Source organism: Arachis stenosperma, chromosome 3 (genome assembly GCF_014773155.1).
Source record: "Arachis stenosperma cultivar V10309 chromosome 3, arast.V10309.gnm1.PFL2, whole genome shotgun sequence".
Lineage (NCBI taxonomy): Eukaryota > Viridiplantae > Streptophyta > Magnoliopsida > Fabales > Fabaceae > Arachis > Arachis stenosperma.
In genome coordinates this window covers 14,274,532-14,346,620 of record NC_080379.1, presented here as the reverse complement: position 1 = coordinate 14,346,620, position 72,089 = coordinate 14,274,532, and the positions used below count along the sequence as shown (strand labels likewise).

General features: G+C 30.4%; 4 protein-coding genes across 6 annotated transcripts; all 4 read left to right on the top strand.

The window, feature by feature from the left end:
* The first annotated feature begins 14,825 nt into the window (after positions 1-14,825).
* On the top strand, positions 14,826-22,107 carry LOC130965281 (BEL1-like homeodomain protein 1). Of its 3 annotated transcripts, none has more exons than XM_057890025.1 (7): positions 14,826-15,051; positions 15,182-15,282; positions 15,567-16,469; positions 17,588-17,961; positions 19,087-19,147; positions 20,118-20,502; positions 21,135-22,107. In XM_057890025.1, exons 3-7 carry the CDS (start codon positions 15,594-15,596, stop codon positions 21,698-21,700), a joined length of 2,262 nt encoding a protein of 753 aa, XP_057746008.1. In that variant the 5' UTR covers positions 14,826-15,051; positions 15,182-15,282; positions 15,567-15,593; the 3' UTR covers positions 21,701-22,107. The 3 variants fall into 3 exon arrangements, with proteins under 3 accessions (XP_057746008.1, XP_057746006.1, XP_057746009.1); XM_057890023.1 differs by having other exon boundaries at positions 15,564-16,469; XM_057890026.1 differs by having other exon boundaries at positions 15,564-16,469; positions 21,138-22,104.
* An 11,687-nt stretch (positions 22,108-33,794) lies between these two features.
* Positions 33,795-37,674, top strand: LOC130967785 (uncharacterized). The gene is made up of 7 exons (XM_057892795.1): positions 33,795-34,194; positions 34,291-34,412; positions 34,510-34,575; positions 35,927-36,175; positions 36,431-36,592; positions 36,813-36,902; positions 37,159-37,674. Exons 1-7 carry the CDS (start codon positions 33,920-33,922, stop codon positions 37,347-37,349), a joined length of 1,155 nt encoding a protein of 384 aa, XP_057748778.1. The 5' UTR covers positions 33,795-33,919; the 3' UTR covers positions 37,350-37,674.
* An 8,953-nt stretch (positions 37,675-46,627) lies between these two features.
* On the top strand, positions 46,628-49,184 carry LOC130967761 (E3 ubiquitin-protein ligase PUB23-like). Its single transcript, XM_057892762.1, has 2 exons — positions 46,628-47,200; positions 48,214-49,184. The coding sequence occupies exons 1-2, from the start codon at positions 46,732-46,734 to the stop codon at positions 48,987-48,989; spliced, it is 1,245 nt and encodes a 414-aa protein (XP_057748745.1). The 5' UTR covers positions 46,628-46,731; the 3' UTR covers positions 48,990-49,184.
* A 2,043-nt stretch (positions 49,185-51,227) lies between these two features.
* On the top strand, positions 51,228-52,813 carry LOC130970670 (uncharacterized). The gene is made up of 2 exons (XM_057896826.1): positions 51,228-52,488; positions 52,582-52,813. The coding sequence occupies exon 1, from the start codon at positions 51,533-51,535 to the stop codon at positions 52,298-52,300; it is 768 nt and encodes a 255-aa protein (XP_057752809.1). The 5' UTR covers positions 51,228-51,532; the 3' UTR covers positions 52,301-52,488; positions 52,582-52,813.
* The last annotated feature ends 19,276 nt before the right edge of the window (positions 52,814-72,089 follow it).

Sequence of the window (72,089 nt, the reverse complement as noted above, 5' to 3'; positions counted from 1 at the left end):
ACTCAGCAGCGGAAATGTATGAGACAATTTATTTTTGTCTCATGAATATCAGAAAACAGAACATGACAAAGAAGAAAAAGCTAACACCAGCATATATCCTGGTTCGGTTGCTTTGTGCTATGCAACCTACATCCAGTCTCCTCCACAAATATGGAAGAATTTCACTATAGTTAACAGTATTACATACACCAATTTCACACTCAAGTTCTAACCTAACTTGACATTGGCTATGCTAACACCTAACTATTTACTCTTAGTGCTAACCCAACTAAGAAAGGGATACCAAACAGGTACAAGATACAAGACACTTAACCAACCTAAAGAAATCTGAAAGTAACTCTAGGCTTTTCTCTCAAGTGTATCTCTCAGCCTTTTTCCACTCATGGCTTTTTCTTAAGCTTTCTCACTTTGCCTTTTCTCTCAAGAAATTACAGAAAGATAAGCTTAGAAAAGTACATTACAATCAGTAAAACATGAAGGAGATTGACTTCATCAGCAGCCTCTTTGCTATGTGCAAAACCAGATTAGCAAGCCTCTGATTCAGTTCTTCATACTGGCGGAATGCACCTTTGATTAGGTTACACTGTCCAGTTAGTTGAACTTCTTCAAAGAGCTCTTCTCAGAACAAAACCTCTATTTATTGGTTTTCTCTCCTTGCTTCAGAATGAACAACAAGCTTCTTTTTATCTCCTAGCATGTTCCTTGGTTCTTCCTCCAAGGTCAACATCTTGAGCCTTGAGCTTCACCAACCACAGATTCACTTTTTCTCCTTAATCATCAAAGTAGAACCTTTCTTCTGACTTCCTCATCTTGACCGAAAGCCATGAAAAAGTAACCGAACTTGTTTTCCAATGGTCAACCAAATCTGAACCTTTGAACACCAACTTGGTCCCCATGTTTTGATTAAGACCGTAGATACACAGCAGAATAGGGCAGAGAACAACTTTCCCTTCAAAGCCATTTTCGGATAGAGCAGAGAGTAGGGAAGAAAGGATGAAGATCTGATGCATGCAAGATGATATGGTTTACCTTTCTTAAGCTTGATTTAGCTTGGGATTTCTGTTTTAGCTTCTGTGCTTCAAGCTTCAACTCTCTCTCTCTCTCTTGCTTCTTTGGTTAATGGCTTATGGAAGAAGCTTTTCTTCTCTTTCTCTTTCTTGCTTTTTCTGAAATCTTGATGTGACTTGATTAGAAGGAAGAAGAACGTTGCTTTTAGTTAAGCAAGAGAGAGGGAATTTCAATTCTGAAACCAGTTCGGGCTTGGATCGGGTATTAGTATGCATGGCCCGATTTAATTTCTTTGGTTTCTTCCTTTGCTTTTGCTTGGGCTCTTTATTTTGCTTTCAGCCCAATATTCTTTGCTGAATGCCTTTTATTCCATTTGGGCTATTAACATTTGGCCTGCAACAATAAACAATTAGTTAATAAGTAGATATAATTAATCAACACTAATTATTTATTTTGCTCAAAAATAATGTTTGTCATCATTAATTAATTTAGTTAATTTCTTAACTCAACACACTATTTTCGAAGGAGTTGGGTCATCAATTTGATATTATTCCTGACCCTTTATCATATCATCAAACTCAATATGGCCTCTTGGCTTAGTTTTAACCACAACCACTTAACTAGACTTGCATAAACCCGGATAAAGTAAATAGCATACCTGACGTGCATTTTGAGGTAGAATAAAAGGATCGTAGTAACTATATTTTCTGGTTACATTTAGCATCTCCTTGTATCTCTCTTGGTTAGTCTCCTAAGTCATTTTATCCATGTTTAGGTCTCTCACCCCCGAACCCTCGTTGATTGACAATTAGACCTATTCAAATTAAAGGAAGACCGATTTATTCCCTGCTTGTCCACTTCTCCATATTCCATCCACATCCAATACCCATCCTTGAACCTGCTACGATAGAGGTGAAGCGTTATGTTCGTAGGTTCTAACCACTTAGTCAGCCGACACTTTTGACATGGACAACTAGAACCTCCTTCGGATATAAACGATTTCATGTTAAAAACATGCGCCACAAATGCGTCAACCCCCTCAAAGAATTCATGTTTTACACCCCTCAGCCATCGTTAAATCAATTTAAACAATTTATCATTTTATTTTCTGACAAACCAAACACGTTTTAAATAATTTAAACGATAATTCGGCAAAACTTCTGCTTAATTCAGCGACATCCATGAAATAAATACAACAGTTTTCATATAGAAATTAAAACAGTGGCAGGCATGAATCATTAACATACAGGTATTCAATAAGACATCAAATCCTAACCGTTCTAAGGTGCAACCCCTTATAACTCCATAATTTTCTAGCAAACAATGGTTTTAAGAAAGCGTCACTATGCGACCTTCTCCCACTTCCGTCCTAAAACACTATCCTAGAAAAAGTAAGTCCAATATAAAATTTAAACAATTCATTATATTTTGATATATATAACAAACCTCAAATATTACTGCATAGACAACAAAAGAATGAAACTCCAATTGAGCTCAAAGAAAATAGCACCGTCCTAATAAAAAGGATTATTTATTAAATTCACAAGCTGAAACAAATTTGAAAACTTACTTAAAAGAATAGGTAAAATCCATTACTCTAATTAATTAAAATCTAATTATTAATTCAACCAAACTAACAAGAGGTATCACAAATTTAATTTTTACTTATATTAAAGTAACACAACAACTCCTAATAACATAATTCATTAAGAAAATTTAACCACCGATTTAGCAACAACTCTAACAAAATATTAAACTCACAAGGAAAACTAATTTAAAAGAATAGGTAAAACTCATTACTCTAATTTATTAAAACCCAATTCTTAATTCAACCAAACTAACAAGATTTAACCACAACTATAATAAGATTTTAAACTCACAAAATAATATGAAAAAACATAGTAACCATACCAACAAACGAATTTGATGATAGTAGTGGTGGCTCGTGGTGACAGAGGCAGTGGTAACGGCAACGTGAATAACAACCGCGGTGGAGGATGCGACGGGGACAACAGCAGATTTGGTGAGCACGTACAGCGGCGATAATAGCGGGAGCTCCAATCGACAGGAAGCTGGCGGCGGCTACGATGACTGTGGCCGTCAGAGGAGTGACCAAACGAGAGAGAGAGAGAGAGAGAGAGAGAGAGAGAGAGAGAGAGAGAGAGAGAGAGAGAGAGTGGCCTCCGACGGTAACGACTTTGCGTTCCCAAAACACTACGTTTCACTAAACAACGGTACCGTTGGATTACTTCGACCCTAAATCCGACGGTACTGAGCATGCCAAAAATTACTTTCCCCCCCAAATATTACTGTCAGTGTTACTGTCGGAATTTGTGTTCCGACAATAATATTTTAGGAATACGAATTTATTTCTTAGTTTGACGAAAATCTCACTGCTATTTTTCGATGATAATTTCAATGGTACTTAGCGTTTTTCTTGTAGTGTTTCCTTTCTCCTTTCTCTTCTCCTCTTAATGTTAGTGTTCTATTTTGCTCTCTTTTTTTCGTTTTTGCTATGATACATTGATTGATTGGTTTAGGGTGTGGCACGCTAATGCATTTTAGTCTAGTATGTGGCACAGTTGGTCTTCATGCTTCAGGGCTTGGCACGCCCCTGTTTAGCTGTCCAGGGCGTGTCACGCCTCACCCTCTCTTCTCATGTATAGCTTGATCTTACGTGCTTGGCTCTTGATTCTTCATGTAATGCTTTGCCTCTTGATCAGCCTTCCTTTACTACTTGATTTGCCTTCCTTTTAACTACACCTTAGTAGCAAAGGAAAACTAAAAGTAATGAAATTAGAAGCTGAAACTATAATTAAACCTAAGAAAACAAGAATTAAAAGCAAGAAAAATAATAAAAGATGCGAACACATTATTCTTCTACTTCCTGTTGACTAAGTCACTTCAGACGCTAGGCGCCAGTTGATGTTGGGCGCTAGGCGCCATTTCGCAAGCGCTAGGCACCTTCCCTTCTCTTGTATTCTCAGCTACTCTTTCATACTTGACACCCCTCAAACTCATGGTCTTTTTAGACAAGATCTTGAGTTTGATTTTGAATTCCTCAAAGCTGTGAAGGGAGAGAGGTTTACTAAGGAGGTTTGCTACTTGATCAATTGTTGGAATGTACACTACCACAAGTTGTTTTTGATTGACTCTTTCTCTAATTGAATGAAGATCCAAATCAAAGTGCTTAGTTTTATTGTGTAAGATGGGATTGGCATTGAACATTACAACATTATTATTATCACTGCAAATTACGGGAACATGAGTGCATTTGATCTGAAATTCTGTAAATAGGTTAAGGATCCAAGGAACATTTGTTTCTGCAGCTGCAATACTCCTAAATTCATCTTCAGCACTGTATTTGCTGACTGAATGTTGCTTCCTACTTTCCCATGGGATCATATTGGATCCTAAATAGACACAAAATCCTATGAATGATCTTCTATCATCTATGTACAAGCCCCAATCCGAATCTGCAAAGGCAAATAATCTAAAGGCAGTACATGGTTGAAAGAAGATCCATTGATCCTTGGTACCAACCAAGTATCTTAGAATTCATTTAACACATTTTCAGTGTGTCAAGAGAGGATTGTGCATATATTGTGAAACTTTATTTACTGTATATGTTTATACCCGAACGAGTAAGGGTGGCATATTGTAAAACACCAATGATGGATCTATAAAGAGTGGGTTTATCAAAGGCTTCCCCTGCATAAGCTTAGAGTTTAATGGTAGTAATCATAGGAGTACGCATTGGTTGAGAGTCATGCATATGTGCTTTAATTAATAGGTCTTGTATATATTTTGTTTAAGATAAAATATATGATCTAGTTTCAGTTTTGGAGGCTTCCATGCCTAAGAAATGTTAAATTCACCTAGGTCTTTTAAAGCAATAAAGAGTGTAACTGATTCATGAGCACAACAATTTCATTTTCATCATCACAAGTTACTAAGATATCATCCACATATATGAGAATGTGCATTGTTATTTTGGATGTTATTCGAATAAACAGAGAAGGGTTTGACCTTGTATTTGTGAAACCAAAATAAGAAAGAGTTGTAGAAAGCTTAGTAAACCAAGATCTTATGACTTGTTTTAATCCATAAATAGATTTGTGAAGCTTGCAAACCTGAGTTACTCGTCCTTGAGGAAAGGAGGGTGGTAATTGTTGAATAAACACAGCCTCTTAAAGCTCACCATTGAGGAATGCACAAAGTGATTCAACAACATTAGTTAGTTAGAATAAAATACATTTGAATGCAGTTAATTAATTCAATATTATTGGGTTCTTACCACCCACTTCTGAAACCATTGATCTCTGATCTCAGCCAGGATCTACGTGTAGGTTGGCCATGGCTGGTCGTACAACGACTTAATGATCTCGGAGATTTCTTGTGTGCAAGCACTGGGTTTGGTGCAAAGCTATCAGAGAAAAAACCTAACATTAACAAACACATAGAAACGCATAAACTTAATATTAACGAACTTAAGATTAAAAAATTATATGTGCTCATGCTTGTATGAAATCGGGCCAAATTCTCATCCAGATAACGGGCGGTGGTAGAGGGGCATCCTGCTGGGGTCACTAGAGGAATCACCCACTGCGGACTCTGTCGCTAGATTTGTAGGGGGCATAGCAGAAGGAGGCACGTATATAGTTTGACTTTAGAACCATGATGAATTGCTGGTCTGCTGGACCCGCGTGTGACATCACAGGGGTCAACGTGGTATTAGTTAGGATAGATGGCGAGGACTGAACAGTCGCAGGGGATTCGATGGAAACTTTCCCTCTACCACGACCACGAGACCCACTTGGTCTACCTCTGCTACTTGTCATCATGTCTACAAAAATAATGTATTATTAACACTAATCAGTACATATTAACCACACGAATTATTCAACAAAACTCCCCAAAAAAATTGGACATAACCTCCCCTAAAATTGGACATATAACCACCTTTATGGTTCTCACAAATCCAACTACTAATCCAACCCACAGCATCAGTTAATACACAATAAATTTTATAAGAATTAAACTCAACTAAACATGAAGCCTTCATGATTCAAATCTAAAGTAATAAGATGTGACATGCATAAATTCAATGCAAAAACAATATGCAAAACTTGAAGTAGATTCACAAAAGGCAGAACTGATTATTGAATGATTAATCAAACCATGAAACTAATTATTGAATATTAACGGATCGTATGTCATAGATAGTTAGAAAATTGAATAAAAGCTTATGAAGAAGAACTATCTAATATAAGTATGCATCAGTTGTTTCTGTTCCCATCTTCAATTATTCTTCCCATAATCTTAGAAAATATAATATGACAAAATTAGCCATAACCCATAAAACAGACAAAAAGTGAAGACAATGCAGCTTGGAAAGAACAGAAAATAGATTAGGCAAACAAAAATCTATTATAAAAAGAAAAACAAAATAAGAAATATAATATGAAGAGTGATCCATTTAGTCTAGTTGCTGGTTTGCTTTCAACAAGGCTATAATGATGCAAATTATGATGAATATTGAGCTCACTGCTTTCATCTTTTTGTCAATCACCTTTTCTAACTACTTTTATTAATTTTGAGAGTGAAAACTACAAGCTTAACTTAGACTACTAAAATACTAAATCATTTACTTAGAACCAACTAAAAAATATCACTAATTTATTAATTTTCTATGCCCATTTTCTTTGATCAAAGGTCCACCACTCAAAGTAAACAAATCATATATGCATTAACATATACAAATATTTTCATCACAATATTCTCTATTTTAAACTTTGCAACTTGATGTATATATGCTTTATTATTCAAAAACCATTAAAAATGAAAGAAGCTTGCCTACACAGCCCACATGAGCAACCGAGATATAATAGTGTTCCAATTTCACTCTATAAACTTCTAACAACAATTTCATGTGACATACACTTAGAATTATCCTATTTGATAATCTTATTTTTTTTGTCATGCTTTGATAATTTTGTTTAACACAGCTAAATGATTAACGAAGACTATATGAAATTAAAATTTTTCATATATTGACCAAAAGATACGTGTGACTTACAAGCTATCATTTGTTAAAGTATATTGCATCTCTAACGGTTCCAAATTAGATAAGTTAACCAAATCACATATCTTTTTTTTTTATGAAAAACAAGTTAAAAATAGGACAAAAATTAAGCAAGAAAAAATTAACTAACCTGGACCTGGCAGTGGATAACGAAGCTGGCGATGCAAAGAACAATGCTTGTCGGCGGTGAGAAGAACAATGATTGCAATGGAGGCGACAGTTCACAACGGAAGCTACGATGGAGACGTCACAGCAAACGAGAGGTGCAAGGAGATGAGGCAAGCATCGTTGTTGGCGGTGGTAGGGATGACAACGTCGGCGAGGTTCAGATGCGGCTAGAGAGAGAAAGGGAGAAGAGAGGTTTGAGAGATAGAATAGTTTCGAATTAAAGGGGGAGAGAGGTTCGCGCTTTGAATTTTAAGGCTCGTTACTGTTAGATTTATAGGCAGATAAATTCGACGGTAACTCGTTGTGGATGACTAAAACGTAGCATTTCACTAAAATAGGTTTATCGACGGATTGCTTCGACAATAAATTCCACGCAACATTTCGCACCTATTTTTCCCATTTTCTCTCCAAGTATTACTGACAAATTACTGTCGGAAATCGAAATCCGCCAATAATGATTTGACCTAATGAATTTTACGTCAAAATTGTCGGTGAATCCGTCGGTAACACCGACGCTAAATCTAACGGTAAATCCGATGGTATTCAACATTTTTTTGTAGTGATTGTCACATCATGGAATCAATCTTATTACAAATTCCAAAAGAAAACATAGAAACTTGAATATGATAATAAGAATAAAGGAAGTCACTGATTTGATGAGACAAAATCTACCTGCATTATTTAGAAATTTGCCCTTCCAACCATCTAGACGAGCTTGAACTTTTATCAATAACTCCCAAAAGAAAAAAAAGAGCACTGCTAATAATCCGAGCATGTCCTAGATTCATCCCAAAATATTTGCCAAGATCCCGAGTAAACCAGAATTCCAAAATGTGAGAAAAAATTTCTTGTCGCGTTCTAGTTATATTTAGAAACAAATAGTTCTAGACATGTCAATATTAATCTTCATTTCAAACGCTTTACAAAAAAAGTATTAAGAGCATTTAAAGTAAGTTAGACATAAGTCTTCTTAGTTTTGTATAATAGTAAGAGATTATCAACGAACAACAAATAAGATAGATGATGACCTTTTCTAAAAACTGTAACTGACTTCTACAATCCATTTATAAGAGGAGAAGAAATATAACAAGTGTCTTTTCGAAAAAAAAAAGTATGCAAAGACCCACTTGAGCTAAGCAAGTTTATTACCTCACTCACTATTATTTTTAAAATAATTTTAAAATATTTGCAAGATACTATACCATACTCGTACTAGTTCTATCAAATTATCAATAATTTTGACTTTATATAAAGCTTGAAGTAGTCCCTCATTGAATTGAACAACTATTTACATGATAGTGAAGGAAATCCAAATAATTAAAGAGTTTAGACATACTCAAATCCACACAATAATTAACGTATTGCTGGATATTTTAGAGACCGACAATGCAATTAAGTGGATGTGGCCCTAAACCCATCGTAATTAATTGAAACCAACTTTTTATTTTACCTTTCCATGCAAAGATAAGAATTCATTGGTGGGTGTGTGGCCGTTCATGGAGAGTGACATAGACATTTTGTGGGGACAATTATATTATATTATATTATGCAGTTCATGTGTTATTATTATTTTTTTTTTGGTGACTACACAGTTCATGTATATGCTTGAACAATTACATATATTAATTTTAATTTTCCAAATACATATTTATGTGGCACAAATAAGTTGCTTTAGTGCTATCTTTACAAATATTTAAGCTGCAGATGAATTTCTAATTTTGTATTTTTTTTCCTTTTTCGTTCCAAAAATATCTTCTCATTAAAGGATTTAAATGATGGAAGGATAAGAGTATAGCCGAATACACGATTGAGAGTTTAAATGTGACGTAGAAAATTTAATATTAAACTCTGATCTATTGATTATTTTCTCCCCTTATCCTAAATAATTATCTAATTTAATTTTAGTATGCACATGAATTATAAAAGTTAAAACAAATCTTAAATAAATTAAACCAATTAATTTATAAAATTTCCATTATCAACTACTCTAATTTTTTTGGATGATTTATTGATTAAACTAAAAGTGAAATAGTATGCATGGATTGTATAGAACTATTATACGTATTTTATTTGTTTATATCTCTTGTAGGTCTTGTTTCCAACCACATAATAATGAAAAACGAGAAAAGAACATAGACTAAAATACGAGGAATTTTGAGAAAAGAGTAAATGTGAAAGGAAAGTATTAGAGAGCAAAGAAGGGGAGTTATCACCCTCAAGGTTCGATCAATATATATATATATATATATATATATATATATATATATATACCCCATATCCTTGCTACTTGCTTGCCCAAGTCTTCCATCTCGTACCCCACTTTCGATATTTTCTTGAAAAATTATTTTCGCTACTCTCTTTTTTCTTTTTTCTCTTTCCAAATTGATTTTTTTTAGCGAAGACTTAAGCGATTGTGTCAACTTAATTGAATAAATCCCTATTTCCTTCAAGTGCGTGTCGGAAGCAGATACCTGAGGTTATTTGTTTCATTAATTGCATGTTGATTTTTTTTTTTCATTGTATCAGGCTAAAGACTAACCTGTTGTAAATTTGAGCTCAATTTAAAGTTTTGTTATTGACCAATAAATCACTGCATGTATAAGGTGAAATTTGAATTAATAAAATTTGCTAATAAGTGTGAAATGATATTTTTTTAAATAGTAGATTGATACTAGTTAAAGATACCACATATTAAATGAAAATTTTGTAAAATATACAAAGTAGATATTCGTTTTGTTTTAAGTTTTTTATGCATTTAATATATTAAAAAAATAAATTTCTTTTCTTATTTACTCTCTCAACCAATTATTTTTTTTATAATATTTGTCATTCTTAAAAATTGTATGCTAATTCAAAATTTAATATTCATAATTGATTATAAAATTGTTTATTTAATTTCTGACATACAAATATTGTATTGTATTATTACTGTGTCAACAATTTATATATAGAGTACAAATAAACGAATCACCACCACTGGCCTTTAGCAGCAATAGTAATAGTTACTAATATATATTTATTGACAATTAAACATTAACCATCTTATACTTTATTATACTTTATTGTTAATAAAAGATTTTAGTTATTAACATCTTTTGATAAAACTTTTTTTAATGGTTACAAAAGTTCTATAGCTTTTAATTATAATATATGGTAATAGTGCCATATTTATAATTGTCACAAAAAAATAAATTAACAAAAAAAAGTGACCATAATACTATTAACTACTTAAAGTAGTTTTTTATAGTATACTACAATAATAGGAGAATATGTAAATAACAAATATATTAAACTTCTTTTTCGAAGCGAAAGATATTATTAATTTAAAATTATAACATAATGAATCTTAACATAAAATAATATAATAACTTTCATAATAAAAAATTGGTAGTGTTACAAGTGTGAAAAGTGTTGAAATTAGTCCCACGTCAAAAAAAACAAGAAAGAATGAGGAGTTTATAAGATAAGAGACCCATTAACTTGACGCTTTAAGGTTTTGAGTTAGATGTGGTGTCTTCTCATCTTATGTTCTCTCACTTGATTCCTCCCCAAAATCTTTCCAGTTGTCGAGAGCTCTCCACGGTTGGCTCAACAAGTGGTATCAGAGCCGATGGTTTAATCGGTCTAGTTTAAGGAGTATTCAAGGTGAAGCATCGAAAATCTTCCCGGTAAAGGTGGTCCGGGCAGCGTATCCCGCAGTGTTTTGTTTATAAGATGAGAGACCCATTAATTTAACGTCTTAAGGTTTTGAGTTGAATGTGGTGTCTTCTCGTCTTATGTTCTCTCACTTGATTCTTCCCCAAATTCTCCCCGATTGTCGAGAAGTCCTCACGGTTGGCCCAACAAAAATATCTTTTAAAAACAAGCTGAATGACAGAAGTTTATAAAGATCGATCCAATTAATCAATAAAAAGAAATATTTAAGACAGAGATCAAGAAAAGAAAAGTAATGCTAAAATTTAAATGGTGGATGATTAATTTATGATATACAGTGATATAGGTAAGAGTAACAGAGTGTACAGCAGAACAAGAAAATAACTTGCGAGCTGTATGTCTATATTATTGTTTAACAAATACAATTAGTTGCTCAGTATATATAATTTGCCAGTTCTATCATATCTTTTATTATAATATTTACCATGTTTATAAAAATAACCAATTTTTTTTTATCTCAAATCAGAAATATATATATATATATATCACTGTTTAATTTTATTAATTGAATCACTAAAAAAAGTATTAAATATTAATTATTAATTTTTAACAAAATGAAGCTTTTTATATTTAAAAAAGTAAAAGGTAAAACTGTATGTATATTAAAATTTAAATATATAATAAATTATTATTATTATTATCATCAATGAAAAGAAAATTTTAACACAGTAAATAGTGGCAATTTATTGAAAGTGCTATCATAGGTGGCGAGAGGAAGACAATGGTCTTGTAGGTAGTTTATGCATGATAACTTTATAATCAAAGACATCATAGAAGTCTCTTATAAAAATCTCAAATTTAGACCTGTTAAAAGAGAGAAAGTTGGTAAAATAATAAAGTGAAGAGTTAATTACTATTAATATTGTATTTTTTATGAAATGTATATCTTACTATATTAATTTAAAAAAAGATTAATTCATCATTTTATCAACTTTTTTATTTTAGAGAGTCTTAATCTAAAAATTTCATTTGTCGTCAAAAATCTTGCCTTTTTTTTCTCCATTTGTTAAAAATTAATTACTTTTTATTGGCAAACAAAATCGCAAACGAAAAAATTAAGGCAAAGAAAGAAAAAACTAAAATAAGAAAATGTTGATTAATTGTTGTATGGAAAATATTGGTTTTCAATTTTTTATTTTATTTTTGTTTATGGATTTTAGCTCTTGACATAGATATGTTTGGGAGTAAAAAATTAATTCCCAACACCTTTCAATTAGCAGGTTAAATGCAAAATCTGTTGCATATATATAATGCCCTTAATTATTAACCCTAATAAAATATGACATATAAACAATCTAAATAACTACTACTTAGTGTTAGATTTTAAGGTTCTAGTCCACCTTTCTTAATTATAACAAATTAAGAAAATTATTAGGGTAGAGTACAAATACTCTTATAATATATGTGGTTGAAATTATCAGGTGTCTCGTAATAAACTAAAAATAATTATTTCTAAAATTTGAAAACAAATTTTAAATTATACACTAGATCAAAAAAGTAGTATTAGTATCCTATAGATTTATAAAGAATTTCCAAAACGTTTCATAAACATAGAAAATAATTATTGTATATTTGTATATATTTATACATATTAGCTTATATAATTTTTAATAAAATAATTAATAAATTATAAGAATAATCTATATTTTACAACATAACAATCAAATTCTTTTAATGATACATGTTCTTTTAATGGTAAATGCTATTCAACCCCCTCTAAAATAACATGTAAGTTACCCTTCATTATGTGTCACATTGTAATTGGTTCTTATCTTAACCATAGTTGAGTTATTTTATAATTTATTATTCTTAAAATATCAAAGCTCCGTTAATTGAAGCACATTCCACTCCTCCATTTTTTGTTCATCACTTCATCACCTAGATTCGGTCCTTCCAAGCACCGTTGCGTTAGTGACAAGAAGCACCAACGTCATCGCCATCTACGGTCTTCCCACACAACCTCTAATTAATGGTTAATTTTAGTTATTAAATTTTTTTATTAAAAAAATATATCTTTGTTTAATTACGTGACGGAACATATATTTATATGTAAAATATAATATAATAAAATAAATCTATTCAAAGTATTTAAAAGTTTAATTAAAATTATGAACATACAAATATAATAATAAAATTTGTACTCCAAACAAATAAACATATTTTTTTTATCATATATATATTATTTAAAAAATAAATATATTATTAAAATTAATAACAGAAATTTAAAATAATAAAATTTATCTTTCTTACCGTATTTTTTATAGTATTTTTATTTTTTTAATTTTTAATTTATTAGTACTTTATTATTTAATTAAAAATTAAACAAATTATTTTTATGAAAAATTATTTTTTGTATTATATTAGAGAAGAGACCAATATAGCAGTTTAAAAAATAAATTATATAAATATTTAAGAGATAAATATGAAATACATACCTAAAATAAATAAAACAGACAAAATGGGAGTACTATTGAGAAATGGAGAATTATTTTTGTCTGTTTTATTTATTTTAGGCATGTATTTCATATTTTTCTCTTAAATATCTATTTATATAATTTACTTTTGTATTTAAAAATTTTAATATTATCTATTTTTTATTTAAAAATTATTTTTACATTATTTTTTAGACTGTTATATTGGTCTCTTCTTTAAGATAATACAAAAAATAATTTATCATGAAGATCATTTATTTAATCATTAATTAAATAATAAAGTACGAATAAATTAAAAATTAAAAGAATAAAAATATTATAAAAATACTTGTAAGAAAGTTAGATTTTATCATTTTAAACTTGTGTTATTAATTTTAACCATTTATTATTTTTTAAAATAATTTATGTACAATAAAAAATATATTTTTTCTGATTTTAATTATACTTTTAAGTACTCTAAATAGAGTTATTATATTATATTTTACATATGAATATATATTCTATCGTGTAATTAAATAAAGATTTATTTTAATAAAAAAATTAATGACCAAACTAAACATTACTTAGGTATGTATTTCATATTTATCTCTTAAATATTTATACAATTTATTTTTTAAACTGTTATATTGGTCTCTTCTCTAATATAATAAAAAATAATTTTTCATAAAAATAATTTGTTTAATTATTAATTAAATAATAAAGTACTAATAAATTAAAAATTAAAAAATAAAAATACTATAAAAAATACGGTAAAAAAGTTGAATTTTATCATTTTAAATTTCTGTTATTAATTTTAATAATATATTTATTTTTAGATAATATATGTATGATAAAAAAATGTATTTATTTTTTGGAGTACAAATTTTATTATTATATTTGTATGTTCATGATTTTAATTATACTTTTAAATACTTTGAATAGATTTATTTTATTATATTATATTTTACATATAAATATATGTTCCATCACGTAATTAAATAAAGATATATTTTTTTAATAAAAAAATTTAATAACCAAATTAACCATTAATTATGTGGGTAAGCAGTGATTCACGCCAAAAAGAGGCACTGGCTATACTATACTGGGAAGAGAGGTTGTGTGGGAGGGCATGGCGATGACGTTAGCGCTTCTTGTCACGAACGCGACGGTGTTTGGAAGGACCAAATCTAGGCGATGAAGTGATAAACAAAGAATGGAGGAGTGGAATGTGCTTCAATTAACGTGAGTGGAGCTTTGATATTTTAAGAATAATAAATTATAAAATAACCCAACTGTGGTTAAGATAAGAACCAATTACAATGTGACACGTAATGAAGGGTAACTTACATGTTATTTTAGAGGGGGTTGGGTAGCATTCACCTCTTTTAATATATATAATAAAATCAGAAGAAAAAAAAAAAGAGTTGGAGGAGATATTAGGGAATAGTTGAGACACATGGACTACATTATCTATCAAAGTATGGAAAGAGAGCAGAAACCTTGAATCTCTCTGTGTGGAATAAAAGGGTGGATAGCTTTATTAGAGAGAGAGAGAGAGAGAGAGAGAGAGATGGACACTTTGTCTAGTTAAGATAGCACCTTTCTACCTTCCTCTCAATCCTCAAATCACCACGCTTCTTTATTTTCTTTCCCATTCACAAAATGGTACGGACACCTTCCCTTCTCAACTGCTTCTTCGTTTTTCATCAATCACAATTGAATCACATCAAATTCAACCTTCTCTCTTCTTATCTACTACTTTTTCAATTCTTTAATATGTTGGATTGGTTTTCAGGATCTGCAAGTACCACAAGAAGTGATGAGATCCAACAACACAACTACTGATATTCTAATCATACACTACTTGTAGTGTTGCCAAATCGAAACCAAGCTAAGGTGTGTGCACAGATCAAGACACAAATAAAATACAATTATCTTTATATAAAATTAATAGTTAAAAATCGTTAGATAATTCGATCAATTTATTAAAATTATTATCTAATAATTTTTAATTATTAATTTTATTTAAAAATAACTAATACACATAAATTTACACTCGCAGATAAATAAGCAAGAAAAAGGATTTTTTATTAGTATCTTTTTTTTTTCCATCATGGTTTCTGTTATTATCATCATGTCACAGCAGGTTCTGTTTCTCTGTCTGTCTTTCCGTACAGAAGAAGAAGAATCACAGAGAACAGAAAAAGATGGCAACGTACTTTCATGGCGGCAACAATAACAATAACAGTGGCAGTTCGGATATTCATCATCATCAATCTTCCGCAGAAGGAGGGGGATTACAGACACTGTTCCTCATGAATCCAAACAACTACGTACCTTTCCCCTCTGACACCGCACAAAATCCAACACCAAACATGCTCTTCTTCAATCCCAACAACAGTACTACTACTCCCCACGCGCTCAACCTCGCAAGTCTCTCTCACGCGCCGCCCCAACAACAAATAATCGGAGTAGAACCTGCCGGCGGTGGCAATGAGATCTCCGGCTTCCATGGCTTTGTGGGGCCCACACCACGTGTTCATCACTACAATTGGGGATCCATCATGGATCAAACGGCTCTTTCTTCTTCCTCTTCTTCTGTTGTTGCAGCAACTGTGACGGTTGTTCCAAATAATTATTCGGAACATACAGTCACAACCGCAACAACAGAAATGAGATTTCATAGAGCGGGAGGCCATCAATCCCATCATCATCCGCAAGGGTTGTCACTTAGTCTTTCCTCTCAACAACTTCCGTTTAGGTCTTTTTCCAACGCCGGTGGGGTTTTGAATAGTGTTGTACTTGGATCCAAGTTTCTGAAAGCGGCACAGGAGCTTCTTGATGAAGCCGTTAACGTGGGTAACGATAATAAGATGGATTATTCCAACAATAAAGAGAAGATGAAAGGGAATAAAAATGTTGAATCCACGTCTGATGGTGGCGGTGATGATAATAGATCAAGTGGTGGCGGCAGCGGCGGTGAAAATAGTGGTGGTGACAACAAACAAGGAAGTGAACTCAACACTGCTCAAAGACAAGAACTTCATATGAATAAGTCCAAGCTTGTTACCATGCTTGATGAGGTAATAATAATAAGTTACATGCATGTATATAATGATTGGATACACATGAATTTATAATTGTTTTTATTTAACTAATCTCTAAATGCTTACTTTATATTTTAACTGTAAAATTTAGATACAATTAATTTTATATAAAGTTGATAGTTGATTGCCATCTAAAGATTATGAGTTATTAATTTTATATAAAATTAATTATACTTAAATTTTTATCTAATAATCATCATAATATACTTAAATTAGTTGTGTAGTTAAGTATTGAAAATTTGAAGTTTGTATTACATATACAACAATTTATCATTAGTGAATGACAAATTAATTTTTGACGGGGTTAAACCCTAAAAATCTTAAAAGGTGGGTAAAGTGTCGCGTAATTGTGCTGTGGATTGTTTTAATTTTTTATCATTTGTTCCGGGTTGTGTTGGTTCAATTTCTTGGAAATAATTTATGTATGATTCAACTTGTGAAGGGGGTCCCTCATTAATTTCGGGTAAGTGGGTAACCAAAGAAGAAATAATGATAATAGAGAATGCGACAATGCAATAGATAGAGCCATAGAGAAGTGTGAGATTGACATGAATTAATAGTGACTATAAGTTCTTTTACTTGTTTTTCCTAAAAGAGTGTGTAGGGTAAATGAAAACGATGACAAGAATTAAAAGAAAAAAATTGATTAGAATTGGTGAATGTCAGAGAATAATTTTTGGTTTGGGCCCATTTGGGTCAGTTTGATGATTATGTAAAATCTTTGTACCATTATTGATTGAGATTTGAGGAAGGGGTTATTGTAAAAAGTTAAGTGAGGCCTTCTTCATATTATATGGGTCCGATTTTCTTTCTTCCTTCATCAAACCATCTCAAAATTAAACATCATTTACTTTTCAGTCATCAATGACATTCTATCGTACTATTCTTAGTTCTTCTCAACATGAAAGAGAGCAGTATTTTGAAGTGTAAATAATAAAAAGATAAAATTGTAAAATTATAAATAATGTTAAATTATTATTTAATTATTTTTAACTTTTTCTAAAATGACTATTCAAATGACGCTTATAAAAATAGCTATTCTTGTGTATACAGTGAAAATTATGTAAATTTTAATTTGTTTTTGGAATGATTAGGTGGAGCAAAGATACAGAGAGTACAAGCAACAAATGCAAATTGTGACGTCATCATTTGAGGAAGCAGCTGGTTATGGAGCTGCAAGAGCATACACAGCACTTGCATTGAAGACAATATCGAAGCAGTTTCGGTGCCTAAAAGATGCAATATGTTTGCAGATCAAAACGACTGGCAAGACGCTAGGTGAAGACAACTGCATGGGAGTTAAAGTGGAGGGTTCAAGGCTTAGATTCATTGATCACAATCTCCGGCAACAAAGGGCGCTTCAACAGTTGGGAATGATACAACACAATGCTTGGAGACCACAAAGAGGATTGCCCGAACGAGCGGTTTCTATTCTTCGAGCTTGGCTTTTCGAACATTTTCTTCACCCGTAAGTAAAATTTATCGCTGAAAATTCAAGTCAGTCGACTTCATGTGAAGTTGATATCTGAAAGCATTAGATAATTTAACTAATTTGACTAAATTTTTATTTAACGGTTTTCAGACTTCACTAAGAGTTTTCGTCAAACTTATTATATGCAAAGCGAAAGAAATTTGTGTTTATTGATTTTAAAGATTTTTTTTTATTATTTTAAGTACTTTATAAGGAAAGAAGAAAAAACAGAAAATAATAAAATTTTATTAATTATTCTAATTTTTAATAAAATTATAAAAACAAAAATTATTAAAATTGAAAATACAAGTTAAATAAATTTTTACTTTTATACTTACATTTCTAAACCTATCTATTTGTTTCGAACTTTTCACTATTCTTCTAATTATTTTAAATACATATACAACACTATTATTATTATTATTATTATTGTTACAAGCACAAAAAATTCTTGAATCTAAAATAAGTGCTATTCTCTCTTATTATTTAGATTTCGTACATTATTGATTAGTTCAATTATAACTAATCGTTAGTTATCTAAAAGTGAGAAAGGAATAAAAAGAATTGGTTGAATAATTGAAACGTTTGAATTATCAATTGTAGTTACAAATTAATTTAAAACTTTACTTTTCTTGATTTCTTAGAAAGGTTCTAACTAACAATATTATTATCTTTTAACCACTAAAATTTGCTAACATGACAAGTAGAGAATAGAATAAAATAAGAACGTGTTTATTGATTTTATAGAATGTGCTTTGTTTTTATTTTAAATATTTTATAAGGAAACAAAAAAAAAGAAAAAATAACTAGCTTACTCATTCACATAAATAATTGTCGAAAGTTTAAATTTTACCTTATATATGTAGTAATTTATTGGTTAACGATAAGTTTTTAATTAAATTTTCGATCCATGATTAATTAGTCATTGGTCTGTCGAATAAAAAAAGGAAGAAATTTCTTACTCCAACTAAAACCAGTTATAACTTCTTCTATAAAATACTACAATTTGAGCTTTTTTCTTTCTCATATTTGTTTTCTTTTTCAAGTGGTGTATTCTCATTGATGTATACTAAGCTTGCCTTCAATAACTTAGTAGGAGTTTTTACTTTTGGCCTTTTGCAGTTATCCAAAGGACTCCGATAAGGTTATGCTTGCAAGACAAACTGGACTTACTCGGAGCCAGGTATATATATTTCAATCGATGAAGCAATTTTATTAGTGATTCCATCGTTTACTTATATTGAGCACTCACACCATTTATATACACTTCCGTTTTGAAGCATAAAATGTCCAAATAAAAGCTTTTGCTTTTTCCACGAGAATAGCTTCAATTTTTGCTATTCAAAAATACTATTCGTACACTAAAATTGATTATTAAAATCAACCATAAATGTATTTCTGTATAAATATATGTGTGGTTTAATTTATTTTCAATGTGTATTTATATTTTATATTTTATACTGAGGACTTTAGTGACTAATTTTAGTGTATATCTAACATAGTCATTTTTTTTATTATTATGGCAAATTTAACCGCCATTATATTGAAGAACATTATATATTCTCATATTAAAAAAATGTCATTTTATTTTATTGTTTTATTTAACACTTTATCTTACATCTTAAAAGTTTAAATGATTTTTTCTCCCTTCTGCTTTGAGATTGAGCACCAAAATATTTCTACACACATGTTAATTGATAATTTGATAATTATTACGTAGCTAAAAATATGTTATTAGTATTAATTATTTTTCTATTTCTCATTGTATAAATTAACACATATAAGAGACCAACAATTTTTGTGTTTTGTGGACAATACTTAACTATCAAAAGAAAAATGAGTAATCTTCTACCATTAAATGTAATCTCACACCATTAAAAATACTATTGCTAGCCAATTAATGATTATAAAACACAAAAGTTACTGGTCCTACCATTCTCTTTTTTTTTTTTATTAGATGCAATATGTGATTTACATAAAATATAATAAATCTCACATCTTATTCAATAGTGAATAAATACATGGTACCCTAATATACCAAACAAATTAAAATAAATACTCAAAATATTATACTATCTAAAAAGATATCAATATGTTTTTGAGAACTAGCTAGGTTTGTGACATACATAGTAATTTGTAATGCATACATGCAGGTATCAAACTGGTTTATAAATGCCCGAGTTAGGCTATGGAAACCAATGGTTGAAGAAATGTACTTAGAAGAAATTAAGGATCAACAACACAATAACAATAATGGCTCCCAAGATGATGATGATGATGATGACATTGACACCACCAACAAGAAGAAGAAGAAGAAGCTAATAAGAGAATCATCAAACAAGGAATTATGGTCATCATCATCATCACAATTAGAACAACCACCATGTAGTAGTAGTGCCATTAGACTTGACCACTTAAACACCAACCAAAACAACACTACTCCAATGACTGAGATCTCACCAAATTCCAACAACAATTCAATCTCAACATCTCCATTGAATCTAAGGAATCCTCATCATGAGATTATGAACTCTCCAGGTATCATTCTTTTCTTCTTCTTTGTTTTTCCTTTTTTTCCTTGAGAAATTGTATTTTACCCTTTGAACTTTGATTTATGCACAATTTGTTTCCTAAATTTTTAAAAATTCAAACAAGTTAAATTATATGCTTTAAAAATATAAACGAAAAACTTGTCATAGAACCACTTTTCTCAAAAATTTTAATTAATATGAAAGACATTTGAATAGTTATATTTTTAATACATTCTTTTATGCAAAAATTTTATTTTAAGATACCTGAATTTTTTGCATAAGTTTTTTTTAATTGGTTTTATATTAAATTTTTATTTTTTTAAACAAAGATCAAATTTTAAATTATAAAATTTTAATATTATATTATAAAATTAATTTTTAAAAAAATTTAAACTATTAAAAAATATATAAATAATTATATTTCTAATAAAATATATCATGCATGCAAACTTCAGAGCATATATATTAAGACTATTACTCATCACGCAAAGATATTTACATGTCAAAATGATAGCTTAAATACTGAAATGTATTATGTTAAATAATTTATTTAAATATAATAAATTAAATTATTTTTAATTATTATCTTCGTAATACATGAATAATGTACTTCAAAAAAGTAATTAAAGTCTACTCCAGCAGGTAGCATTCTTTCTGTGGACATGGAAATGAAGCCGATAAGAGAGACAAATAGCAGCAACAACAACAACAACGTAAATTTTGGAATTGAATTAGGGAACCCTAATAAAGACGGTTACCCTTTAATGGCTTCTTTTGGGAATGAAAACCACGAAGGTGGCGGCGGTAGCGGTAGCGCTTATGGTTCTACTACATTCTCCATGGAAGACATTGGAAGGTTCCATCAACAATTGGTGGCTCCAAGGTTCCATGGGAATGGTGTTTCACTCACTCTAGGGCTTCCACCAAGTGATAACAACAACACCAACAATAACTTTCCATCGCAACAAGTAGGGTTTCTCTCCTCACACAACATGCATTTAGGAGGAGGAGGAGGAAGGATTCATCATCATCATCACGACATTGAACCAGCAACCAATGATGATGAGTTTTGTGGAATGAAGAACAATGCCACAACACCTTCTTCTCATTCAGGAACAAGTTATGATCATAATAACAACAACATTGACATGCAAAATCCGAAGAGGTTTGCTTCTCATCAATTGTTGCGTGATTTTGTGGCCTAGCTGCAACCTAAGATATTATTATTATTATTATTATTATTATTGGAGATCACAATTTTCTCAAAGTTTAGGTTTTATATATATATATATATATATATATATATATATATATATATGTATCTTAGAGCAAAGAAAAAAATTGTTAGACGTGTATGTAATTTAATGCTCTATATATTCTTTTAATTAGTTAGTTAGTTATGTCATATGTGATATATGAGTGTTAACACAGTAATTTACTTCTTGTGTTTTTCGTTTATTTTTGTGAATCAACCACTACATACATTTTGGAATAACGTGATGATTTCTTGGAAGACTTTAGCTATACGTGGGAGGGTAATTAAGTTTAAGTTTGCTTCATCATGTAAGGATGAAAACTATAGTAAATTAAAATAGTACATTACATATATATATATACTTTCTAATATACTTTGCTTTGGCTTTATTTGTTATAAATGGTAGTGGAATTTAGCCAGGCTATGAATGGTAGTGTATGTTTCTCTGGACGTACATATATTATTGTTTATGTAAATATCCGGAATATATTATATATGATAATATATGATAATAATTTACACTTATTTGGTTATTTAAACCAAAGTTCTGAAAACCGAATCGGTCATCGAATCGCTTTAGTTACTGGTTCATTGGTATAGGTTCAATCGGTTTGACTGTGGTTAAACCAAAAAAATCGTTTTATAATAAAATAATAAATAAAATATAAATAAACACACTAAAACATAATTATAGTCTAATATAAATTTTAAAATATTATCCAAATTAAAAGTACTATATAAACCAAAATGTTATAATCTCATTCAAATGCATATTCAAAAATCATTTAACAAAAACAACCAACCAAACATAAAATGACAATATCCAAATTTATCATCAATCATCAAAATTCGCCATAACTTGCTGCAATTTTGCTACATTAATCCCTCATTAATCCCTCACTTATGTAAACCCTTGTGGCTTGCGAGACTTGTTTGTGGATATGCCTAACAGAACAACCAGAGATGAGAGGCCATGCAAAGCTTCATGTGTTTTAAAGTATGTTAGAAATCAAGCTTGTGATTTATCCATACTTACATCATTATGGCTTCATCAAGATGTGCCACCACTCTTGCAACGAAATGAAAACCTTGTTATGAATGCCAATAATGAAATGAATTGAGTAGGTTTAACATGACAGGAGTAGGTTTATCATGGCAGGTTTTCATCTTCCACTCAATGAATAATTTATTAAATCAACAACAGCAAAACACAATATAACAGTCAAAAGGTCAAGAACAACACCAAACAATAATTTATCAAATTAACAAGTTAATAAGATCAATCAAAACTGAAAATCAAAATAACAAGAACAATATTCAATTATTTATTCAATCACTATATCACTATATCAGTTCACACTTCACAGTTCACAAAAAAACTATATCACTATATCACCATTTCAGTTCACAGTTGAATTACTTGAATCAGATTTCACATAGCTTCACTACATACATGTTCTCACTGCAATTACTCTTGTTAAAGCCCCTTCTTTGTTATAGATTTCATTAGGGCTGTTTAGTTCGATTAAGCATGTACTATAAGTTTCTCTAGGTCTATGTAACAAGCATGTAGGTTATATAAGTATCCTCGGATATTATTTCTCTAAGTATATGTAACAAGCATGTAGGTTATATAAGAGGATAAGTATCCCCGTTTATTATTTCTTTTTCAAATATGTCGATTGTAATTCCATGTCTGATTATAAATTTCAATTTCAGTTTCAATCCTATGTCTTTATATTTATGTAACTGTTCTATTGAAATCCAATTTGGTTGATCGAGTTCTCATCAGATTAGGGGAAAAGATTAATTGAATTTTAGTAACCGTGATCAATTTGACCACATGTCTAAATTAGTAGATCTTTGCGACTTAGCCCTCTGTAGGGCTTCAAGAATTGGGTTATTGTTTTTTCTTTTAATTGTCATATGCTGAAAGCTTGAGGGCTTCAGAGTTCACAGCGCTTCACTATATCAAGTTCAATCATAAATTCGTAGTTAATTAAAAAAATTACCTACAGATCATGCAAGAGCCAGTGGTTTAGAGGGGGATAGAGACACTGAGAGACAGAGCCAGAGACACCGAGTGACCAAGGGAGACAGAGACACCGAGAGCACCACGGGAGATAGAGCATGCAAGACTGATGGAGCAGACAGTGGCTTCGAAGGTTGCGATGGCTGCTGTGCGAGGAAGGCTTCAAAGGTTGCGCGACGGAGGCTTCGAAGGTTGCGATGGCTGCTGCGCGATGGAGGGAAAGTGAGCGAGCACGATGCGGTGGCTGTTCGAAGGAACGACGATGGCGGCAGCACGAGGCGATGGCTGAACGGAGGTGAGCTCGATGAGATTGAGACTTGAGAGGCAGCCTTCCTCCTTGGACTGGGTGTGTGTGAGAGACGGAGAGAATAATGGAGATCGATTAGAGGGGTTAGGGCTTGCGCGTGGAGTAAGATTAGATTAAGATTGCTTGTTTAGTGTGAATAGTGAAAAACGGCGACCAATTGCCGGTTTGATCACGGTTTTCAAAATCTGTGGTTTTGTCTATTGTTCGAACCGCTTTTTTTTCGGTTCACGGTTCGACCGGCCAGTTCGAACCAGTTTTCAGAACCTTGATTTAAACTATTATCATTATTAACTGCATGATGATTTGAGCATTTTTATGTAAGAAATGTTATACTCTATTTTTTATATGCTTTATGTATATAGTTTTTGTTTTTATATTAAACATGAATAATAAAAAAAAGAGAATATTAAAATGTTATGTTTATAATAAAAAAGTATATATCTAATGATATACACTAAAAAAAATGTCATAAATATAATTTCAATTCATACAATACAACGTATAAAGAAATTGTGGCTCATAAGAACATGGTTTTTGGTCACACGGGTTAAGTAGATGATGAAAGTTTTTTTTTTCAAAGATAATAATGATATTATTCAATAGAAAATAAATACAATGTTTAAAAGTCAGAAAAAAAATTCTCGAATATTTACGAACATGTGAAATTGTAAGAAGAAAATAACATAAAAAAGCACATAAGAAAGAAATCTTAGGGCACTATATATAAGGTAAAATAGATAGCTCTTGGTTCAACTTAAGCGATGTTGCTAACACTTTTTTCGAAGGCTCCTAGACATGCTTGAAGACTCGTCAACACCTCTCCTTCCAAATATTCCAAACTATAATCAAAATTTGTCGAGCTCTTTGAGGGTTTGTTCCTTAAAATCCAATTTGTAATACCAAATTCCTCCATCAATCGAAGAATAAGGAACACCTTTGGTCTGGAATGAGATAAGCCAAATGACTCTTCTTTCACATTAGATTAGCGTCTCCATAGAAAAATAGATAGTGCATGAGTGATTCTGGAGCTGACTTGCAGATTGGACAAGTTACCAGAATGGATAGAAATCGCTGGTGGATAAGAAGCAGAACAGGAAGCTTACCATAAAGAATTTTTCATGCAAAGAGCAAAATCTTATAAGGGATTTTCAACTTCCATAAATGACTCCAAACTGACATCTGTTGCATGAAGCTCAGACAAAATTCAATGGAAGTATGGTAAAATTGGTAAGTAATCATGTTCCCTGATGCAACATCATATGTGTTTACTCTATTCATTACTCATTGAATTATGTCTTCACCTTCTCTTAGGGTTATGGAGAGGATTCACTAAGCAATTTTTGGAGAAAAATTATTTGAGATTAATATTTGATTTCCCTGTTTATTTGACAAAAAAGGTCTTTTATCTATAACAGATGGTAACTATCTGATAGTAGTGTCGCAGATGGAGGAACAGTGAAGAAGTAAGGATGAGGGAGCCATGGTTCACTGAAAATTCGGATATTACCAGCACTTACTTTTCTATTAATGCCTTTCTCTACAACTCGCCTCCCTTCAAGAATACTTCACCAACCCCAAGAAGGCAAGGTTCTTATCTTTGTTATAAAGATAGAATTAAATCGAAAATATTTACCTTTAAATATTATAGAAAGAAGAGAGGACAATTAAGTTGAGTCACGATTTTTCAGCATTGTTTACCTAAAAGAGCCAGATTTTGAGGCCTGAGATCTTAGGCCTAGTAATCTTATCCTAGCTAATTCAAACCATGCATCTTTTAGAACCTTGTTGTCCCCACTAGAACTGGATTAGAATTAGGGGTGGCAACACTACTCGAACCCGCGGGTATCCACCCTGCCCTTATCCGTTTGGGGCGGGTAATTACCCGCCCCCGCATCGGGCGGGTTTTAATAGGCGGGTTCTTGGGCGGGGCGGGACGGGGTCAGATTTAGGTTAAACCCGCCCTACCCGCCCCGGTATATATAATATATATATATATATATATATATTTTAATAGATAATATATGTAATATATATAAAATAATTAGTAAAATGATTAATAATATTATATCATATTTAAATTTTTATTTTAATTTATGTTATGTATGTAAATAATAGTTATATAATTTTTATAATTTTATTCTATTTATTAGATTTAATAATTATAGGGGCGGGACGGGTACCCGCAGGGGCAGGTTAAGGTTTAACATTTTACTACCCGCGGGTAGAGGCGGGGCGAGTTCGATGCGGGTTTTTGTTTGGCGGAGTGGGGTCGGGTAGAGCAAAAACCCGCCCCGTTGCCACCCCTAGTTAGAATACTATGAATTTCATTTGGCAAGCTGTTTGAAAGTTTAAAACATGATAATGTGTATATTGGTATGGCTTCACCAACTACTCGGAGTAATACCTGTCTTCCTCCATTAGATAAAAAGCATATTTTCTATCATTGTGTCTTTTTGAGAATTTTATCTCTGATTGAGTTGAAGGTAGCTTTTTTGGAACGGTTGACAAGGAAAGACAAACCCAAATATTTATCCTATGCACCTATGTGAGAAATATTCAGCTAGACTGCTAGGGAGGTTCTAATTAGCTACAGAGTGTTATTACTAAAGAACAGTGCTGATTTATTAATATTAACTCTTTGCCCATTAAAACTCTCATAAGATTCCAATAATTCTAGAATAGAGGCACAACTATTTTTCGAGATTTTACCGAATATAATGGAATTATTAGTGAATAGCAAGTGATTTATAGTTGGGTATCTTCTGTTTATTTGAATTCTCCAAATGAGACTGTTTTGATCTGCTTTGTGTAGTAAGAAGAAAAGCCCTTCTGCACATAAGAAGAAAAGAAAAGGGAATAGAGGGTCACCTTGACGGATGCCTCTATTTGGTTTAAAAAAATTATAGGGTTGACCTTCACAATAACAGAATGAGAAATGGTTGTCAATAATTGACAAATCCAGTCAATGAATCTCGATTTAAATCCCAACTTTTCCATAATAAACCATAGAAAATGCCACTCCACCCTATCGTAGGCTTTACTCATATCAAACTTGAGTATCATTTTGTATTCCAAGCCTCGCTTCTTTTGTTTAAGGTAGTGCATACATTCGTGTGCTATAAGAATGTTATCAGAAATAAGTTTACCTTTCAAGAATGCACTTTGAGTAGGGATAATTACTTTGTTTATACACCCTTAGAGTATGTGGACCACTATCTCTGAAATAATTTTGTAGACAATAGAGGACAAATTGATGGGCCTTATCTGAGTCATATCGCTCGCATCTAGGACCTTTGGCACTAGACAGATATTGGTGTAGTTAAACTTTTCAAAATTCTACCTCCGACAAAGAAAATCCTCACAGCCCGGTACACGTCTTCTCCCACTATATCCCAGTAGAATTGGAAGAATTTAACCGTTATACCGTCCTCTCCTTATGCACTCTGAGAGTGGATACTAAAAGTAACTATTTTTACCTCCTTCATAAAAACAGATCATCTAAGCCTATAGTTCATATTAGCTGTAACTTTAGACTCAATGTCTATGAAAAAAGGCCCCGAATCCGCTTGATTAGAAGATGTGAAAATGCTCTTAAAGTAGTTCTCAGCCACCTTAACAATATCAGCATTGGTTGTTGCCATATCCTCATTATCCCTCTACAAATGCCATATCTTATTTTTTCTGGTTCTAGATTTAAATGTTTAATAGAAGAAGTTTGTATTTTGGTTTCCTTCCTTTAGTCATTTAATTCTAGATTTGTCTTTCCAATAAATTTTCTCGTCCAAATATGCTTTTTTAAGTCGTTGTTCAAACTCAAGTAATTCAGTGTCTCCCATAATGCCTGATATCCGTTTTTGTTCTAGAAGAGTAATAACTTTGTTGAGTTAAAAATTAACTAACATAATTGATGATGACAAACATTAATTTTGTTGGGTTGATTACCCAATTAGTTTTGATCATGTTGTTTAAGTGATGCAGGCCAAAAATTCACTGTTGTAGCAGCCCATTATGAAATAAAATGAATCTGTTGGTGGACTGTCTAAATAAAGGGAGCCCAAAGAAAACAAAGCAAGAAATTCAGCTGGGTCAATTGGATCAAAGCCAACCTAAGCCCAATGTAACTCTCTCAAGCTAATCTCTTCAAGTTCTTGCCTCCAAAGCAACGTTCCTTTTTCAATTCGGACAAAACTCAGAGAAGAGAGCGAGTGCTTCATTCCTAAGTCAATCATCGAAGAAGAAAGAAAGAGAAGGGTTAAACAAAAAGGTTGACGTCTAATCACCCAAATCAAACCACATCAAGCTAAATCAGAGGCTAAAGGTGATTCATTTTCTTTTACATGCATCTTACTTTCTTCCCTTCTTCTCCAACTCTCTGCTACTTCATTTTGAGATATATGGAAAAAGTGATTTCTGAGATACACTGCTGTGAATCAAAGATCAAGATTATTTCTTGAGGACCAAGTAGTATCTCAAGGGTTCAGATGTGGGATTGGCATTGAAAACTTTTCTTCTTTGATATTCTGAGTATTTCAGTCAAGAAAAAGGGATATGTTTCAAAATTTTAATTTGGGGATTAATGAAAGAAAGTGAACGGCTAAGTGGGTATAGCACAAAGCTCAAGGGTTGACTTAGAAGAGAGCATCTCAACAACATGTAAGGAGATACAAAAAGTAATTTTTGCTCATACTGAGACAAGGAGAAAGAACCAGAGTTTAAGTTTCATAGAGAGCTTCCTGAGAAAGTTCAACGTTTTAGACAGTGCTATCTAAAGAAAGAGGCTGTTGAAGCATCAATCTTCTTCATATTTTATATATTGTAATTTCACTTTCAATGTATATCTTTCTGTAATTTTTTTAGTGGTAAAAGACTGAAAGAGGGAGTTTAAGAAAAAGCCAAAGAGTGAAAAAGGTTGAGTGATACACTTGAGTGAAATGTCTAGAGTGATTTCAAATTTCTTTAGGTTAGTTTTCTGTCTTGTATCTTGTACCAGTGAGGTACCCCTTTCTTATTTGGGTAAGCACTAAGAGTGAATAGTTAGGTATTAGCATAGCCAAGTCAAGTTAGGTCAGAACTTGAGTGGGAAAGAATTGTGTAAGTGAAATTTGTTTATGTAATACTTTAACTATAGTAGAAATTCCATCACTGTTGTGGTGGAGACCGGACATAAGTTGCATTGCATAAGGCAACTGAACCAGGATACATGATGGTATCAGCTTCACTCTTCCCTTCTCTGTTCTGTTTTCTGATATTCATGAGACAAATTGAAATTGTCTCATAAATTTCTCGCTGTTGAGTTCAAACAGATTCAGACTGAAAGTTAGTTTAAAATGGTTATTTTATTAAAGCAAAAGAAGGTCATAGATTCAACTCCTCTTCTTTAAACCTTCTACAACCTTCGAACATCTACAATCTACTTTTTAGAATTAGTAGTATTGTTCTTTTGTTAGAGAACTAATCACTGTCCAAACAATTTAAACTTCTGAAATAATCTAAACATTGTTGAACCTTCTATATCTGAGTTTCAGACTTTGTTTATGAAGTTACGAATTTGTTCTTCACCACACCAGCAGGATTGAAACTTGAATCTCTTCTTTGATCTTTTCGGTTGGTAGTTAGTGTCCAAAAGGAGGGGCGTGATCAAAATTTGTCTTTGATAGTCTAAAGACCGTAGGATGAAAGTATAATTGGGACCAAGATTCAACAACAAGCACTCTGTCAAGCCTTTTCTGAATTAGTTTACCTTCCTTACGTCTGTTACTCCAAGTAAATAGTCTAACCCACGATTCCCAAATCATTTAACGAGTTATCTCAATTAAAGTAATTTAAAGCAACAATAGAAGAATGAGATTTAGGATTACCACCAAGTTTCTCACCTTGATCAATAATGAAATTGAAATCATCAACAATAACCGATTTATCTTAGAGTTTGGAGAGCACTAAAGAGATTTTTGGAAGTTGAATAGCCGAATATTCTCATTACAATTTAAATAAACGCCTAGAAAGTTTCATTCATTGCTGAGAGGGACATCTTTTATCAAGACAGTAATATAGAACTCAGAACAACTGAAAATATAAACAACAAAATCATCCTTTTATGCCAATGCAAGTTCACCCGCACTACCAAAAGAATCAACAATTTTTCAATTAGAGTAGCCACAAGCCCTGAATTTTTTTTTTTACCTATCGAGATTGATTTTTTGTTTCACAAAGAAAAACTAACTTGGAGGAGTGGAATTGAATAATCTCTTTAAGGTTATGAACTGTCAAGGGTCTCTCCAAACCCTAACAATTCCACGATAATATTCTCATGGGTCTTGGGGTGTGTCATTGATCAGCTGGCACCCTCCACCCTCTGATCAGTAATTAACTCTTGTTCAACATACATCTTCTTGTCTATAAGTTTTATACATGTCTCTAGTCTCTTAAAAAAGTCTTTTTCTATCACAAATACCAATTTTTCTTCTTTTTCCATGCTCCTTGGATTTACTCCCATTTTTTATTTATGATACGAATGAAGATGTGATGATAAAATGAAAAAAAGATAAAAAGAATAAAAAAATAGAAGAATAAGAGAACTTGTAAAGAATGGATTCATATAAAAAAAGAATTTGAAAGAATGAGAAGAGAATTAAAAAATTAAAATAAAAAAATCCTTAAAAACACCGCAAAAATTCTAACAAAATAATTTGAAGAGTACATATTTTTCATACTCCACTAGTTAAGAGATAAAATGATGATGGAAATTCGAGCTATCATTATTGGAGCATTGCATTTTATTTCTCTATTGAATTGGGCTTTCTTTCTTTTAGTTTCCTTCACTATGGTATTGAATTCCCTTGTTTTTGGATTAATTTCAATTGAATCTTTAATTGTTGTATCTTTATCTTGGACATCTTTGAAAAATAATCTTAAATTTTTGCCCAAACTTGATGATTCCATAATGGAATATGAACGTGCATGAGATTACATGAGAATCTAAGTTCGGAGACAAATGAAAACAGAGAGAATGCTTTATAACCAAACAAATAAGGTGATTACAAGAGTGCATAAGCACTGGTATATATAGAGCACACTAAACTAACTTACTTTGGTCGATTGATTATTTTACTTGTCTGCTAAATTACGTGTCAATAGTTTGAATTTCACTATGTGTATACAGTAATTTATTGATCAATGACAGATTTAAAAGTATTCACAGGTCGGATTGGTTCAAGTTTAGAGTAAAATTAGAATCGAACTAATTGAATTATAATTGGTTCGAATTTATGTTTTTGTGTGTGTACCCAAATCAAACTAAATTGAATAAAAACGGATTGGTGCAGTTCGAATAATTAGGTACCTGATAAAATAAAAATTCATAAAAAACTAAATTATAATGACATTGTGTGACACTTTATGTATCTCTAAATGTGAATATCATCAGCCAAGACTAAGCGATCTTTCAAACTCCTAACCCACGTCAATTTTATGAAGCTTCCTTTACAATTCATCTTCGTGGGGACAACCCCAAACTAGTGCAAGCATTTGATCTCTAAGGTCTCAAAACTACTCATGGTCGGTCCTGTAACCGGAAGACCATTTGTCAGAAGACCAAGAATTATCACCACATCCTCCAATGTCACAGTACATTCACCAACCGAAAAATGAAATGTATGAGTCTCAGGCTGCTATCTCTCAATTAGAGCATTAATCATTGTTGACTGACATTGGATGGCTCCAATATAAAAAACGTGATAAGAATCAATCTCCCGTAAATGTCCATCAACAATTTAGTTGTACAGATCCGACGGCAATAAGTGATTATATGTCAACATACATAAACCCTACAATATCACATTTCCATTATACATAACTAATATAATATAATTATATTAACAATTATATTATTAACTATTTCAAACATACATACTAAATCTACTGTACAAATACATTCATATTTATTAACTTATAACAATAATTAATAAACCTTAAATAAATTTAAAATATAAATCTAATTATTGTTTTTACATACATTAAAAATATATTTTCTAATATCTAAAATCTATTTATTTTATAATAACAACTATTATTCATTTTCTATTTATATAACCAAAATAACTTTAATAATCATAAATTATTTATAAAATTCATATATAATTTTTAAAACAGTACAAATCTCTAAAATCTATTTATTTTACAATAACAATTATTATTATTTTTTATTTGTATAACCAGAATAATTTTAATAATCATAAATTATTTATAAAATTGATATATATTTTTTATAATAGCACACCAATCTCTAACATTATTATTATACATATATATTTTAAAAACCAACTTTATTAATAATCATAAATAATATATTAAATTTATATTTTAAATTTTGTGTTACTAATTCATTATCTAAATTATACTAAATTACACTAAATTCAATTATTAATAATCATAAATAATTTATTAAATTCATACTTCTTTACTTAAACTACACTAAATTCATAACTTCCACTTCCAGTACAAATATAATTAAAAAAAATATTAATTAAAATTTTATTCCAACACACAATAATAAATTATTAATCTTAAATTAAATATCTAAACGCTACATTTATAATAACATTTAGTTCAATAATTATTTCCAGATTTTATAAATTAATTCCATTTTATTTATTATTTCTAACAAATAATAATAATAATAATAATAATAATAATAATAATATCATACATACATATCTAATTTCTAATTAGTACTACTATAATATTTTTATTAAAATCTAATATTATCCCTACTATTTTTATTAAATTAAAATATTTAATTATAAAAATTTACATAATTTAAATGTCTAAAATAATTAACAATACAAAATTTTAATTATTAATTTCTTTTATTTTTTGTCTTCTTGATATTGTTTTTGAATTTTTTTCTGCTACTTTATGTTGGGCCGACCGTAGGGACCTCTTGACAACCAGAGAGAATTCGGGGAGGAATCAAGTGAGAGAACATAAGATGAGAAAACACCACATCCAACTCAAAACCTTAAAGTGTCAAGTAAATGGGTCTCTCATCTTATAAACTCCTTACTCTTCTATACTTTCTTAGATGTGGGACTAATTTCAACACTCCTCACACTTGCAACACTAACACTTTACTGGTCCAACAATGAATAAAAATAAAGAGAGTAGTGAAGTCGGGGGAGTGGATTTTTTTTTGGTGAAAGAAAATTTGATAATGTCTAATATTAAATTTAATTTTTTATTATTTTTTTATATTTATTTTTAGTTTTATTTATAAAATTAAAAATAAAAATGATACTTTATTTTTTTAAATGTTAAAAAAATTAGAGAAGAATCATTTTTTTATGTCAGAGGAACAGCTGCCTCAGGAGAGTGAAGTGTCAAGTGAGAGTGAAAGTGACGGGGAGGGAGGGTGACTACTGAATGGTAAATGGAAGCCAAGAAAGCCAATGCTGGGGGCGTTGCAGCCTGTATGCAAGCCACGTGGAGTTCAGTATGTAAATCGGACGGTCTATTTATATACCATACGATTCCTGTAATCAACCGTCCGATTATTCTTCTTCCTATCAGACCGTTCGATTTGTTTGGCACAATCATCACAGCCCAATGAAACATCCTATACCCCATAACCATGCATACACCCTAACTTACTCTATATCAAAATTAAGAAGTTCTGCGACAGGATACTAATCATTCTTGATTTCTTGCAAAACACATCGAATAAAAACCACCAAAAACAAAAGCAGAATTATTTAGAAAAAAACAAATCTCCGAAGAAGTTAAAATTAAGCGCACAATTCACAATTGGGTTGGAATTTGGAAGGAAGCAAAATCAAATGGAGAAAGTCGAACAGCCACCACAAAACTGGAGCGAAGCCGCGGAGGACCTCGCCGCCGCCGGAGACACCGACGGCGCCATCGCTTTCATCGAATCGGTGATCTCAAATCTTGAGCTCCAAACCCTAAAAGACCCTTCCGACTCCATCGTCACGCAGCTCCAATTGGCCTCCGCTCTCACCGAATTGGCCACACTTTACTCATCCAAGGGTTTCTCCCTCAAAGCCGATGAACTTAGAACCCGCGCTTCTCTCATCAAACAAACGCAACAAAAGTACCTTCTTTTTTTCTTTCCTCTTCCGTTTGAAATGCGACACTTAAATTAGGAATTTCTAAACAAAATTCCCCCCCCCCCCCCCTCCATTTTCAGTGACGCGCGAGTTGGGAAAGAGTACGAGGGGGAAAGGATTGCACCGACTAATCTTGCTTCTTCTTCTTCTTCTTCTTCTTCGTCTTGCAAAGATTCTAACTTTAACGGGGATTTGGATCGTGGTAAAGTAGCGTAAATTTTCCTGCAAAAATTGGTTGCAATGTGCCTATGTTAATCGGAATTAGTCCTCTTTATTTATTTATTTTTTATCTTCTGAAGGGCTTAATGAGAAGCATGCGGAATTGCCTGCTGAGACTTCCCCTTACAATGATTCTTCAGACGATGGTATGTTTTCAATTTTCATTATCTTGGATAACAATTCTTCATTACAATTGTTTGTTTATATATTTGTTCTTGGTTAAGTTGCTTAATTTTAGATATAGAATCAAGTGAGGTGTAGCATTACAGTCATAGTGCATGTTTGGGCGCCATTATTTTGTTAAAAAAAGATCTTTTTTCAATGAAAAAAGATCTTTTTTTATTTTTTAACGTGTTTGGCAAATTTCTAGTAGTAAAAGTAAAAGCACTAGTAAAATCAAAAAAAGATCTTTTTTGAGAAGCTGTAATTTACATCTTTTTTTAAAAGATCTTTTTTCCTTAAAAAAAAGATGTTTTTCATGTAATAAATAAACAAAAAAGTACTTTTATATTGTTATACCCAAACATAATTGATAGATAAAAAGACCTTTTTACATGAGATATCCAAACATAAAATTACTTTTACTTCTCTATAAGATCTTTTAAAAAAAGATAACTCGAAAAAAGATCTTTTCTTAGAAGCTCACCCAAACAAGCCCATAATCCACTCAATGACTTAAGGGTGGAAGCTTAACTTCCTTAATTTTTAACTTTTAGAGACAATCTCACCTTAAAGAAGATGTTTCTATTTATGATTGTGCATTTGTACATTTAATTCCCAATCCAAATATTGCATTTGCAAACAGTTGATGGAGACGATTGTGATATTGGCCTATAATTGTAACGTTAAGAGAAAAGTGCATTGTGCTGTCATAGTGACACAAGAGAGCTGGTGAGAGGGAAAATAGTGTTGTGTTTGTGAACTAGAAAATTGAAGGGAAGCCAAAGAGTGAACTGGTAATTCTTTGTTTGGTTGGCAAAAATTAAAGTGAAGACAAAAGGGAGGGAGGCACCAAAAAGAATGGAAGAGGTAGAATGAAACAGCATGTGCGTGACTCTCATTAAAGAAAGAACATTTGGGTAGGTGAACAGTGTCATAACAGAAGCAAAAATGAACTTATAGGGAAAACACTAACATGCTTTATAAATATGTAGGTCAATGTTGAGATTGTGATAACCTTAAACTCTGTAGGAGTTAGAGGTTAGAGACCATGTACGCATTATCTGAATCCTTAAATCTCATTACGATAGTGAATTTTGTTTTTCTTCTCATCGATGGATGTAGGCATTTGGGAATACCATGCAGTTATTGTTAGTTTTTCCTGACGGGTTTATTTTCTTGGGGGAGGGAGGGACCAAGTATATATCTTCTAATAGATATTTCTTTTTGTTATGTCATTGACTTCCTTTCCTGTAGAAGCTGATCATATTATATGTTATATTAATGATGTTAGTTATTGAAATCGTGCAATTTGAATGATATTATGAAATGTCACAGATTGGGAAGCAATGGCAGATCGCAAGCCTGATGAGTTACTGCCCACAGTATCCTCAGATTGTATAGCTGGAGTATCAAATCTTAAGTTGGAGAATTCTAAGAGTCCAGCCCCAAAGCGGCGTGGAAGAGGAACATTTTCTTATGAAAAACATGAACTTTATAGTGATCAATTACGTGATAGCTCAGTCGACGATGTTGAGGATGAAGGGAGTCACTGTAATTCAGAAGATAAAAAAGTTGTACAGAACGGTAAGCAATGACCCCTGACATTTCAATTGAACTGTAATAACTGGTTATGTGCTTAGTGTAAGATCTGCGTTTCTTGTATCAAATCTAATTGTATGTGGACTGTGGTGCAGCTAGGAGGTTATGAATTCTCATAATATATCAGATCAAAGATTCATTTTCATTTAAAAGATACTTTATCCTTTCTGCTAGGTTTTCTATACATAAGGCAGTGTGTTGGAAGAGATTAGATTTTAACTATTGTTTTTTTCAATTCAGCAAAATACGGGACTGCACATGTTCTTGTTTTGGCTGACTTTCCACCAAGTACAAGGACAATCGAACTGGAGAGGCTTTTTGAGGACTTCAAAGATCGTGGATTTGTGATTCGCTGGGTTAATGATACAGTTGCTCTTGCAGTATTCCAAACACCTTCAGTTGGTAATTTCATAGTTTCCTGACTCTAGTATTATTTCTTACCATAAGCAGTACCATCATAAAATTTTCATGCATCAATATTTAAGAATAAGATACGCTGGAATCGACACCACCTTCCATTCTTGTGAACAATTTTTCCTGTTTCTACTGTCTCCCCTGCCCCTCCATGTTTGATCTCTAGTTTGATTTCTTGGCAACTTATATGAAACATTTTGTATTGCAGCACTTGAGGCTCGAAAAAGTATTCGTTGTCCATTCAATGTAAGGATACTTAGTGAAGATGATACACTCCTTGGTTCAATTAAAACTAAAGGTAATTGACTCCATTTGCACATTTGTAGTTTAAGTGGATTTTCACTTCCAATTGAAGAAAATAATAAATAACTATTAGACTCTGTTAAAACAGGCAGTCAGGCAGCATTAGATTGTCAACTAGTAGTGAAAATTTTTTCTTGACTGTCATTCAATCAAAATCATTCAATTAATATGAGCACTTGTTCCTCAATTAGGGGTAAGATGAATTATCCTTGTCTTGATGCCATGGTTTTCTTGTTTCCTTCTTGTTTCAGACTTGGAACCACCACGGCAACGACCAAAAACATCTGCCCAAGCAGCACAGCGGCTGATTGCTCATGGCATGGGATTAAAGTTACCGTCGGTAGGATCTGGGTCCAGAGAACACAGAAAGCAAGAGGATGCCAGGAGGGACCGCATTGTTACCAGGCAAAAGTTGAGGGACGAGGCTTGGGGAGATGACTAGTATCTTCCACAGAATGGAAAAATGGCCATTGTTTTGTACAGCCTGGTTTTTTTTTGCCCACAGTATCTACCAGTCCGACAAGTCAAGGACTAATCCATTGCGGATGGCCAATGGGTTACTGCATGCACAAGGCAGGATTCAAACCCCCGACGCTTACTTAAGCGGACGAGTGAGTTGACCACTCGATTTGATTCCTTGATAAACTATTTTTTCACTACAGAATGGGCTTGCGCCTTTGTTTGTGGTGCCTGTTTAGATATCTATTATTGATTGCTAAATAAAATATTTATAAATAAAAAAAATCTTAGACTTTTCTTCAATTTTTCATCGCAAATATTTATTTTAAGAGCAACAAACACCTTATAACCTATAAGAGTGGCGTAACAATTTTTTATCGCAAATATTTCCTTTTGTTAAGCTGAAAAAGAAGAAAGAGTGAATAAGTTTTATGATTTGAGTTGATCTCAGTTTTCTCAAGGTAATTAACTCCATCTTTCAGCTTAGATAGTTTTATTTTTAATCATGTTAGGTGTATATTAAAATTAGATACTAAAATTAGTTATTAATATAAAATATATATTAAAATATAAAATATACATTGAAAATGAATTAAATAATATATATTTATATACAAAATATATAATAATTTTCATAGCTAATTTTAATATTGTTATTTTCGCTCATGGGCAATGAATGTGTTGGGTGCATTGATTTTATTAGTCTAAAGATGAATAATTGAAGAGTCTAGATATGAATAAAATGGATGAATACATATGAGTGGATAGTTTCATTTATTTATTTATTTTTATGTAGTTAGGAAGTTAAACTCACTTTGAAGAGCTTAGTCCAAAAAGGATAACCATGTTTCCAAGTTATTATGGCATCTTGGCTGGAAACCCTAACTATTTCTCTATTTAGAGACACATAAATTGAAGGATGCAAACAAAGTGTCTTCCATTTACTAGCAAGTTTCACACGTCTCCTCTAGCTAGCTATATAATCTGAAATAAAGCTTCTGTTCATAATTTGACTTGATCGTCAATTACTGCCATTATCGGCATAACGTGTGCATTTAACTCTTTCCTTGGGAAAAGGTTTTAGATACTTTAACTAGACTAATATACAAAATTATTTTTAAGATTTTATTCGGAGAAACAAATCAGTTTTCAATTTATTTTTCTTTGACAGAATAATTATTCAGATCAGTCTCTAAAAATTTTAAAAGAAGATATTTTAATCTCCAAAAAAATTAATATACAAATTAATCTTAAAATTTTTTTTCTATCAGACATTAACAGTCTTCCATTCAAAAAAAAGTAAAGTAAAATTATTGTTATTATTATTATTAATTATACAATAATAATACTGTATCATAATTTCTTGTATTTTTTGGACAAAAATAATGATAAATTTATTCATTAAATTTTTATATATAATCACTCAATAATAATAATAATAATCAATAAAATTATTAGAGATTATTCTACAAAAAATTTAAAGTTGAAATTATTTGATATTTTTGTATTTAATATAATTAAAATATGTTCTATTTTAAAAAATATGTGTATTAAAAAATATTTTAATTTAGATTTTAAAGCATTATTATTTATCTTACTTGTTTCTAATGAAAAGAGTGTATTAATATATTAGTGTCATCATCCACATGCACAAAGTTAAGTTAATAATAATAAATGTTAACATATAGTAAAAATCAAATAGACGGGGGACTGTTTTGTCTAACAGAAAAAAAGTTGAGATTGATCTGTGTATTAATTTTTTTGGGGACTAAAATATCCGCTTTTAAAATTCTTGGGGACTGACTTGAGTAATTACTCTGCCGAAAAATAAATTGGGAACTGATTTGTCTATTGGAGTAAAACCTTGAAAATTGATTTGTATATTAATTTTTCTTAGAGATTAAAATGTCCCTTTTAAAATCTTTTACTGATTTGGATAATTACTCATACTTTAATTAGTACCCTCTAAAAGATTTAGAGCCTGTTTTGGAAAGTAGCAAAATTTTTTTTTAACTTTTGGATTGTGAAAAGTTATATTACGAGTGTTTGGTATCATTTTTTAGAAAAGTTTTTAACTTCTTGAAAAGTTAATTGAGAGCTTTTGAAGAAATAAAAAAATGTGACTTCTTCCTTCTCAAAAGTTATTTTTATCACTTCTATTAAAAAAATTTGACTTCAAAATAAAAGAGACCATTGATGCTAATTTCATTATTGGCTCTGCGAAAAATATTTTGTTTCTGCTAGAAATATTGGCTCTTCACCACTATTTTTATGTAAGATTTTATCTGCTACAAATATGGCCTTCCACTACCATTTTCATACAATGTTTTATATGAAGCACATGTTGCATATGTTCCTTCCAAAAAAATTTTTATCGTTCTACCACACTGGTAAAGTACTAAATTGGTCTCCTATGTTTGGGCGTAATCCTGTTTTGGTCTTTAAAGTTTAAAGTGTTCTATTTGAATCCAAAAAAAAATTATTTAGCTTCAATGTAGTCCCATCGTAAGGTCAAAGTTAAATCATTAACGGAATGTCCTACATGACAGTAGTATAAGAACAAGATCGATAATCTGGAGAACAAGTACAAGTTTCAGAGGCACAAAATCAACTGTGGATGCATCAATATATTTATTTATTATTTTTATTACAATTTAGATAAAATATTTTCTATAGAACTAAGGAGAATAATAAATAAATATATTGATGCATTCACAGTTGATTTTGTGCCTTTAGAGCTTATACTTGTTCTCCAAATTATCGACCTTATTCTTGTACTGCTGTTACGTAAGATATTTCGTTAATTATTTAACTTTGACCTCACCGGTGGGACTAAATTGAAGCTAAATGAAATTTTTTTTGGATTCAAATAGAATACTTTAAACCTTAAGGACCAAAATAAGATTACACCTAAACGTAAGGGACCAATTTAGTACTTTACCTTAAGTTTCTTTTTCAAAAGAGTTTAATTAAATTGTTTATCCAAACTTATCTATAAAACACTTATGGAAAATTAAAAAAGATATATTTTTTTTATTAAAGTGAAGAATAAAAGTTTTAACATTTTAATGACATAAAACGCTTGTCTTCAAAATTTAGGCGGAAGAAAAACTGTTGATCCGGCCGATAATTTAGGCAAGAAAAATAACACTAATTTTTGCGTGTAAAATCTGAAAATGATTCCGTGTATGAAAACGGGACCAATGGCAAAGAGGTATGTGGAAAGGGGGAAGTGGGCTGGTATAAGGTGTTGAAGAAACAAAATTTTAAACTGGGCCACAATTTAACAATGAAGGCCCAAGGTTTCAGTCAAACCTGTTCTGGGTCGGGTGGCTGCCAAAAGTCCAAACCATAGCTTTCACGAGGATCCAGGGAGCAGGGAGTCCGGGTCGGGCATGAGGCAACCCAGCAGCGTGCGCCATCGTCTACCCATACGCCAGCGACTAGAAGGCCCTCCATCAGGAAACGTCCACGTATGGCATCCTTGCAGAACTCGCCAGTTGGAAGTGCGGCGGGGGATGCTCTGGCCCTTGAGAGTCCAATTATGATTCAGCCGGAGAAGATAGTAGTGCCGCCGCTGGTTCCTGTGAGTGGGGCTTTGGAGTTTGGCGTTGCATCAATGTTTGAAAAGGAGGGGGTGCAAGGAGGTACGGAGAGCACTGCGCTGCGCCGCTACTGACATCGTTGATTGTGACTCGGGATAAATATGCATCATCAATAAAGCAGAAGGCAGTGGTGCATGGAGGCCCAAGTTGATCCGTTCTAGGGAACAAGTCATCTACTGAGGTTGGTGATGCAAATTAATTTGACATTTTTTTTATATTCTCTTATCAATTTTATTTAATGGATACTTTAAATATTTTAGTTTGGAATATTAGAGTTGCTTCTAATAAGTTAGCCCAGATAAATTTTAAGGAGCCTGTTAGAAAATTTAGACCTATTTTTTTAGTTGTGGTTGAGACCCATTCTCCATTTCAACATTTAAGACTATTCTGGTAAAGACTCGGTTACTATCATGTGGGTATAGAAGAAGCAGTTCGGCATAAGGGTGGTATTTGGTTCCTTTCTTCAATGTAAGGTACTTGCTGCAAATTAGTTAATGCTTGCAATCAGTGTGTTACAATCGAAGTTCAGCTTGAAAATTTGGTTTGGAGGTATAGTAGTATCTATGGTAGTCCTCAACATAATACTAGAGGTCTTCTTTGGAATTACCTGGTAGCTCAGTCTTCGTCTTTTTAAGGACATTGGATTGTCCTTAGTGGTTTTAATGAGATTTTTTTTCTCTTATTAAGCTGAGTATTGTCATTTTTCGAGTAGACGTACTAATCAGTTTTCCAATTCTTTAGGGGATATGCTATGTTTGATTTGAAGACTATTGGAAGACATTTTTCTTGGTACAGAAGGGTGAAAAACAACATTGAGGTGGCAAAAAGCTTGACCGATTTGTATTAATAGTGGATGGTTATCTCTTTTTCCTGAGGCCTATGCAAAAATACTGAATAGATTGCAGTCTGATCACTGTCTTATTTTAGTCCGTTGTAAAGGGCACCTGCAACCGAAAAGAAACAAACCCTTCCATTTTATGGTGGCTTGGGATACTTACCCTGGTTACAAAGGTATTGTGAAACACTCTTGGTGGTCTGGCTTTAGAGGGGTGCAAGGCAAGCTTTCGGAGGTGCAGAAGAATTCTCTTGAGTTTAATTCTACATTTTTTGGTAACATCTATGTTAGAAAATATGAATTGAAGTATCAAATTAATTATCTTCAGAAGCGTTTAGAAGAGAGGGAAGATGCTTTCATGCTTCAAAAGGAACAATAGTTGATTGAGGATTATAATAACACTCTTGTGCAAGAAGAACTTCTTTGGTTTCAAAAATCCAGAGAATAGTAGGTGAAGTTCGGGGACAGAAATACCAGCTTCTTCCATGTTCAGACACTTATGCAGCGGAAGATAAATAAGATTCATGGTCTCTTTCTCAAGGATGATGTGTAGGGAACGGATCCAGAGGCTCTTAGCCGGAAAGCTGTATCTTTCTTGAAGAGCTTATTCTGTTAGCTAGAGGATGTTGATTTGGAGTGTCTAGATGAAGTTTCACTTCCTTCTCTAAATGAGAAAGTTTGCTGTAATTTTACTGCACCTGTTACTATGGAGGAAGTTAGTTCAGCTGTTTTTAGCATGAATTCCTTTAAGGCTCGGGGTCCGGATAGTTTCCAAGCTTACTTCTTCAAAGAATATTGGGAGATTATTGGTTAGGATGTTTGAAATATGGTTAGGAAAGCTTTTTCTGGGGGTACTATTGATTCAAGGATGATGGAGACTCTTCTGGTTCAAATTCCAAAGGTGGATTAACCAGTATCGATGAAAGAATTTAGACCTATTAGTCTCTGTAATGTGGTCTACAAGGTCATCACTAAAGTTCTGGTCAACAGACTCTGACCTCAACTTAGGGATATTGTTGACCCTCTCCAAGGAGGTTTATTCCTGGAAGGGGAGCACCGGACAACATTATTATAACGCAAGAGGTTCTTCATTTCATGAAAAGGACTAAGTCGAAGAAAGGAACTCTGCATTTAAGATTGATTTAGAGAAAGCGTATGACAGAGTTGATTGGAGGTTTCTAAAGCAGACCCTCATGAAATTCGATTTTTTTTATTCCTATAGTCAAGCTGATTATGAGTTGTGTCACTTCATCTTTTTTGTCTATTCTCTGGAATGGCGATAGATTAGATAGTTTTACTCCTTGACGGGATCTTCAGTAAGGAGATCCTATGTCACCATATCTTTTCGTGTTGTGTATAGAGAGACTGTCCTGCTTGATTAACCATCAAGTTGTTATGGGGAGGTGGAAGCCGGTTGCTATTTCTGGAGGGGTTCGAGAATTTCGCATTTAATGGTTGCCGATGATTTACTTTTCTTCTGTAAAGTGGAGAAACAACAACTTCAAAATATAATGGCAGCATTGGAGAGTTTTTGTAAAGCTTTTGGGACGAAGATTAATGCGGAGAAGTTTAAAGCGTTGTGTTCTCGTTTCGTCCAAAATTTGGGCAAATACCTCGGAATTACTCTTATTCATTCTCATATGACTCGAGCATCTTTTAATGAGGTTCTGGATAATATCCGAGGATGGCTAGCTAGCTGAAAAGGGCATTTACTCAACAGGGTGGGGAGGCTCTATTTGATCAATTCGGTTGTGGCTGCTATTCCTACTTACCGCATACAAGTGTCTCTCTTTCCCAAAGGGATAATAAATTCTATAACATCTATGATGAGAAATTTTCTCTAGAAAGGTCTAGCCAATGGTCGGAGGCTAAATCTTGTTAGCTGGAAGGTGTTGGTCACTCCAAAGAAGTTTGGTGGTCTGGGAATACGAGATCTGTTTTATGCTAATGTTGTTCTTCATGGGAAGCTAGTTTGGCAACTCTTCCATCATCCCCACAAGCTTTGGGTTCAACTTTTGGCAACTAAATATCATTTTTCTCTGGATGACACTTTTAGCCGTTTTACGGATAACGAATCTTATGTTTGCAGAAGTCTATGTAAAATTTGGGATATTTTGAACGATGGTTTTGATTGGTGCATTGGGAATTTAGACCAGAATTTTTGGTTCTCTAAATAGAGAAAAGAGGGGCAGCTATGTAATAAGATGGATTATGTTCACATTTCTGATTCAGATCTCCGGATTTTAAATCTATGGTTGGTTGGGGAGTGGCACCTTGAGAAGGTTATTCTCCGATTCACCAGGTTTTACATGAAAGTATTCTCTTCTACAATCCGAATGCAAGCGGGTTCTGTAGTAGGTTGAATTTGATCTGGTGGGACGGCTAAGGTTTATGATACCCGTAATGGTTACTTCTGGTTCTACAAGATGATGTTTGGATGGGAGGAGAGAGAGATCTGGCTTTGACTTTAGTGTCAGTTTGTTCCAGAAAAGATCAAATTCTTGGCTTGGCTTTGTCTGCTAAAGCCACTGTCCACTGTTATTTTTTGTCTCAAGAGAGACCTTTCACCTACAAATAGTTGCCCCAATTGCTTGACTTGCAAGGCAACAATTTTCCGCTGTATTTAGAATTGTCCGAAAGTTCAGTTTATTTGGCAGACTCTAGAAATTTTTAGTCATCCTATGGATTTGAAGAATTGGTTCTTGCCCTATAACAAAGAGCATCCTTTTAGATCTTTTTCTGGTTTGTGATGGATTTATAGAACTAGGAACAATGAGATTTTTAACTATCATGAGCTTTGTCTTCCTTTTAAAGTGGTTCGTATGGCTTTAGCCTTTGAGAAAGTTTTAGAATGTCTTCGAATTACAACGAGTTTATATTTCTTCTATGATTAGTTGCTCTTGGGTTCCTCATTCGATGTGTACTTTTAAGATTAATTGTGATGCTAGTTACTTTGTTTCTGGGGATAAAATTGGTTTTTCTGTGTTAACAGAGACTGGAATGAAAATTGACGACAAGGCTATTTGAAAACAATAGAGAGCTATAATATTCTTCAAGAAGAGTTGTTTTCTATTTAAAGAGAATTTCTTTTGGTTTGGGACTTGGAGTAAAGAGATGTGATTTGCAAAACGGATTATCTGAAGGTTTTCATTCTTATTAACAATTCTCATGATAATGTTGGGTGTGTAGATCCTTTGGTGCTTAAAGTCAGAGATATCATTACTTGAAAGTGGCGCGTTGATTTTTGCTTGATCCTGCGAGATGCAAATATAATAGTGGACACCATGGCAAAAACAATATTGAGATCGCATTCTCAACATGTAGAACTTTCAGTCTCTTAGAATTTTATTTTTCTTTTTTACTTAATTGTTTAAATTTTTAATAAAAAAAAAAAGACATCTGATAAAAAATTGCATAACATAAACATCAAGAAGATATAAAAAAGAAGAAAAAAAATTAGGCATAAAAAAAATATTTTTCAATATATCATGATTGAAATTCGTCACTTTGGTAATTTCGGTCCTAAAACTACTGCTAACTTAGTTTTAGTCCTCTGTTTGAATTCAATTATTCAAAACCTAACCTCGATCACCACTTTAATCTTTGAAACCTAGGGACAAAAAGATAAACATACGCACAATGCCCAAAAAAGAAAGTGGGTTAAAGACATGGTGGCCGACCATATATATGTATAATTTGTTGTACACACTTGCATAGTTGGGTCAAGTAATGAAAAGATAATTAAATTGAGTTAATCGAGTGAATAGTTGATTAATCTATTTAAATAAATGTTTAAAATTAAAATCTCATTTTAAATATATAATAATTTATTGATTAATAATAAATTTTAAATAAATATCAGATTCGCAATATATTAATTTTTGATTTTTTTGGACTAAAAAATAATATGAAAAAAAAATTAATAATGGAAGTAATAATAAAAAAAATGTCGAAACTAAACTTCAATATACCCACATTTTTGTTGCTTTTAAACAATGTTCAAATATATATATATATATATATTCAAAGAGATGAAATACGTACTCAAAGTTCAATTCATTGCCTGCATGAAGACTATAGAGTTTGAAAATTATGTTTATTTTCGGCCATATATATTCTCCACTATCCACCATTGCTTCCATTTCTGAAAGTTCCAGTTAAGTGTGGTTTAAACGTACACCACATACAATACAATACAGAAGACCACCCAAAGCGGCGGGATTAAAATATTGAAAATCAATTCTCAACTTTCAAAATTCTGTTGGATAAATTTGATTATAAAAAATATAGGTGTAAAATGCTTTAGAATGGTCCATTTGTAATAAAATAAAAATTCATATGCAATATTCTTTTTATAAAATTAATAATTAAAAATTATTAAATAATATTTTTTTTCACTTTGTACAACGTGTACTTAGTTGTAATTTCCAGACGAAGCATAAAGAGTTAAAGACTTGCTCTTTACTTCCTTATATTATTGGTGTTAGCAGCCGTCGATCTAAACTATGAACTGCCAATAAAATCACGCCACGTCAAACACCATGATGGCTACTTAGAAAAATTCGTACATGCATCTAAAAAAATTTCTTTAGCCACAATAATTAAATTCAAACGGTTGCTACAGGTTTTGACCAGCCAACGCATCATTGACAAAATATTCAGCACCGATCTATGACTGGAAAAAATCAACGAAATTACAAAAAAGCAATAGTATCAATATAATTTTCTTTTCTTTCTATTTATTATTTTTTTTTTTAAAATAATCTAGAAATGTCGACCCCCAAGATTGAAGACCTTATAATATACTTATAAATAAAAAGCCGCATTCTCTTACCATAACAAATCACTGAACATTCTTCTTCTTGTTCTTCTTCTTCAGTTCTTCTTCAAAAGAATTTGTATGTTGTGATATAGAGAGAATAATAATGGCAGAAACTGAGATTCCTGAATATTTTCTTTGCCCAATTTCCCTTGAGATGATGAAGGAGCCTGTGACTGCGGTAACAGGCATCACGTACGAAAGAGAAAGCATTGAGCAATGGCTGCGGAAGGCGAAAGAGTGCGTTTGTCCCGTGACGAAGCAGCCATTGCCGCGAAGCTCGCAATATTTGACCCCAAATCACACTTTAAGGAGACTGATTCAGGCATGGAGTGAAGCAACTAATAATGCAGCTAGAGGCCACGGTGCTGATCATCAACAGATTCCAAATCCGCAGTTGGAGAAGGTGCAAGTTGAGAAGCTAGTGAAGGATCTTAAGGTTCCTCATAGGAATCAAAGAGCGCTGAAGAAGTTGCATGGTTTTGCCATGGAAAGTGAGAGGACTAGAACTTGCATGGCTGAAGCTGGTGTTGCTAATGCCATGGTTATCTTCATTAACCAGCGTTTCCAACAAGGTAATTAATTCAATAATTAAATATTATTTTACTATTCATATTTACTTAATAATTAGATATGTATTTTTTTATTTTGTTAATTAAAAATAATTTAAATACATAAATTAATTAATAACAATTATATTTTTATACCATGTAAAAAGTGTTTAGTGTAATCCACTAGTCCATGTATAGTTAATGTTTGAATGAAGATAGAATTGATCGTGGTCAATATACACTTAATTTTGTACAAAATTATTCATAGTTTATTGTTAACAAGGCACATTTATTAGTAATATTATAGAATCATATCATGCGTATTAGCAGAAAGTATATATAAATAATAAAAATGTTTGATAATAAAAAAATTAGCCAAAAAAATCAATGCTTGCTTTACCGTATAAATAATTATATTTTGCACCGCTTCTTTAAAAGCCGGTTATATGTTAGCCAAAAAAATTGATAAACTTTATCTTAGCTTGATCTTGATTGATTAGCATTCAACAAGCTAATATAAGTCACCTCCATTTAATTTCATGATTTGCAATAAGAGTTTGTGTAAAACTTATCTTACCATATAGCATATAGCAATAAGTATATATAAGAAATTAATATTTAAATAATTAATATTAGTTAATTTTTTATAATCTTTTTAAATTTTTTAATAAAATTAAAATGTAAGATAAAATTTAAAAAATTTGGTTGATGTTGATAGGAAAAAATTCACTTCTTAATCAAACTCATAGTACAATTGTTTGCTTATGATAAATTAGGGTTAAAATTGAGAAAGCGTGCCTAGCTAGCATTTTATTTATTGAAAATATTTAGTAATAAAAAAAATTAATAAAAGACACTTATAATTTATCTTATTTAATATTTATTAATTATTGTGATAATTAATAAATATTAATTAAATAAAATAAGTTCTGACTTTTTTTTCTAATATTATCCACTATTTATTTATTATACCAAGTTGTTCTTTGATTACAAAAATATAAGTGTATAATACAAAAGTTAAAATTATTTTTCAACAGGTAAGACAATGTGCCTAGAAGAAGCTCTAAGAATTCTTCATGTTACTTGGAATATACCATCAAGGACCAACATGAAGGCTCTTGTTGGAGAAAACTTGGACTTCATCAACTCTTTGACTTGGATTTTGCACCTTAACGTGCACAACAACAACGTTAAGATAGTAAACGAAGCAATGCCTTTATTGAAGTTGACAATTCAAAACACAAATTCAACCATCTTAGGGAACTTGAACTTCCAATTCTTCAAGGAAATGGTGAGAGTATTGGGAAAAAGAACAATATCTCAACAAGCCCTAAAATCCACCTTGCAAATCCTCATAGAAACATGCCCTTTGGGCAGGAATCGAAAGAGCATTGTCGAGTCGGGTGCAGTTTCAAACCTAATCGAACTTGAACTTGAAAAACCGGAGAAAAACATCTCCGAACTTATATTCAACCTTCTAGCACATCTATGTTCATGTGCTGAAGGTAGAGAAATGTTTCTTAAACATGCCGCGGCAATAGCAATGGTTTCTAAGAGGATTCTTAGGGTTTCTTCCGCGACGGACGACCGGGCGATCCATATTTTATCGGTGATCGGAAAATATTCGGGATCAAGTGAGGTTGTTCTTGAGATGCTTAGGGTTGGTGCAGTGTCCAAGCTTTGCATGGTGATTCAAGCAGATTGTGCATCTTATTTGAAAGAGAAAGCAAGAGGTATACTTAGGTTGCATTCCAAAGTTTGGAGTGATTCACCTTGCATACAACTCTACTTATTAACTAGGTACCAAAGATAGTTATTATTCATTCATTCAATAATTAGTATTATTACTATTATTTTTTTTTTACCAAAGATATAAAGACTAGAACTCGCAACTTTTTAAGAGAGTATGAAAAGACTATGTCATTTAAGCTATAACTCATTGGCTATTGTTACTATTATTAATCAACAACAATCTTAATGCGTGTATCAATTATTATTGAGTTAATTACTAGGGGCATGGATCGGATCGGACCCGTATATTCGCGGTGTTTATCCAAATTCGATCCGAAAATTGTGGATATGGATCTGATCCGCAAGGCTTTCGAATCGGATCGGATCAGATCCGCACACTAATCGGATCGGATTGCGGATTTTGTGTTGGTATTCGCATATCCGCGTATCCGCAAAAATAAAAAAATAAATAAGTAAATATTTTTTTACGTTTTATTTCAACTAATAATTATCATATATGTTGTATTATTTTAATTTATTATTTAAGAAAAGTATGTTTAATATTATTTTAAGAGTAAATATATTTAAAAGAATAGAAAAATGAATTTTATTGATATGTTTTTAATAAAAATAAGCTTTTAAAAATATTTTTGTATTTTGCGTGCGGATATATCCGATATCCAACCTTAAAAACTGTAGATATTGGATCTAATAATTTTAGTGCAGATCAAATTAAAATTTTGGTCATATCCATCAGATCCGTGTTCACTCCTATTAATTACTCCTTCCATAGTCTATATGTAAAAACACTGCAATACTAAAAGGATAATATGTAAACCACTTAACGTACATAATTTCATGTACATAACATTTATAATTATATATTTATTATATTTAAAATTATATAATTATTCTAATAATAATTAATAAATTTTAAATAAAATAATTTTAGATTAATTAAATTAATTTTTTATTATTTTTTAAATATTATTGTTAAAAATAAATATTATATTTATTAGATGCATGTATTTAGACGTTATGAAAATATAAGTGTCTTTTTTTAGATGTATTTAAATTTAATTAATTTAAATATGCCAAAAAAAAATAACACGTACTATTTACGCTCCAAATTGTTTAGCTAGCGAGATTACTTTGATTTTGATATACTCATGGCAAAGGGTAATTCCCTTCTAATTGTATCCGACTTTTAATTTGTTCATATATAATGTTGAGTGTTGACAAGTCAATAATTTGAAGAAAGTGTTAACATTTTTTCCGGGAAAAAATTTCTGTTCTATTTATATTCTATTCCCTGTTCCAACATACATTATTCGCAGTTTCTCATGTGAATATAAACAAATTACGGTTATATTCTTCAATTTCGGTAAATGAAAAAAAAAAGAAAAGAAAAAAAACCACAAACACATAAAGTGACAAACCTTTGTTGTTTTCTTCTTTTCTTTATTCTTCATGCATTGACCTGCTGATTTTTATCAAGTCTACAGACACATGCATTTTCGGTTCGTTTTATACCAGTAGTAATAATGACTATAGTGACCAAAAGTATATATCGTAAGATTTACTTCTAAACCTTATATATTTTTTCAACTATTATTTATCTGTGTTTAGACCCATATTTTAAAAATTATATCTTTGACTATAAATAATAGTCCTATCATATTCAGAATTTCTGATATGTCTTCTCAAATGATAATGGAATATGAATAAAGTTTAATTGTTCAATTCTCATTGTGTCATAAACTAATAATAAAGTTTAATTTTCAGATTGAGTAGATTAAGTGTTATAGAATAGAATAATAATATATTATTGTTATGTAAAAAGATGTTAAAAATACTCAACATTTATTTGTTAGTCATAATTTACTTTGCAGGTGTGAATGCTTAGATATGTTAAGGTCTTGATAGATTTTAATAACACCATTTTAAGTACAATTAAATAACATCTTAAAAGTTGAGTATCACTATCTATTAAAAAAGAAAAGCTTACAAAATTATTGATTGAATTTTTTTATATAAAATATTTGGTTGAAAAAGAATAAAATAAATTTTAAAATAAAATATCGGATGTAATAAAAATTAGGGAAAATGACACTCCCCTCTCCTGAGAGATATTAAAATGACACTCCCCTTCCCTCTATTTGTAAAATGTACAGTTTAATCCATTTAGTTAAAAATGTTAACAGAATATTTCATTTAAAAAAATTAAATATTTTATTCAATAAAATTAATATTCTAATTTATCATACTATCCCTTTATATTTATTTACTAACTAAACTCAATTTTTGAGTTAGGATTCCAATTCTCTCACAGTCGCGTTCCAGCGCTATTTCTCTTTCAATCTCTTCAATTTCCTTTGGTTGTCTCTGCCATCGCTACCTAGGTGCTGCCATTGCTGCATAGCTTTGTGTAATCATCGCCGTTATTATCAATTCAAGTAATAAGGTTTGACATCCTTTTCTCAAACTCAATTAATTTACAGAAAAAATTCATATCATTGGCTATCCCTAAACCCTTCATTTTTGCTATCCCTAAATTCTTTTCTTCGTCGTTTCTGTTATAGTTATTCATTATTAATTACGCCAATTTTTTTTCATATTAGAAAAATGTCTACCAATATTGAAGCTATATCTAGTGTTAATGAGTACGATGGAACTGAACCCCCTATTGAACAATTATTTACCGATAGTGATGAAGAATATGATGTTAATAAGGATCAATGCGTAGAGAGTTATTTGGATGATGAGGAGTGGAATGAGGATGACTACACTTCAGAGGAAGAAAGTGAAGTAGAAGTTAACATAGAGAATGAAGGTGAGATAATGAAAAGATTTGATGTTGAAGATAATGAAAAAATTAGTCTAGAAAAGTTTATGATATTTGTTGACGTACATGAGTTCAGGAGTGTATTAAGAGATTACATAATTCAAGAGAATTTTGATATAATAAGAGTGAAAAATGAGAAAGCAAGAGTGACTGCCATTTGTGCTTCTGAAGGTTGTCCTTGGAGGATTCATGCTTCTCCTTCTCCATATGGTATTGCTTTTATGATCAAGAGTTATGAGCCAAGGCATACTTGTATTAGAAAATCTGAGAAGAGAAATGCTAATTCTACATGGATAGCAAAAAAGTTAAAACAATCTTTAAATGCTGATCCAAATATGAGCTATGAACTCATGTCTAATGAATTGATTACCAAGTTTGGAGTTGAAGTCCATCCTAAGCAATTATATAGGGCCAGAAGAAAAGGAAGGAAAGAAGTTGAAGGTTCTCATGCTTTAAGTTATAAGAAAATAGTTAAGTTTGCTAATCTGTTACTAGAAAAAAACAGGGGGAGCATAGTAAGATTGGAGTACTATGATCAAATGACATAGTAAGATTGGAGTACTATGATAAAAAAACAGGAGGAGCAATTATATATACAAATGTATTTTTTTACCTTTTCAAATTATAGAAAATTTCAGCAAGTGAATCACAAACTTCAATGATAAAACAAACTCAACAACATGCTTCAGCACAGGCCAAAGCAAAGTCACAACTACAAGCCAAACAAATAAAAAGGGTTAGATTTATCTAACTTTACAACAAATATATGTTTATTAATAGCTTTTGTAAAAGCAAAAAATTAAAATGCACTATTTATTTGATGTTGCAGGATATTAGGAAAGATAAATTTCTTAGAAAGTATTCTTCAAATTTGACGATTCAATGAGTATTTAGAAGTTTCAAGAGTTGGGTATTGGAGATTGCAGCTTGTACAAGGGACAATACACCAACATAAAAACATATTCTATTATGCACAAAGCTCTTTATTTAGATTAAGAAACTTACTTTGTAGGGATGTGAAGGAATGAGATGTTGATTTTTTAAATTTGGGATTTATTCATCTCGACTTGTTTTTAAATTTTGATAAAGTTGTTAATAAACTTCAATAGTTTTATGAAATAAAGTGGTAAGATTTTTTATTTAATGTTAAAATAATAGTAAAATATAGAAATAATTATTAACGAAAATTTTGGTAAAATCACAATTTAATAATTAAAAAATTATTGAAGGGTATATTAGAAAAAATAATTTAATTATTAATTTTTTAAAAATATTTTAGTAAAAATATAATTTAATTAATAAAAAAATAATTTATTAAAGGGTATTTTAGTAAGCAAAATTTAATGACAAAAAAATAAAATTTTTTACTAAAAGATATTTTTGTAAAAATAATTTTGTTTTTCAAAAAAAAATGAATAAAGTTAACATTAGTTAACACAAAATTTAAAATGAATTAAAGAGGGGTTTTTTTAAAGGTTATAGGGGAGGGGAATGTATATTTTATAAATAGAGGAGAGGGAAGTGTCATTTTAACATCTCTCAGAGGAGGGAATGACATTTTCTCTAAAAATTATTAACAAATATTAAAGAGTTTTAATGAGTAAAATAATATTGATTTTTTTTGTTGTTAATGATAATATCAGAGTTAAAAATAATAAAAAAAATAAAAAAATTAATAAAAGAGTTTAATATTCAATTTAGAGTATTAAACTCTTTTGATAAAAAATATAAACTAATAATATTTTAAATTAATTGCCGTAACTAAATTAAACACGTTTATTATGAGGGCTGCACTTGTCATTGTGATCAATCAAATTGATAGTTATCTTTTCTCCTGAGCACTTAGGCAGCCGCCAACATCAGCAAAAAGGGGATAAAAAGTTGTCTGAGAAAAAAGATTAATTATAGAATAAAGAAAAGCTCGTGTATGAATTGTTCAAAAGCCGAAACTTAAGAATATTTTCACACTTTTTTCACGATTTATCAATGATAATATGTAGTCAAATTTGATTCCGAATTCCCTTTTTTAAGAAATTTTAAGTAAAGATAAAGTATAATTTTGTACTTTAAATTTTTACAAAATTTTAAAAATATTTATAATATTTAATTTGATTTAATTTTATATAATATTTAAAATAAAATTTAATTTTATATCTACCATTAGTTAAGATAAATTTTAAAACCGATTGTACTTAAAAGGTTTTTAAGATTTTAATTATTTTATAAAATTTTTTAAATTAAAAAAATTATACTATATATTGATATCTACTCTTTTTTATTGACTTATTCATCATGTTGTAAGTGATCTGACACATATTTTTTTATACTGGATTAAACAAAATTATGTTACTTTAATTTTTGGCACTAAATATTTGATAAAATAATATTATTTAACTTTAATGAACCACAAAATATCTCATTTCCAACAAAATTATAACTATTAAGATTAAACGACGTCGTTTCATCAGGCATGTAACACTAAAATTAAAACTAAGTCATTTAATTTAGTCTGTGAAAAAAATACACTAGATCACTTATCGCATAAAAAGTAACTGAACAACAAAAGAATGAAAAATTAATATGGTATAATTTTTAATTTTAAAAACATTTATGATTTGATTGAAATATGAGATAATTTTATACAAACAATTAATCTCATAAATTATTTGAGAATTATTAACTCATTATTGTTAATTTTTTGACGGCCAGTAAGTGATTTTTTTTTTTTATTCCTATACATCATCACCGTCATCCAAGATCCAGCCACAACCACCGCCACTCACATTTTCCTATTATTTATACTTGTAAACAATGAACATAATTGTTTGAATTTATTCAGTGATTAATTAAATTGAAAGACAGTATAAAATTTTTTATCAAATACTTGGAGTACTCTAATTATCTACCAAACAATTATGCATATCTAAATTAATAATGTATAATTTTTAACAACTTAATCAACAAATAAATTAGAAGCGGAGCTACATATAATAAAAAGGGGCAATGACCCCTTCCAAACTTCAAAATTTTTTTATAAATTATATATAAATTTTATTTTAGTCTCTTCTAAAAATTTTATTTTACTCTTTTTATTATAAAATTAATTTTTGGCCTCTCCCTAAACTTCAACCTAGCTTCGCCCCTGAAATAAATAACTTAATTAAAATTGAAATTCAAAATCTAACTACTAATAACCAATTAAAAAATTAAATTAACTAATAATTATACATCAAATTAATTATTAAGTAAAGATTAAAGAAGAAAAAGAATTGGAACTCACCAAGCCGTGGGACGAGCAGATGATAGAATCAGCGAAAGACGATCGTGCATGCGAGAAGACGACGGAACAAGCGACAATGCAGGCGACAAGAGGATGAACTAGAGGCGAGACAACGCGAGCTGAAGTGAGAGTTGAGAACACGCGATTGTGGTTCCGATTCGCGAACCATGAAGTCGATTAGGCAGAACGAGAGATCGAAGAGGCGGAGCAAGAGATGATTGAAGAAGAGCGAGATGTGGTTTAATTTCACAGCATCAGAATAAGAGTGAAAATGATTTCAAGCGGTTTCTACCTCTAGAACATGAAAATTTGTTTATTTAGATTTCTGAATGAGAATAGATAACACTTTGAGTAAGTTTTTAAAAAATTTAAATATATTTGCTAATATTTATTTATAAATGTTACTTAATATTTAATTTTATGGTAATTACTAATACTTTAACAAATGTTAAAAGAGAAATGTTACTAAACATATAAAATATAGTTGTATTATCACTACAATTGCGTCATCTTTCACCCAACAACATGACAATGTACACGCTAATTTATCCATTTTATGGACACTCAAACCCTCCGATCGGGCACCATGTTCTTCATGCCTGAGAGCCTAGCCTGGACACCTTCATCTAGTGCCTTCATGTGGCTTTTCAGGAGAACTGAGAGAAGTATAAGATGAACTCATTTAAAGCGAAGTTGAAGCTTTGCAAGGTTCAATTTGCAATCCAAAGCAAAAGGTTAAAGCAATGAGCTAGCAATGGTGGAATTATTAAGATTGGGTAAGATGTAAAAAGTTAAAATCGATTGAATTTGAAAAGATTTTATTATTTATTGTGATGATAAATATTTAATTTGGTTGGTTTGATTGATGATTAATTTTAATTTATAGTTTGATTAAATGTGCAATAAAGTTTTAGGATTGACATTGGTTTAAATGTTGATTTAACTATATTTAGAAAGAATAATCAACCATCAAGAATAAAATATGAGGAGAATATGGAAGAGATTGTTTCTACCAATAAAAAAGAAAATCATCATAAAAATTATGAGAAATGATCGACAATAAAGTTTGGTTTTGCTATAACAAGAATATCATTTTTCAAGAAAAGCAATGAAAAAATTTAGAATCCATACACTGCACATTTAAGTGTCATTCTTATTTATTAGGTTTTAATTTAATATATTCAATTTTTGTTTTGAGCCGTCTTAGTAAATAGAAAAAGGCATATGATGCTGGAAAAGATTATTTTGAAAAAGCTTATAAGTGAAAATATATAAACTATAAAGAAAAGCTAAAATAGTTTTAGATTAAGTTTGAGTTTTTGTCATTGGTTTTTATTTAGACTTGGTATTTTGGTTTGGTCTTGGTGTTTGTTTGTGAAATTTGGAATCGTAGCTTCGTTTGTCTTGGCGTAGAACCAGTTTGGTTCGTGTATCTTTGTTTTTGTCTTGGAATTGGTAGTACTTGTAATTGTGCATTGGTGATTGATATAGTAAAATTTTATCATTATTATAATAAAAACTGGGCATAGACTTTATTATATTTTGAGGTTGGACCATAATACATGTTGGTGTCATTTTCTCTACTCTTTCATCTTTAATCTTCTGTTGTTGCAAAAGACTAAATTAAAAAATCTCCTACTAATTCAGTAATACGCTTGAATTCGAAAAAAATTTCTTAATTCAAACTCATTTTTCCTTTCTCAAGCTTATAAAACCTACAATTGGCAATTGATATTCAATCACACATATAGAGAAGAAAATAAGAGAGCAGGTTGGTTATCAAAAGAGCGTTTAAACTCCAGCTTAGGATACATGTTTATAGATTAACCGCAAAGAGATCTGAAGCAAATCCTGACAGATGATGTAAGAAGAGTCTTTATAATAATACCCTAAACGGTTTATGTTCCAATCTAATTTTATGGTATTTTGTTTGGGATTTTAATCCCCTTTTAAATACAAAAAAAAATTTGAAAATACTTAATAATGAGCAATGAGAAAAAAAACAACACTAGAAAAAAAAATACTCTACTTATTCTACTTTGACATCTGACAGTAATAAAGGTAATACTTAAGAATAAAGTCCTACAACCAAGTAAAATACTTAACCAAGTTCAACTAAACTGTTAAAACTGTTTTTCACATCCTGCGCGCACACTTTTCTTCTTCTTCCTCCTCTTTACACCTCTGTTGCTTCTTCTTCTTCTTCTCCTCCTCCTTCTTTTTCTTCATCTTTCTCTTTCATTATCGTCATCATCACCACTACCACCACCACCACCTCTATATCCTCATCCTCCTTTCTTTCTCATTTGAATTTTTTTCCTCCTTCCTTTTTCTTCTCCTCCATCATCATCATCATCATCATCATCATCATCATCATCATCATCATCATCATTGTTATCGTCGTCTTCATCTTATACGTATAACAGTTTTGTCTTCGAAAATAATATATGATGCAAGCTCAGATCAGTTGAACTAGGGACGAATTGGATCATTAGTTTGGATCGAATCAATTTGCCGATGTTTGATTCATTTCTTTGATTATATTGATGTAGTTCGTGAGTAGTTGATGTTCGTATAGTAGTTTTATATATGAGATGAATCATTTCTTTTTTTTTTTGTGAAAAGCAGTGTTGATGATTAAGAATTTGGATTTGAATGAAATTGATGAGTTTTGAATTATTTTTTGATTAATCTATTTTTTTTACGTTTAATGATAGTTTTAATATTGTTTAAAATATAATTTAGTGCAAATTAGAATTGATTTTGGTGTTGTATATTTTGTTGTGGTTACTTTGATATATGATTTTGTGGTCGATGTTATTAGTTCTTATGCTATACATTTTGTGCTAAATGAAATTAGTTATTGTATTTTTTTTTACTTTTATGTGGTTTTTATTTAGTAATGAGCTGATACAATTCTTTGATTACGAATATAAACAATTTCAGTATTGTTGTTAGTTTATAATGATGTTGTGCTTATAATTTTTTTATATTTTTGCAGTTTCTGTCTGATGTTGATGAGTAATTTGTGCTAAATGTTGGAATAACTTTCAACAATTTGAAGAAGTTAGAAAGTTCTATAAAAATTATTCTAAACTAGTAAACTTGCAAGTTTTTCTACTAAAATAAGGAATACAAATATAAAGAGAAATCAAATTAAAAAAAAGTCATGAATATGACTTAAATAACATCAAAACTACTACAACTTCCTTGTATGACCTAATTATATCAAATTTAAGTCAATGAGACTGCGTGTACTTTATTTAAATCAGAATGACACCAAATGAAACTCAATTTAGAACAAGCACGCAAACAAGATTCAATCAACCACAAAAACACATCCAAATCAATTTTGGATATGAAAAAGTCATGAATATGACTTAAATGACACCAAAGGCCACTACAATTCTCTTGTATATATAACCTAATTATATCAAATTCAAGTCAATGAAACCAAGTACACCTCATTTAACTCAGAATGACATTGAAATTACTTAATAATGATGACATACAAACTCAATTCAGAATAAATACACAAATAAAATTTAATCAACCACAAAAATACATCCAAGTCAATTTTGGATCCAAAAAAATCATGAACATAACTTAAATAACATCATAATCACTACAACTACCTGATATGACCTAATTATAACAAATTCAAGTTAATTACAATAAGCACAACACATTTAACTCAAAATGATATTGAAAATAATTAATGAGGACGAAACGAGAATTCAATTTCAGAACAAACACACAAACAAGACTCAATCAACTATAAAAATATTGCATGTAAATTTAAAATTCAGAAAAATCATCAATATGTTGCTCATAATTCTTGTTTTATTCTCTTGAGAAAAACTTGTGTTTCGGTTAAAAAATTGTTGTGTTAAAATTGAGAAACTTCTATGTCATGATTAAAAGATTTCAGTATTATTTTTTGATAAATTTTTCATAACTCAAGACTCTTCATTTTCTTCTTCTTCATCATATCGTCATCTTTTTCTTTTTTCTTGTTCATGTTTTCTTTTTTGTTTTACCTTTTCATAATTGTTTTTGTTTTATTCTCTTAGCAAAAATATAAACAAAAAAATTAAACATATATATATATATATATATATATATATATATATATATATAACTTTACAAAAGTACCAGAAAGAGGAGGAGAAAAAGAAAAAAAAATATACAGAAACAACAACAATGAAAAAATAATAACAAAAAAAACTCTTAAAAAAAAGGAACGTAAAAAAAAAAAACATGAGATACAAATATTCATGTTAGTGAAAATAATTAGAATATATATTCATTTTTTTTAATAAAATTAATTTTTATTGAACTTAAACCAATTTAATTAAATTAAATTAAAAAAATTGAATGGATAACAAGACTGAATACTTAATTATCTATCCATCTCACTAAACCACGTCTTCGTTGTTAGGAATCAATACTAATAACACTCACAAATGTTGTAAATATAGTGAAAATCATGTACCTGCAAAGAAAAGTGCAGGTGGTTTATATTGTTTTAAGATTTGGATACTCTAAAGTTTAAATTTTATTTTAAAGAGTAAAATATAATTTTTCACCATTTATTTTATATATAGGACCAAGAATAAATATGAAAGAAAAACCATTCAAGAGTAAAAAAAATTACATTTTATTCTCTAAAGTGAAATTCAAATTTTAGAAGATTCAAATCCTTATTCTATATATTCATATTCATGTTCATATTCAATCACCAAGAATAATCTCTTTTTTATACTGCAATTTACTAGTATTTCGAAAAAAATATCATTTAGTTAGTTTTTTCTTTTTGGGGACAAGTTTGTTTAATTTACTTTCTTATAAATTAGAACATATTGAGATTACTAAGAGATAACTATGAATCTTTTCTTTTTTCTCGGGCTTAGCCGCTCATCTTTTTAGATGCATTTAAAAAGGAATACGATATTCTTTCTTAAGAACATATTTTTTGTTAAAAAAATAAATAAACAAATCTCCAATTGGTTGGTTCAATGACTCTTGTATCTATTCCTAGCTAGTCAAAAAGTCATTCTGCGAATTTTATTTTATTAATAGGAATGGAGTAATAAATTTAATATATATTCCTATTGGCAGCATACACATAATAGTTTATTCAAAAATATTATTTATATATTAAAATTAATTACTAAAATTAATTATTAATATATTTATATATATATAATTTAATTTATTTTTAATATATATTTATATTTTAATATATATATAATTTGTATTAATAATTAATTTTAGTAGCTAATTTTAATATAGACGTAGTATAATCATAATTTATTTGAAGTTAAATTTATTTCATTCAATTTTTTTAAGTAGGATGATTTGTTTAGTAGACGGATTTTCACTTATACTTAAATTCATACTATGAAATAGAATTTTAAAATAAAAACACAAATTATATTATCTAAACTATTAAGTCTGTCATCTATTTTAGTAAGAGTTAGGATTAATTTAGATTGATTTTTAAAAAAGTATTTAAATTTTTTATTTTTTTAAAAAATTAATAAAAAACTATTTCATATTTATATAAATTTTAAAAAAAATAAATATAAAAATATTTTTAATTTTATTTGAATAAAACAAAAAAATATTTTTTATTTAAATTATATGAAAAGACAAGATCAAAACATGAAATATAAAAATGACCAAAGATATTTTTAAACTTAGTTACTATATTTTTTATTTTTTATTAAAATGTGTACGACGTCAATTTTCAGCAACAATAATTATACATCTTATAATTTATAATTGATCACAAATAAATAATAAAAAATAAAACTTTAAAATTATCTTAGATTAATCAACACTTTTAAAATTTTGCGTTAATCCTTAAAGTCAAAATTAAATTAGCTTAACAATATGTATACATATAAGATTAATAGAAAGTGTAATTAAAACTAATAATAAAATGCAACAAGGTATGGTGGCTTGAAGAATTTTTTGAATAGAGTAATAAAAATTAGGAAGGAGTTTAGAATTTAGAGAAAAAAATTAAGATTTAAAAAAAATTAAGATTTAAAGAGAAATTAAAAATTCAAAGAGAAAATTATAATTAAGAATACAAATTTTAATTATTAATTATGATAATGAAAGATATTTTTTATAAAGAAAATATTTAAAAAACGGTTTTTTCTTCTTTTTTTTAAGTAATGTCTCGTTTGGGTTTTAGAAAAAGTAAATTATTTATTTTTTTAATAAAAGTATTTTTTAAAAAGTGATATTTAAATATGTTTAAATTAAAAAAATATTTTTATTTTTAACATAAAAAAAACCGATCTAAATTAGCACTTAAATGATTTGATTTGGAATAAATACTCGTAATTTTAGGTGAAAATGCTTACAATATTATGGCAAAATTGAATTAAACTCCAAAGTATTTTTTAAAATTGGTTGCGTATGCTAAAATAAATTTTAAGATCTTAATTGTATTAATTACGTCCATAAAATTTACAATAAAATGAGAAAAAAATTGATGCAATGATTAATTTAATTCACTATATTTAATTTTAAAATTTAAAATAAGTCTTTTAATACAAAGTTAATGACTAATTAAGTGTACCTACAATAATAAAACATCAAATGACAAATTATGTTGTAATATGCGACACCAAACTGATATGTGGACAAATAATTATGAGATACTGAGACGTAACACTATCATCTATGTTAGCATGTTACGTGCCACTAATTGACTTATTATCATATCATTACACGAAATTAAACTACGATGTGACACGTATCACTAATAGTCTATGTTATATATCAAACAACATCAACATGTCTTTAATAAAAAATTAGTGAGGAACTAATTTAGTGTATTTTTGTCAATTTCAAAAATATAATTACTAAAATTGAGATATTAAGAATTATTCTAGTGCATACCATAATTTTAGGGACCAATTTAGAATTTGACTTTTGCAAAATAAACGTTAAATTATTAACTGAAGTGATAATTTTTTATTTAATCCTGTTACGTTTATACTCTTTATAATAAATATCTTTTGACATTAGTATTTTTTTAACAACTAAATATATATTTTTTAATTTTATTAATTAAAAAATAATTTAAATATATAATTATTTAATAACTATATTTTTATACGGATGTTAAAAATTAGTATATAAATAATATTTTTTTATAATTCTCATCTCAAATAAAATAAATAAGAATTGTGTTGCCACAATAACATACAGCAATAAAACACTTTTTCTATCAAAATAAATAGAATATTACTGGTGTTGATTTATATCATTTGGTGAAAAATATTTTTTATAATCTTCAAATAAAAAACATAAATGAGACCTTGATTATTCGTATACTAAAAGTGGAGTCCGTTATAAATTCGAAACAAATATGATTAATCATCTTTTGTAATGTCTCTTATAAAGTTGTTATTAAAGTTCTTATTAAAAGATTAAGAGCTGTGATAAAAAAACTAGTCAAACCAAATTAATGCATTTTTGTGTTTAATAGACATAGCTAAGATAATATTATTATTACTCAAGAGATAATCCTTATTATGAGAAATAAAAAGAACATAAAAAAATGAATGGCGATTAAGATCCACTTTAAAAAAACTTATGACAAATTAAAATGAAGTTTTGTTAAAAATAGGATGCGGAGCAGGACATTGATAATTATCTTTTTTCTGGGCAGTTAAGCAGCCGCCAACATCAGTAAAAAAGGGATAAAAAGTTGTCTGAAAAAAGATTAATTATAATATAAAGAAAAGCTCGTGTGTGAATTGTTCGAAAGCCGAAACTTAAGAATATTTTCACACTTTTTTTTCACGTTTATATATAGTTTATACTTTGTGTTTGATACTTTGATCCTTCAACTAATTGTGTGTTGTTAGCAAGTAATCAACCGTCAATTAAGCTTACATAACGATTTATCAATAATAATATGTAGTCAAATTTGATTCCAAATTCCCTTTTTTAAGAAATTTTCAAATTTTAAGTAAAGATAAAGTATATTTTTGTAATTTATTTTTTTAATTTAAAAATATTTATAAAATTTAATTTTACATCTATCATTAATTAAGGTAAATTTTAAAATAATTTATAAAATTGAATGATTGCACCTAAAAGATTTTAAGATTTTAATTGTATTATAAAATTTTTGAGATTGAAAAAATTGTAATACATTGATATCCATCTTTTTTCATCGAATTACTCATAATGTGGTAAGTGACTTGACACATACCCTTTCACGTGCTAAATTTAATTTAATATTACTCATAATGTTGTAAGTGACCTGACACATACCCTTTCACGTGCTAAATCTAATTTAATACTATTTTTCTAAGGGAGCTGTCTGTCTTAGATGGAAAAAGTATATTTAGGTTTTTGGTGATCTAAATAAAAAAAATTATAAAATAAAATAATAAATTACATAAATATCTTCATTTTCTTCCTCTTTTCACATATTCTCCCAACAACCATCATTATTATCATCATACTTACCACTGCACCACTAACATATATAATAACCGATTATTAGATTTTAATGGTCTTTATAAAAAATATTAAATATTTTAGCAAAATGTCATTAATATTCATTTTTTATCATCTTTTTCAAGAAAAAAAAACTCTTGTTCTTCCACCAATCTTTTTAGGTGTAGCCATTGTCATTCATGAAGGTTGAGGCGCTATGAATCTTTTTTACGGTGAGTTGTTCTCGATATGACCCTTCTTTCATGACATTCTATCACCTATATATGTAACTAAGCATTGCAATTTGAGATTGCAAATTTTTGGTCGAGATTTAAACTTTTAAGATGGTCAAGCATGTAGAAGTGAAAAAGAGGATCTTGAAGCAAATGGCTACAAGGCTAGAACTGCAGAGCATGATGAAAGCATTGTTCGATCTGTATGCGACGATAAGAACACGGCATCGACGTGGTGCCTCACCTAGGAATCAAGAACGCGGTGCCGATTTGGTCATCACATGGATTTCACTAAACATTGCGATGGTGGTGAACGAGGCTATGGCAGTGGTGGTGGTGGTGGTTAGCAATATGATGGTGGTGGATATGGTGATGGATATGCAATGGAGTTCAAGAACATAGCAGTGAGATCTCACATTCTTCTTCATGCCTTATTTCATCGCTTCCCACATACACACGTGTAAAATGAACGAAAAATACACACGTGTAAAATGAGCGAAAAATACGCACATGTGTGCGAAACGAGAGAAAAACACAATAAAAGAATAAAAAAAATACACATAAGTGAAAAATACGCACAAGTGCGAAACGAGAGAAAAACACAAAAAAAAAACATACACACACGCACACATGCGAAAAACACAAAAAAAAAACACACACACACATGCAAAACGAGCGAGCTACAAAAGTCCAATTGACGCGGTCTCAACGGCGTTCGAAAGCTAATTTCGAGAACTTTCCAAACACGCTCATGTGCAACATGAGCGAAAAACACAAAAAAAATACGTGCAAAATGAGCGAAAAACACAAAAAATAAATAAATAAAAATACACACGCGTGCGAAACGAGTGAAAAACACACAAAAAAATAAATAAAAAAAACACACACGAGCAAAAACATAAAATAAAAAAAAAAACACAAATTTTGTGATCTTCAGCAGCTTTACGTGATCTTATCTGTGAAGCACACTCCGCTACCTCCGCAACGCAGAACCGCTCCTCTCCCCTCAAGGATATCATGCTATACAGTATTCATGTGATTTTTTACCCAATTGCTACTTTTTCACATTCTTTTCAAATAATAATAATCTCTTAATTGCGTTACCTTTTTTTTGCAATGTATCAAATCATTTGTAAATGGGATTTTCATTATCTATAATCTACTTGAAGAATCTTTATGTCAACACTTTTTATTGGATGAAAATTGTCCTTTGTGACCCGAATTTTGAATGTATGTGAATACATTGATTTTATTTTTGTGATTTGATTTTTTGCTCATCACTAACATTATCAGTATATTATTATTTCTTCAATCATACTAATACGTGGTTGAATTCTCTTGCATGAAACAACAAATTTTGTGAGAAGCTGTGTTTTCTGTTCAATGGGGTCATCCTTAAGTATGGGGTCATCCTTAAGTTGTTTTTCTCTATTTGTTTTATACAGCTAACTTTCACTTATTTGAAATTTAAATTTTGAATTCAAAATTGAAATTGAAAAGAAAGATTCGTTTTTACCCCTTTATAGAATTATGGAAGATGATTTTCCTCACTCTTGCTCTTCTCCAATTTTCATTTTCTCATTTCCCAATTCATCCCTTTCCATCTCATAACGTTTTTTCTTCCTTTTGATTTCACACAAAAATACAGAACTAAACCTTGAGTTTCAATTTCAATTTCGCATAAGGCTCGTCCACACAAGAAACAAACTAGTATATATATACTAACTCCTCTTCTTTGGATTTCTCTTTTAAGTTGGTGATAGTTAATGGAGTATACTTCTTCGAACTTTATTTATTATTTTTATTTTTTTAGTTCGAATTAGCTTTGAGACTGGTTCCCATACCAGAGTGTTTTGATTCCCTCAGCTTTCTCTTTAAAATTTCCACACCCATAAGGTATTTGTAAAACAGGTGTGGATTTGGTTCAGTATAATTCGGTCTCAATGCAAAAATCCTCGAACAATGATTCTCTACTTTTTTTGCTTCCTTTGCTTATTCAACTCTTTGATCCACTCATTCTTTGGTTACGTTTTCTGAGTTATGCTCTTCCCAAATAATGTTCAAGTTGTGTTCTTTCACATATTTATTGTTAAAACAAGGTGAAATTTCATTTGGATTTTGTTTAGGATAATCAAGAATGCAGGATCGAAGGACTAGAACACAATACCGTTGCTCTTCGTTTTGATTCTCTTATATTATTCTTTTTTCTTCAAATAACAAATATTTCTGCTTTTGTTGTTGTTTTACGAAGAACAGACTAGCATATGAGGAGAATATCAAAGCCTACAACAAAAGATTAGTAATTGCTTTAACTCAATGTTTTCATTCTCTCTTATATTGTGATTCATATTAATCCTATGGTTGAGCTCTTTTAATGTTTAGAATGAGGGTGGAGATTTTAATAAGTCAAGATCTGTGGTGAATGATGAGTATGAAGATGAAGAGGTGATGGAGTTTTGTAATTTAATTTTAATTGTGAAATAGATTCTGACAGTAGTTGTTTATGTTTGTTAATGAGTTTGAAATGTTATTTTTTTAGAGGATGAGTGAAGTAGCTGCTGTGGTGAAAGAAGAGACCTTGGAGTAGGAGGAAATAATTTTATTCATTATCAATCTTCATATAGTTTTGGGAGTGGATTGACAATATAGTTTGATCATCTTAATTTTCTACTTACTTTTATGTGTGAAGATCATGAGATTTGAGGTTTAGTAGGGTTGTGAATGTTTGATTCATCGAAAGGAATATATTTTAGATGTCATAATATAATTTTCTTCTTGTTATGTTTCTGGGCCAAAAACTATATTCATTATTTTTATTTATTTTTAGTTTAAGGGAATACTTTACCTTTGTAAATGTTAGAAAATAAGTTTGTAAAACTCTATTTATTTAGTTAGTTATCATTTTGTGTTTGAAAGTATTGTTATAGTGAAAAAATATTATGTTGAGACACCTTTATGTTTGAACAAGTTCTTTAATAATTTTCTTCATTTAAAAGTTTAGAATCCTTTATTATATTACTTTTTTATTTCTCCTCAATTTTATTTATTTACCGTAATTTTATTTGAGTATTAGTTTTCTCTAAATTTAATTTGTTTTCCTTACCAAAATTTGAAAATTAGAAGAATGATTCTAAAGGAAATTGAATGATTAACCTTAAAAGAGATTTAGTTTATAGCTTTGTCAAACAAGGTTTATAATTCGAAGGAACAAGATTCAATTGTTATATTTAAAAATACTAAATCTCCTTAAGATTTGAAAAAAAAAATTGGCCATCTAACTTTGCTAATTAATTCTTTTTTATTTAGTCCTCTTCTTGATGAAACTTTTTACTTACATGTTTATTCTCTTTTTAAATTAAGAGTTAAAACAAACTTTTGTACCAATGCCTCATGATTATTTTATTTTTGGGACATGTAATTAACTGTCAAAACTTATACTTCATTATTAAAAAAATAAGTTAATTGAGATTAGAGATTAAGAGAATTAAATTTTAAAATTCAGAAGAATGATCTTAGAATTGATGTAAAAGAAGCAGAAAAAATATTTTAGTTGTTTCTCAACATAAAAAATGCGTATATTTATTTATGAAAATATTATTATCATTAATGAATCATTGTTGATTTAGCAAATAATGTAAACATTATTTATTGTTACATTTGCTCTGTCTAGAGACAAATCCAAAAAAAGACTTAGAATTATAATTGAAAATACCATGTAGTTGTTAAGCGATGGAAGGCAATTTTCTTGTTAAAAGATAGATCATTTATATTCATCAATTTTTTTTGTCATGCCCGCACGTAGCACGGGTCCTACTTTAGTACTTGATAAAACAATGCTAGTAAACCTTCACAACTAGAAAATTACTTATTATAGACTGATTTACAGATAAATTTGACCTTTATTACAGACAGATTTTTGGTTACCGATAAAATTATGCGCCAACAACTATTATGCATATTGGATGTGATTGTGCGTATGTTTCTTGTTCCTTCTGCTATTTGTATTTTGGCTTATATTGTTGATATGTATATATTTATCTGGACTCTGTTATGACTCACAGACGATATAAACGAACTTAACTGCAAACCCCGACACCTTATTAAGAACTCTCCAATTCTTACCCCTTACTTCTCTTCAGATGGACACGGGAGTTCTAATTTACGAGGTTGATCATCCTTATATCCACGAGAACCCAGTGCACGGCGAGTACTATATCGATTGTGCGGAACCACATATACGTAATTATGTAGTATGTGGTAGACCCTTTCAGCATCCTATCAGTATACCTTTCTCTTTGATTACGTATACGTGGTTCCGCACAATCGATATAGTACTCGCCGCGCAACGAGCAATTCTCATCACAAATAAGGATTCTTCCAACCTTGATGCCTATTTTCATTATAGTTTCCTTTCCTTGCAACAACATTGGAACCAAACTTGAAACCACAGGGGTGAGAATTCATAGTAGCTAAAGAAAATAAAAACAAAAACAAAAAAATTAATAAAAATAAACTCCTAAAACTTAGAAACACTGACAACAATATAAGATAAAGATTTGAAAAAGGTTTAAGTTTTGAAAAAGTTTGATTTTTAAAATTTTAAATTTAAATTTTGAAATTTGAATTTTGAATTTTGGAATTTTAAATATTGAGATTTGAAATTTTGATTTTGAAATAAGATAAGATAAGATTTTGAAAAAGATATGATTTTTGAAAAAGATTTGAATTTTGAAATTAAAAACTAAGATAAGTTAAGATAAAAATTTAAAAAAAAAATCTGTTTTTTTTTGTAATTTTAAAAAAATCAATTAAAATAAAGAGAAAAGATATTTTTGAAATTAATGAGAAAAGAGAAAAACAATAAAATGACACCAAACTTAGAATTTTTAGATCAAAGCAAAGAAAACAAACAAGAAAAATATTTACAATAACCAATAATAAGGCATACGTTTGCAATTCTCCGACAACGGCGCCATTTTGACGAACGGATTTCTATCGGTAAAGAAATTCATAAATATATAATCGAGTTGTAAGTATAGTTTCTAAACCAACAGAGAATCCTTTCGTACAAAAGTTTGGTTATCACAAGTAACAAAACCCATAAAATTTATAATCGAAGTATTTAAACCTCGGATCGTCGTCTCAAGGAATTGCAGGGAGGTGTGTTTTATTATTGGTTATGGAAAAAGATATGTTTTATTTTGGGTTTTTGAAATAGAGAACAAGTAATTTAAATAGCAAGAAAAATAAATAATTATGAAAATCTCTTGGCAAGGTATGAGAACTGGAAGTCCTATCCTAGTTATCCTTATCAGGTGTGATGAGAATTGGATTTTGCTCCCACTTGGTCAACCTCTAACTATGAAGGTATGTTAAGTGGATAAATCAATTTGATTCCTCAAGTCTTAGTCAATTCCTAAGAAAAAACTAGAGTTAGGGGAATTCAAATCAATCAGCAAAGAATTTCAATTTTCAATCATCAGCTGAGTTTGATAACTCAAGTGTCACCAATTACTCAACCAAAGCTAAGAGTGTAAAAAGCTAAATTAAAGTCATAAATCTGAAATACCTCAAATTGTATTAAATAGAAAATCAATCTAAACATAAAGAGTTCATAAACCAAATTGGGAGAATAAATAAAAGGAACATTGAACCTGGAATTTGAGAAGAAGAAATCCTAAATCCTTTAAGAGGAATCTTAATCCTAAAACCTAAGAGAGAGGAGAGCCTCTCTCTTTCTCTCTAGAAACTACATCTAATCCTAAAATTATGAATTATGAATGAATCATGATGAATGAATGGATTCTCCCACTTTATAGTCTCTAATCTGTGTTTTCTGGGCCGAAAACTAGGTCAAAAATAGCCTAGAAATCGCCCCCAGCGATTTCTGGTACGTTCAGGTCGCTGCAAAGTCATGCGGAAGCGTCGTCCATGCGTTAGCGTGGATTGAGTTTTTGCCAGGTCACGCGTCCGCGTGATCTACGCATCCGTGTCGCCTAGATTCAATGCAGATATGAAAAATTATATATCGTTACGAAGCCCCGGACGTTATCTTTCTAACGCAACTAGAACCGCATCATTTGGACCTTTGTAGCTCAAGTTATGGTCGATTTAGTACCAGAAGGTCAGGCTGGACATCTTTAGCAGTTTCTTCATTTTCTTGTATTCCTTCTACTTTTGCATGCTTCTTTTCCATCCTCTAAGTCATTCCTACCCTATAATACCTGAAATCACTTAACGCACATATCATGACATCTAGTGGTAATAAGAGAAGATTAATATTAGCAAATATAAGGCCAAAGAAGCATATTTTCAATCATAGCACAAAATCAGGAAGGAGAATGTAAAGCCATGCAAATCATATGAATAAGTGGGTAAAGAGTTGATAAAAACCACTCAATTGAGCACAAGATAAACTATGAAATAGTGGTTTATCAACCTCCCCACACTTAAACATTAGTATGTCCTTATGCTAAGCTCAAAAGAAACTATAAGAGTTAAGAGGAATGATAGGATGTATGAAATGTAACCTATTTATATGAATGCAACTACATGTAAAAATATTTCTACCCACTTGGTTAAAAGCAAACAAGTTCTCCAAGACAAATATAAACCAAATTCTACTAATTCAAATCGTATAATAAAAAGCAAGTAAACTTGTAAGAAGATAGCTCATGAAAGCAGGAAACATAGAATCAAGCATTGAACCCTCACTGGTAGTGTATATCACTCTAATCTCTCAAGTGTCTAGGGTTAATCACTCTACTCTTCTCTAATCATGTTTTCCAAACTTTGTTCTTCATCAAACCAATCAACAAATATTTAGTATACCAATGCAAATATCATGAGGTCTTTTCAGGGTTGTAATGGAGCTGAGGTAAAGGTAAGGATACATGTATGGCCAAGTGAGCTATAATATGAATCTTTGACTAACCTAAACTCTTACCTAACATACACACACATACTCTATGTAATTCTAAAAATCACACCTAGCTATCCATAATTCCCACTTTTGTATCACATACTCATGTACCAAATTTTTTATATTTCTTTACTTTTATCACATGTGCATTGACCTTTCATTAAACTTAATATTGGGGTAATTTTGTTCCCTTTTTATTTATTTATTTTATATATATATATATTTTTTTTTCTTTTTCTTTTTCTTTTTTCTTTTTCTTTTTTTTGAAAATATAAAAGTAAACATAACATATCAATGCACATGGATTTTTAATTTTTTTCTAGTCTCACATGAGTAGGTACCCAAATTCCTAATATTTTATCAGTAAAATTCAACACTTTCCTATCAACCCAAGTTCCCACGATTTCCCACACTTAATTGATACACAATCTCTATCTTAAGCTAACCAAAGATTCAATTTGGGGTATTTAATTTGTTTTTCCGCTTAAGACTAGTGATGTGCTAAAATATAGAACAAATAGGGATTAAAAGGTTCAAAGTGGCTGACAAGGGTGATTTAAAGGATAGGCTTAATTGGGATAAGTGAGCTAAACAAGTAATGGCCTCAATCATATGCAAGGATGTAAATACATCAAATAATGGACATATAGAATGGAACAAAGCAAAGATTGCAATCATAAGGAAGAAAACACACAAGAATAAAAATTTATGGTTAAATAATGTAACCATGTAAATAAGTTCAAAATCTCACAGGTTGTGTGTTCTTTGGCTCAAAAATCATGTTCCAAATACAACTTCAAACAAATTTAACACATAAAAAATTTTTATTTTTAATTTAAATTAGTGAAATAATTTTAATTTTTTAATTTAAATTAGTAAAAATTTTCAAAAATAGAGTCCTAGAAAGAAACTTATTATTTTTCAACCAAGTAGTACTTAAATGCAAACAATCAATTACACATGCAATCTATTATGCAATGCAACAATGAACTAATAAAGAAAATAAGACATTGGTGTTGAGGAGAGAATAACTAACCCATGGAGATCGGTATCGACCTCCCCACACTTAAAGATTACAGCGTCCTCGGTGCATGCTAAGATGTGCAAGTGGACGGGTTGCTACAACTGACGCTTTTTCTCCAAGGATTGTGCGGCAGACTTGTTTATTGCTCCAGTTAGAAACTTTTCCTTTTTCCTCTAGGTGGCCATCCTGAAAGAAGAGAAAAAGGAAGGGAAAGAACCCACAAGCAAATATATGAAAAGAAATAAAACATATGTGGGTTAATGCCAAATAATAAGGGTCTCAACTACATGGTAGCTACAACATGTAAGTGAGAAAATAATAGAAGCACATGGCATGTCAACTAGATAGCAAACAAGTCAAGGTGCACCCAAAATAATGCAAAAAAATGCAACAGTTGAGTAAG

Coding starts and splice junctions, on each gene's coding strand:
- LOC130967761 (XM_057892762.1), top strand. CDS start 46,732: ATGGCAGAAACTGAGATTCCTGAATATTTTCTTTGCCCAATTTCCCTT. Junction 47,201..48,213: donor TAACCAGCGTTTCCAACAAG/GTAATTAATTCA, acceptor ATTTTTCAACAG/GTAAGACAATGTGCCTAGAA.
- LOC130967785 (XM_057892795.1), top strand. CDS start 33,920: ATGGAGAAAGTCGAACAGCCACCACAAAACTGGAGCGAAGCCGCGGAG. Junction 34,195..34,290: donor ATCAAACAAACGCAACAAAA/GTACCTTCTTTT, acceptor CTCCATTTTCAG/TGACGCGCGAGTTGGGAAAG. Junction 36,593..36,812: donor ATTCCAAACACCTTCAGTTG/GTAATTTCATAG, acceptor TTTGTATTGCAG/CACTTGAGGCTCGAAAAAGT.
- LOC130965281 (XM_057890025.1), top strand. CDS start 15,594: ATGGCAACGTACTTTCATGGCGGCAACAATAACAATAACAGTGGCAGT. Junction 16,470..17,587: donor TTGTTACCATGCTTGATGAG/GTAATAATAATA, acceptor TGGAATGATTAG/GTGGAGCAAAGATACAGAGA. Junction 19,148..20,117: donor CTGGACTTACTCGGAGCCAG/GTATATATATTT, acceptor GCATACATGCAG/GTATCAAACTGGTTTATAAA.
- LOC130970670 (XM_057896826.1), top strand. CDS start 51,533: ATGTCTACCAATATTGAAGCTATATCTAGTGTTAATGAGTACGATGGA.